Source organism: Ixodes scapularis, unplaced genomic scaffold, assembly GCF_016920785.2.
Source record: "Ixodes scapularis isolate PalLabHiFi unplaced genomic scaffold, ASM1692078v2 PGA_scaffold3__209_contigs__length_174095766, whole genome shotgun sequence".
Lineage (NCBI taxonomy): Eukaryota > Metazoa > Arthropoda > Arachnida > Ixodida > Ixodidae > Ixodes > Ixodes scapularis.
The window spans coordinates 165,601,540-165,669,851 of record NW_024609868.1 but is presented as its reverse complement, the minus strand read 5'-3'; the positions used below and the strand labels follow the sequence as shown (position 1 = coordinate 165,669,851).

Here is a 68,312-nt window from a genome sequence, read left to right as displayed (position 1 = left end):
CTCTCTTCCATTACAATTCGTTGACGAGTACGGCCTTCCACTTTCTGACGAACATAGTGCTCTTAAAACTAACAAATTTTTTAGCTCGATCTTTACCAATGAAGACTTGTCAAGTATGCCCAACTTGTGCCAACCCCTTTATTCTCCTATGAATCCTATCATGATCGACCACTCTGGTGTACTAAAGGCCTTTGATCAGCTGAAGGTGTCTTCTAGCTCTGGCGATGACCAAATAAACTCGAAAATATTAATAAATACTAAACACGTCTCTTCAACTTTCCTCTGCGACATTTTCTCGCAGTCTCTTCAACTTTCTGAAATTCCATGCGATTGGAAAATCGCTAACGTCATCCCCGTTTACAAAGCAGGTGATCGCCAACTAATCAACAACTATCGCCCCATCTCGCTCACCAGTGTGTCGTCTAAACTCTTAGAGCATATACTCTATTCTAACATAATAAACTTTCTAGACTCCCACAACCTTCTTTTCGAGCATCAGCACGGCTTTCGCAAGTCATACTCATGCGAAACGCAACTAACAGCTTTTCTTACTGACGTTTACTCAAACTTTGATTCTAATAAGCAAACTGACGCCATATTTATTGATTTCTCCAAGGCATTTGACAAGGTCCCTCATCAACGTCTCTTACTGAAACTTAGAAATATTAATATCCATCCCTCAGTCGTCAAATGGATCTCCGAATTCCTCACAAATCGCACCCAGTATTTATCTATTAACAACACCAAATCTACCACCTGCACTGTAACCTCCGGCGTCCCCCAGGGAACGGGGGGGGGGGGGGGGGGGGGGCGCTGCAGGCGCGCGTCGGCGACGAACGTAATCGCCTCTAATTGCGGTTATTCAACCCGTAGCCCGCAAATTTTGGGACCATCGTCTCCGCAAAGTTCAGCGGCACAAGTGGACACCACTTTCATCACGGTGGGCACATTTTTGACGAATTTCTGAGCGTGGGAAGATTTCGCTGCTCCGCCGCGACGCTCGGCTTAACGGCGGCTTATCAGCGGGCGGCTTATCGGCGGACGGCCGCTCGCCCCGGCCGGGGGATCTCCCGGCGATGGCGGCTCCGAACACTGTGACCGGCTACGATCCTGCTTCTATGCAAGTCGTACGCATGGATACTGCTCAACTCGAGGACCCCCTACCATCCGAAGAAGAATATTTGGACGACATGGTCCGAATATGGCGACGCAAGCAGAAGCCAAAGGCTCCTAAGCTCACCGGCGCCGCCGACTAGCACCAGGCGGGTGCTTGTTCCGCGCAGGCTTTGCGCGGGGGAGCAGCTAATGCGGCCTTGAAAGGCGGAGCCCACAAGCTCAAATGGCGACCGCAGCAGACGCCCCGCATTGGGCGCGATGAACTCATCGTAGTGCTCAAGCCACGCACAACGCTGGATCTAAAGGCGACCTTCGTTCCAGGCCAAGCCGGAGTTGCGGTGCGCAACCTCATACGTGACTGTGGAGAGGTGGAACTCTCTGTGTGGCCCGTGTGGGATCAAAATGTGTTAGTGTGTGGACTGAACTCAGTGCCCGCTGCCGAGAGGCTTCTCGGTGACATCATGCTGGTAGTCGGGGACCGCCAGCTCCCGTTCCGTGGACATGCCAAAGCCTCGGGTGACGTCTGCAAGGGGGTCATCAACATTGACCCCAACGATACATCAGTCTCCCTCAAACGAAAACTCAGATGGAAGCACGGCGAAATTCTCTCCGTGAGGAAACTGGGGAACACCGACGTCGCAGTGGTCACCTTCGAGGGAAAAACGGTGCCCCGTCAAATCTACTGAAGCGATCAAGGCATCCCCGTGAGACTGTACAAGAAGACGATCCCCGCTTGTCACCGCTGTGGGACGGTGGGGCACCGGGCTGACATCTGCCCGCGGCCGCAGGCGGGACGGTGCGGCCGCTGTGGCTCTCAAGTAGCTCCCACTTCCGAGGGCCCTGCTGAACACGACTGCACCCCTTCTTGCCTCCTCTGCGGGGGCAATCACCTCACCGGCGCTGCCGGCTGTACCGGCAAGTACCGGAAGCCGATCAAGCCGGGGACTCCACCGACCAACGCCAGGCGGAAGTCAGCTCCCAAGCAAGCTCCGACCACCAAGGGCAACACCAGGACATCTACCTCTACGCAGGAACAGCCCGGACAACGCACGAGAGGCGCCAAGTCCGGGACCAGGACAAAGGCGCCGACCTTCAACGCGGGGGATTTCCCTCCCTTGGAAAGCGCCCAAACAAAGGTGAGCGGTTGGGTTGGGGCTGTCCCCGGGCCTCTCTCCCCCTCCCAAACCGAAGTCGCCCTACAGAGGCAAAATGCTGAACTCCGGCGCCAAACCGAAATTCTAGCTAACAAAATTCAAGAGCTAGAGGCAAAATTGGCCAGGCTGACGGAGCCCCAGGCACAGGCCGGGTCTTCGGAGCCCATGCAGCAAGCTGAGCCGGCGGACCACGATGACAGGGCCTCGGCCGCGTCAGGACCGTCTAGCGTTTCGCAGTGCTCGGGCCGCACACCTGTGGGGCACATGCCCCTCATTGATCACCGTCTGGAAAATTTGGAACGCACAATTGCGGACATGCCAGGCAAAATTGTGGAAAGCGTCAGAGCTTCCTTCAAGGAACTCTGGAAACTGGAGCTCCCACATATGGTGCAGAGCATAATCCCAGCAGTGTCAGACTCTGTCCTATCCACAGTACAGAGACGATCCAGCGTCCAAGTTGAGAATAGCCGCTCTCGCTCGCGTTCCCCGCGACCGGATTCGCGTAGGCGAAAGGTGATCCCTCGTCAGACCACAGGCTCTTTAGAACACAACCCGGCTGCACCCTCCCCGGAGACGCTGTTGCCTCTGCCCGAGGCGCCATCGTCTTCGGGGATTGGGCGTGCCCCCCAAAATTAAAAAAGAACACCATTCACTATGGCTAGCCGACCCCATCGGAAAGCTCGTAACAATGCTACAGTGGAGAAATTCGGGATCATACAGTGGAACTGTAGGGGCTTTCGGAGCTGGAAGAAACGGTCGCACCTCCAGCTCTACCTGCAGACTCTTGGTACCGCGCCGGCGGTCCTGGCTTTACAGGAACCTGGCTCGGAAGCTAAATTTTCTGGGTATAGCACGTTCCAAGGGGGTCCTACGACGTGCCTTCTGGTGAACAACGCATATACCGCAGTCTCCGTCGATTTAGACTTGGCGACTGACCAGGAGTACAGTATGGTGAGGGTCCTGCCACTAAAGCGACGTGACCCGTCAATACATATTCTCAACATTTACCGCCCCCCGCATAAGCCAAGCGTAACTTTCCGCGAAATTTTTTACCGCGCAGTAAAATCGGCTGACAAGGAACCTCTAGTGATTGTTGGGGACTTTAATGCTCCCAGCCTGCATTGGGGATACCACTTTGAGAAGGCCAGAGGCCGCAAGCTGGCGGAGCTAATTTCCACACTTCGCCTTACGCTGCTCACGGATCCGGCATGTCCAACACGCATGGGCAATTCAGTAACTCGCGACACGTGCCCTGACCTGTCCCTCGTTAAGAACGCTAAAGATGCCGCCTGGGAGAACCTGGGGGACACTCTCGGTAGCGATCACTGCCTTCTCCGGATCACTCTTCTGGCGAAGGCGGCTCGCAAAAAGTGGGGCCAGGCCAAATTGACAAATTGGCCTAAGTTTAGGACGCAGGAGATACCTCCAGTGCTCTTTTCTGGCGGCTATGCGGAGTGGGCAAAGCAATTGGACACAATACAGCAACAACTCGTTACGACACTTCAGACTACAGAAGCGATCCCCGCCGTTGACAATCACCTCCTGCACCTGTGGGAGGCACGCCGGAGTCTTACCAAAAGGTGGAAGAAGCAAAAGCTAAATCGCAAGCTTAAGGCTCGCATTAACGAACTCACGGAGCAGGCTGCAGCGTATGCTGCCCAGCTCACTGACTCAAATTGGATAGAAAAGTGTAATTCGGCAGCGCGTCAGATGAGCTCGAGAGGGACGTGGCGCCTCTTTCGCAGCCTCATTGACCCCACTCAGACGAGAGGGGAGACGCAACGACAGCTCCGGCGGGCTTTGCACGGGTACCAAGGCACGACAGCTCAACTCGCAGACACCCTGTGTGACAGGTATCTTTGTCGCATAGAGGACCCGATGGGGCCCGAGTACGAATACGCGGGAGGGCCTAATCCAGACATTGATGCCCCTTTTACGTTGCACGAGCTTAGGGCGGCTTTAGCTCAGATGCGCAGAGGTACGGCTCCGGGCCGTGATCGCATAACAGTTACACTACTTACGAATCTTCCGGACTCGGCTTACCTCCACTTGCTAGAGTACATTAATCAGATCTGGGATGGGCGTCCACTCCCCCCCAACTGGAAGACCTCCCTGGTCACATTCATTCCTAAGCCAGGCAAGAAGGTAAATACAGACAACCTGAGGCCCATCTCACTGACCTCATGTGCGGGGAAACTTATGGAGACGATGGTCCGGGATCGCCTTTCTCCGTACATGGAGGCTAAGGGCCTCTTTGCAGACAGTATGTTTGGGTTCCGCCCGCATATGTCTGCACAGGACGTTCTCCTCCAAATACACCGCGACATAATATACCCACTGTCATGCGCCACAACGATAAGGTCATCCTTGCCCTCGATCTTAAGGGGGCCTTTGACAACGTTCGCCATGGCAGCATTCTGGCTAACCTGAGCACCACGGATTGTGGAAACAAGGCCTTCGCCTACGTAAGAGACTTTCTCTCGGAGCGTCAGGCCCTGCTCAAGATCGAGGACGATGAATACGGCCCATACACCATGGGCACACGGGGCACTCCCCAAGGAGCGGTCTTGTCGCCGCTCCTTTTCAATATTGCCATGATGCGGCTTCCACATTTATTGGCCCAGGTGGAAGGCATCCAACACTCACTTTACGCGGATGATATAACAATTTGGACCACCGAGGGGAGCCTTGGGGAAATGGAGGACCGCCTTCAGCGGGCTGCTTCCATCGTCGATAGCTATGCTATCGGCTGCGGTCTTTAATGCGCTCCTGCAAAATCGGAACTTCTACACGTTAGAGCCAATCAGAACGACAACACGAGTTTACGTATCTCCTTGACGGGAGGTCCTATCAGAGAAGTCGAGGAGATCCGGATCCTGGGCCTGTTTATTCATAACAGGCTCAGACCGGAAACCACTATTTCCAAACTCAAACGTGTTGGTGAACAGGTCGGACGTATGATCCACCGCGTTTCTAACAAACACGGGGGGTTACGGGGCGGGGATGCGCTTCGGCTCGTCCATGCCTTCGTAACCAGCAGAATCCTCTACTCCGTACCCTATCTTCGCACTACAAAGCAACACGACGAACGCATCAACGCCATTATTAGGAAGGCGACTAAACGAGCTTTAGACCTCCCGGTGACTACATCCAACGCTAAGTTGTTGGCGCTGGGGGTACTCAACACCTACCAGGAGCTGAAAGAGGCCCACCTCGTGAACCAATACACGCGACTCTCGCAAACGGTTTCCGGGCGCCGCCTGCTAGACCGCTTGCACATCCAACACGAATGCATTCCAGAGGAGACATGCAGGCTCCCGGAAGTGTGGCGTCACAAGCTTTGGGTTTCTCCACTCCCGCGCAACATGGGTACGCAGACACACGAAGGCAGACGAGAGGCGCGCGTTCGGGCTCTCGAACACCAATACGGATCTAAGCAGGGCGTGTACCACGTTGATGTGGCAGGGCCGTCGCCTACTGGTTTCTATACGGCCGCCGTAGTTCACCAGGGCCGACGCGTCGACGGACTCACCTATAGAGCTTTCAACTCCGCGCAGGCCGAGGAGGTAGCTATAGCGCTTGCCGCCTCGGCCCCGAATTCGAAGATAATCATCACAGATTCGCGTAGAGCCTGTGAGCACTACCTGGCGGGCGTGGTTTCACCTTTAGCCTACCGCATTTTAAAGCGAGCCGTGATGAATTCGGACCCCTCGCCTAAACGCATCGTTTGGACTCCGGGCCACCAGGGCCTTCGAGGTAACGAGGCTGCGGACGCGGCCGCCCGAGCGCTTTCCCACCGGGTACCTCATCCAGGCTCTTCCGGCTCGGGGATTAGACAACCGCTTCTGCGGTTCAGGGAAATCCTGGCAGACTATTGCGAACGCCATCGGCTTTACCCGGTCCCAGCCAAGGGCCTGAGTGGGGCCGATGAACGAACGTTGAGGCGCCTGCAGACCAACACCCTGTTGTGTCCTGCAATAGTAAAACATTTTGACTCCAAAGTTGATGGGCGATGCCCTCACTGTGGGGAAGTTTCCGATAACTTTCACATGGTGTGGGCATGTCAGATGAACCCTTCCCTTCCCCCTAATCCTTCCCCCACTAGAGAGGCATGGGAGGCAGCCCTACTCAACTGCTCGGGGCTGGAGTCTCAAAGGGCTCTAGTCCAAAGGGCGCGGGTAGCGGCTTTGTCCAGCGGGGTCCCGGACTAAGGACTCCACCTATGTAAAGGGCCATTTTGGCCTGCAAACTCTCCATTTATAAAATAAAAGTTTTTCACCACCACCACCACCACCAGGGAACCGTTCTTGGCCCCCTTCTATTTTTAATATACATTAATGATCTCTACCTCAACATCTCCTCTTCAATACGTCTGTTCGCCGACGACTGTGTAATTTATAGACCTATCAATTCAAACCACGATAATCAAATTTTGCAGAATGACCTCGCACTTATAACTCAGTGGTGCCACAAATGGCAAATGACTTTAAACTTTAATAAATGTAAATCTCTATCATTCACCCGCAGTTCACATGTTTCATCCTTTTCTTATCACCTTTCCACTATCCCAGTAGCTACCTGTTCCTCATATAAATACCTAGGCGTTCACCTGACCTCTGATCTGTCATGGACTACTCACATTAATGCTGTCACTGCCGATGCTAACCGTACTCTCGGATTTCTTCGCCGTAACCTCAGACTAGCTACACCTTCAGTAAAACTACTAGCTTATACGACCTTGGTCAGATCTAAACTTGAATTTGCTTCATCCATATGGTCACCATGGCAATCATATCTAACTAACAACCTTGAATCCCTTCAAAACAGAGGTCTTCGTTTCATTTACTCTGACTACTCCCCATACACTAGCATATCAGGATTACGCAAATCAGCTAACCTTGACTTACTTTCTTTACGCCGAAGGGTGTCACGTCTCACTCTTCTTCACAAAATCTTTTACCACAACAACCATCTAAAAGATTCTCTACTATCACCTCCCTACCGTATTTTCCCTCGTTTTGACCACTCATGTAAACTGCGCTCAATTACTTCGTCATCTGTCTCTTATAAAATGTCGACTTTACCATCTGCTATTGACGATTGGAACTCATTACCTGACCTCATTGTAAACATGACAGACACTAACAAGTTTGCTGCAGCCGTTAACCTCTTTCTTTCTGAAACACAAGTATAGGTAACAGCGTGTTTTTTATTAACTATTTTTGTTGATGTTTTTATTGTGTTCACTCCCTTGTATAATGCCCCTGGGGCCCTCAAGGAAAATAAATGATGATGATGATGATGATTATTAAAACGCATCTGCAATCAAAATATGTGGCAGCTGAAGATTGGCGATGAAATGAAATACATAATTTTGTATTTATTTAACATAACACAAGGCACCTACCACCTCACCCCCAGGGCAGGGCATTATATTAGGCGGGTAAAAACAAACTTGTGGGAGAAAAACGCATGGGATACGTAAGCTTTTATATACGTGTTCTATCGGTGCTCTTCGAAAACCCTCTTTGTGTCAGTGTTTTCATAAAAATGAGCTGACGGATGTGCCCGCTCATCATCGCGTGGATAAGCAACGTGCCGGATAAACGAACGGATAGCTGGACCGTTTGAATCCACCGACGTCTTGTGCTAGCAAGCGCTATAGAGTGCGTTTCTCATTAAGTCCCGCCGCAGCCGATGCTACGAGTTTTCCCGGCAAATCCAGCTCTGCGAATAGCACGTGACTACGCTTTCTGCTTTTCACGGCAAAAACTTCCAGAATCGAAAGCCTCCGCACTTCGTCTTTTGAAGCTTAACTCTAGCACCTGGTCGGTGATGGGAGAAACTACGAAGGGGCTTGAAGCTAGAGGATAGGGTGATCTTGGAATAACCGAATAACCAGGCATTAAGGACGAATTCTTGCACTTGTTTCGCAATTGTGGGACTAATAAATCTACACTCTGGTTATAAAATGTTAAGTTTTGCTTGCAATTAGGCTTCTTTGGCCTTTCAGTGCCCGAAATGTTTAAGCAAAATTAAAATTTTGCCGCAAAAACGTTTGTGCTACCTCGGTGTGATATTTGCCGTTTGTGCTTTTTTCAGCGTTAATAACTTCATTTGTTAGTCATATTTTTAGATTTTGAAAACAGAATTTGATTTGTAGCTCAGCGCCTTGTCCCTAGTTTTTTAGCTGTTTTGTTTTTTAATGATGGAGTTAAGTTGTAAGCTTTAGAACACATATAACTTACAGGGCAATACTTTATGATGCTTATTTTTAAGCTGTTGGTCCAGTTTAGTTTTCTTTTATCTCCTTTGAAATCCGCCCATTTCGGCTTCTAAAGTTTGATTGTTTTAAGATGAATAAAATACACAAATACCTATAAGATCTTTATTTTCTCTTTTATGAACAATTTACGATGTGCCATTTAGGAGATAAAAAAGCTGTATATTTTTTGTGCGTTGAACAAATACAGTCTTTAACGAATCTTTCAAAAATTCCTAGGTTCTACGAGATGCACAAGTAAAGGCAAACGCTGGAGATCCCGGAATTCTGGTTTTTGGTGTAGGCGTTATGCGGGATGCGCAAGGAATAGCGGATGACGCTGTTCCTCTATTCAAAGATATAATTGCGTAAGTGGATTTCAAAATAATAGTACTTTTCCTTTCACTCCTACAGAAGATGGAACTCAGGTTTATCACACTAGGCCACTGCACTGGTTCCGATGATGAGAATTTTATATTTAAACAATTCAGTTCCGAAAACTGGGTTGGTGCGTAACCTGTAATAAAGGTCTCTAGTTACTATAAGAAAGACATTGAATTTTCAAGCAACAAAAAATTATTATATATTTATTCTAAAAAAAACATTTATTCACACATTTCTAGTTTGAGTAAGGCATCGGCCCTTGCAATCTACAAAAAAAAAATATGGTCCAATGTAGAAACAAAAATCAGTTGATAGTATACAAAATAAAGAATATCCTCGCCTTTCTTAAATTAGTGAGGCATGTGTTTACTTTAGATTTTCGCGGCGCCGTACCCACAAAATATACTGGGGTGCCATATTTTTTTTATTTTCATCGATCGGGAAAAAATAATTATGAACACGTCAAGGCATCCAACCATAGCGACGGCATTTCATCTAAGCGATGGGTATTCTTTGACTTGGCGGGCAAGATGCAACGGACCCACATCAATAATGGTCCGATCAAACTTTCGACCATCGGCGTTGCCGTCAGTTACCGACAATACCGAGGAGTGGATCTCACCGCGTGACCCGATGAACAGCAGCGTAATTTTACGGTATATGTCAGCGAAAACCGGTCTTAACTGGTAGTGCTAATGGACGATAGTCATTGATACCCTTCAGCAAGCAGAATTAGTCAGCGAATCGGCGGAGACACCCAGCAATACCCGGTAATGAAAGTTAAACATAGCCGGTGATACTTTCTTGCAAGCTAGCAATAGCCAGTAAATTCGAGGGGACACCTAGTTTTAACCAATAATAAAAGCCGACTAGAGCTGGCGACACACTAGAGCAAGCCAGCATAAGCGAGAAAATACCAGACAGCATCCAGCCTTAGACTGCTGTGAAAATCGACCCTAGCTTGCGATATTTTTGATCAAGCTCGCTATCTGTAGGAATTTGGATGTGCAAATGACACACAAACAAAAGGCGCTGCTAGACGTTTTCAATCTAGAGGTTTAAATTACCGTTTTTTTCTCTGACAGTTTGGAGATGACTACAAAACCATATTGTGCACCCATGAAATTGCTGCTTTGTGTCGACCTTGCTGCCTATGCACAAAGAAGCTGTTCGACGGGATACATCACCTTGTTGTTCTTGTCTCATTTCTGTCCCCACTAGCATTCACTGATCCCGGAAACAACTATTGGGTGCTTGCTCGATAGATATGTTGAATAAAAAACTAGTGTCACGCTACGAATTGAATTGAAGTCGTGAGCAAGATATGCAAGACCATTTTGCACAAACCTGCGCTAAAAAAACCGGAGCAGGCGGCTATCCAAAAGTTGGAGATAATCGGAAAAGCGAGATGAGCATTTGTTGAGACTAAGATCCCAAACGGCACATGGTAGGGTAGGCCCTTGTTTGACGTGATAGAACGCCCTAGCTGTACAACTGTTTGGCAGAATCCTTAATTGTTAAAGCAGTCAAAATATTTTCGTCACGCTTGGTTTGCACCGGTCATCTCGCATCAGCTTCACCGTATCGCACAGATTCTTGCACAAAAGCTTCACCTTCTTGCATCAGCTTCTCAGAGAAGCATCTGAGGCGGAGGAACACCTCGGCCGTTGAAGTTTACTTGAGTTAAGCTTGGCTGTATAATTGTGAGCATGAATTAGAAATAGAGGAATAACCACAACAACACCTTACATGAGTCAGTCTTACATGAGCCACACCTTACATGAGTTATCTCAGTGACATGAGTCACTGAGATAAAGGGTACCTACCTATCAATCATATAGATCACCACTGGATAGAAGGCATCTGCCAGATTTCTTGCTCTAATCTGCTTGAGACTCGCTCCTTCCGAAAAAACAATGTCATAATTACATTCCTGCGTGATCTGCATGTGAGCCTAGAAATATTTAGATTATAAAACAATGTTTTCTTACGCCATCCTACAAGGATTACATACCACAAGAACGTGTCTCATGCATTTTAACTGCGCCCAATGAGAGAGTGACCTGAATAGTCCGGCCTTTGGCAACACTGGTACCATAACTACTTGAGATATAACCTCGCCATTTTTTAACAAATTGTGCTGTCGGCAGCGGAACAGCCGACAGCTAGTCATAGAAAATGGCAGAAGGAGCCTAGCAAATGTGAGAAATATAACAGTTTCATGTGCGAATACTTGTCATGCTGTGACATTGTGTGTGATGTTTCGCATGCCAAAGGTTTCGTAGTTTCAAGTTTAGAGATACTCGTTTCCTGAACCTGATCATTAACTATTTGGTTCTTTATATAGGACTCAAGGATTGGGTGTGTGCGAGCCCTGCGGACTAGGCTGATGAGCCATGCTCATAAACAGAGCAGCTATTGCTCAGGCAGAACATGTAGATTGTATTGCCTGAGAGTGCTTTATATAGCTTTGATTATTATGCTAGCTCAAGTAATGAGGTGGCGCAATGAAGATGCAGAAATACCTTTTAAATATGCTGCTAAATATATAAAAATAATGAGCTCACATTTGTTTACATATTTGATAATTTTGGTTAGAGTTATCTTCGGGAAAATAATTTACACTTTCTTACCACTTCGAGCAATATGTGAACGCTGCGGAAGCTACACTCGATTCGCGAAAATTAGAACCCGCAAATAATTTAAATTTTCCAGCCTTTCGCCCGATTCGCGAAAATTTGAGCCCGCAAAAATTAAGTCATTTACAGTATATTGGACACAATGCAGTGTGCTCATTCTATTTGGGCTTGTGACAATCAATGCATCGACATGCATTCGGGCTACCCGTGCCCAATCGCTGCCCTGACGGGAATTGACGAATTTTGAAATAGTGTGGATATTAGTGTGTTCCCTGTGGATCGCCAATGTCAGCGCGTGGCAATGACAAACATTGGAGCCATCTGACTGGCTCCACATCACATGTTCGCTTGTTCTGGCTGCAAGCTGAGGAGGCGAGCGCTGCTAGTTTGTTCACTCGTTTTTTTCTGCTACCTCCTTCGTGTGTAGAGGAAAAACCTTTGTCATGGTTTATGAATGTCAACCAATAAACTGTTAGTGGTATTTACTGAAACAAAAGAAATTGTTGTATTTCCCCTTTACGTTTTTTCGGTAGATTATGACGAGCGATTCTATCCAATGAAGGCTTAGAACATCTTAACCTAGAAGACGTTTTCAGTAATACCTTTGTATAGAGCTGCGCCACCCGTTGCTTACAATGCAATTGTTTTTTTAGAATTCATTTTTTTCCTTATATCACTGACATTGTTTTATATCATCACAGTGTATTTGTTTTATTATATTCACTTTGGCTTGATTGAACTGTGTATTCCAGTGAGAATAGTTTGTTATACTTTGCGTTGAAATTGCCGTCCTTCACCCCACAAATGTTTCGAAACATCCGTTTTCTATATATCTGAGATCATGTTTCGCATCCCATCAAATAAACATGAATTAAGCAATATTGCATATTTGATTAATTTGAGCATTTTCTACCCCACAAACAATTTTTCCGAAAGCCTATAAGTTGGAGATGGTCCGTGCTCCCCCGTTGATGGGTGCCTCGTGCAAAACCGACTGCGTGAGCAGGGGAGCGAGCGGGCCCCATTGGGGAAGGGGGGGGGGGGGGCTAGCTTTGGCATTTCGGGGGGGGGGGGGGGGGGTTCGATTCCCCAAACCCTCCCTCTGCCTACGCCACTGCTTGCCGCACTTGGTATATGTTTGTTTGGGAGCTGAGAAAACGACTTGTATTCGATGCCGTCCAGCGACCTTTTTCAGGCGATGTGTAACACCTTGGATATAGGGCAACACCACTAGAGGCTTAGGAGGCTTCTTTTTTGGTGTTTGTGCAGTCTCGTTTTGTTCGCGTCCTACTCGCGCGCAGATGTTTTCACAAACCATTACCAGGAGCGTGCTCCTGTATCCGGAGTCTTGAAGCCTAGAAATGTGTGCTTGAAAACTGCGCTCTAGTCTATAGGGGCAAGATTTCTGTAGCGCCGAGACGAGAGCTGTAGTAGCCCATCCTTGTTTAATAGTTTCTGGATGTTCGGAGTCACTCAGAGGAAATCCTTTACAGGATCTAGCTTAACACATATAGCATACGTGTGTACTTGTAAACTTTAAGGAGAGATCGACAAACCGAATACAGCGGTTTAAAGGAAGTTCCCGGGTGAAGGAAAGTCCAGGGCAGCTTTGGTCACAGCTGCGCATGACTACTTCTAAACAACAATCAATTCGGTCGTCTACTTCAGAGTTGCACAGTGCAAGAAAGTCATCTATGTATCGAAAGATGGCCTCGATGCGATGGTCTTTCAGATTATCTTGGATTGTCTTCTAGCACGGTGCAAGATACATATCGCACATATATGGGGCAACTCGGGAACCTATACAAACACCAGATTTTCGTACATATTGCTGGCCCTGGTGAGACACAACTGTTGCCGTAAGGCAACAGTTGTGTCTCAACTGTCGAGGTTCATTCCAGCTGCGTTTTGGAAGCGTTCGACGCCTTGCTCTTCGATTGTTGTACAAAGGATTCGTGGAAGAGGGGCATGGGAAATTGAATAGTACGTGTCTTTGATATCAATGGAAAAGCCTGAAACATTGTCGCATCCCATTTCCTGAAGAAAGCAGATTACCTGCTGAGATTGGGGTATTCTGAAAGGGTCGTTTATCTGAACTTGGGAGGGGAGTTTTGCCAGGACGGTTGAGAGATGGCCTTGCCAGGTGTGATTTTCTGGAACAATGGCGCGAAAGGGAAGCTCGTCCTTGTGTGTTTTGGCCAAAAAAAATATATACATAGGTCACCTTGTTTCGTTCCTTTAATATTTGTCACATGACTTCCACATTGATCCTCGGCGAGTATTTTGAGGATGGCACTTTTTGCTGAAATACTTTGCTTTGAATCAACTGGAATGAAACTCTTCGCCTTTGCTTGTCGGGCTTTTTCTCCAAATGTCCCCGAATCCATAACCACAAACCCTCTTTCCTTGTCGGAGAGACATAGTGTAAAGGTTCGCCGTTCACACTCTTGCAACCGAGTACGACCGAGAGAGACGAGACCGGTTTTTAATCCTCTTGCGACTTCTTAGAATCGGATTGCTGTAGCGGAGCTGGTCCTAAGACATCGCAAGAGGCTTAAAACCGGTCTGGACTCTCTCGGTCTTTCTCGGTCGCAAAAGTGTGAAAGGGCCTTAATGTGTTCACGTACCGTTGGGGCGAAACTCAATTTTTTATTTCCCTGGCTCCGTTCACCGGCTGGGCAGTCAGGTCCTTCACTGATGATCAGTGAGGACTCTTTCTCAGGTGCTTTAGATGCAATTTCCCGGACCACCGCGACCTTGTCGATGGCATCAAGACTTGGTGGTAGGGCAAATTTTGGCCCTTGTTCAAGTACGCTTCGCGCTGGTTCTGAAAAAGATACTTTGCCGATGACTTGGAGTGCGAAGCTTTTCGACTTTTTCGTGAGTCTCCCTGCCAGGTAGTGTTTCCATGTTGAAAGAAAACACATTTCCAAAGGTATTTTGCAGTGTATCTTGTCATGGTTAGGTGGTTCGAAAAAACGTTGTGGCTATGGCACGTGACTCAGAAATTCCGTGAGAATGCGAACCTGGCGCAATGTTTTGGATATCAGGATTTTCGAAACTCTTTGGGCATGGACTTGCGATGGTTCAGTGAGGCCAAAGAAATGTCGTACCTCGTCGAGGAGAATCTTATTTTTGATGCTGCGGGAGAGCCGCCGTGCTCGGCAGGTGTTGATAGCAATAAGATGACTAAGACTCTGCGGCTCAAGACCATTAAACCTTATAAAGTGTGGTTGTGTATGTTCCTTGCGTCTATATTTCTTCCTTCGTTCCTAAGGCATACCTCACAAGCATGAATAACTAACCTGCTCAGCTTCAGGCAATCACAACGTATCTTTCTAGTAAAAAAAAATTGGTTTGCTCTGTATCTTTATACAGCCTTGATGGCGATACGCCACGACGGGTAGTCGGTCTCTTCGCTGTAGATGAGGAATTTAGCCAGTGAAGTACAACCGCTAACCTGGGATTTTTAACGCGCATGACGCAGTAGTGATTACGCGAACGCGTGCCGGTACAAAACTCATGCAGGTCGAAACGGGCGGGGGCGGTGGGGAATCAAACCCAGGAGGTTCCCAGCGCAAGCTTTCGCTCCACGCTCCGAGCTGAGACGCGTTAGCCCACTCGGCCACTTCCTCCCCTTATCTTTCTAGTACTCTGAGCTCACCTTTTATATGCTTTATTGATCTTGAGCCGCAGGGTCTTAGCGATCTCATTGCTATCAACACCTGCCGAGCACGGCTGGTCTCTTGCAGCACCAAAAAGAAGATTTTCCTCGACGAGCTACGACATTTCTTTTGCCTCATTGAACCATCGCAAGGCCATGCCCAAAAGTTTCGAAAATCCTGAAATCCGAAACATGGCACCAGGTTCGAATACTCACGGATCTTCCAAGAAACAAGTGCCTTAGCAAGAATGTTTTTTTCGAACCGCCTGTTCATGACAAGATGCACTACGAAATACCTTGAGAAAATGTGTTTTCTTCCAACATGGAAACACCACCTTGCAAAGAAACCTACAAAAGAGCCCCAAAGCTCCGCATTCCAAGTCATCGGGGAAGTATCTCTTTCGGCACCAGCGCAAAGCGAACTTAAACAAAGGATAAAATTTGCCCTACCAAAAAGTCTTGATGCCATCCACAAGGTCGCGATGGTACGAGAAATTGCATCTAAAGCACTTGAGGAAGCGTTCTCATAAATTATCAGTGAAGGACTTGACTGCCTAGCTGGTGTACGGAGCCAGGGAAATAAACCATTTAGCTTTGCCACAATGGTACGTGAACTACGTCGCAAAGACCTTAGACTATCATTTCGTCGTTTACCCTGAGACTGGGGGGTTTTTTGAAGAGCAGAAGAAACAGAAAAAACAGACAGGTCTCAAACTCAGCTACCAGGTAGCTGAGTTTGAGACCTGTCTGTTTTTTCTGTTTCTTCTGCTCTTCAAAAAAAACCCCAGTCTCAGGGTAAACGACGAAATGGTTGACTTCCACCAGCTAGCCTGTACTTTGACTCTTTTCACCTTAGACTATGTTTCTCCGACCAGGAAGGAGGGTTTGTGGTTGTGTGGGCGAGGTTTCGTTTGTACGGGCGAGGCGGCTTCGAAAGAATGCGGTCGCAATCTACCCCGTGGTGTTTCTTCTGCAGATTTTTACGTCCTTCCTGCTGCCGGTGAACTTCTTCAGCCGGACCAGCTTGCCAGGATGCCTGCCTCGACAACCCACTTCGTTCGTGATTTGTGACCTGCTCAGTGAACATTATTCAGTTTACCTGGACTTTTCTGCTTAGATTCCTCTTGGACGGTACGCCATCTCATCGCCATCGATTTCAACGGGACCTTCACGACCCGTCCCCCTCCTTGGCACCGAAATCGCCAGTGGACGAGGCAGCTTCGAGAGAATGCAGTCACAACCTAACCCCGTGGTGTTTCTGCTGCAGATTTTTACGTCCTTCCTGCTGCCGGTGGATTTCTTCAGCCGGACCAGCTTGCCAGGATGCCTGCCTCGACAACCAGCTTCGTTCGTGATTTGTGACCTGTTCAGCGAACATTATTCAGTTTACCTGAACTTTTCTGCTTCGATTCCTCTTGGACGGTATGCCATCTCATCGCCATCGACATCGAAGAAACCTTCACGACCCGTCCCCCTTCTTGGCACCGAAATCGCCAGTGGGCGAGGCAGCTTCGAGAGAATGCGGTCGCAATCTAACCCCGTGGTGTTTCTGCTGCAGGTGGGTACCCTATTGAAAATATTTCCATACTCGGCATACTGGGCCAGTATCAAACTGGATTATTGGACGGGCAAACTGGGAATACTGGTAGTGGTTTTACTGGGCATACTGGGCCAGTATCAAACTGGATTATTGGACGGGTATACTGGATGCACTGGAAATACTGGATATACTGGGCATATGATAAAACCAGCCATACTGGTCACACAGGTACACCGGTTTCACTGGTGAAAACGGTACAACTCGTACCTGAGACCAGTACAGCCAGCTTCACCACACTGAAAACTCAGGCTACAAACTATCACAACGATTTTATTTGCATAGAAATTTTAACCACTCCTTTAGTGGTTTTAACAATAAAAAATGGTAAATCCAAGGCTGAATAACTAACTGAAAATAGTCAGCCAAGAACCAAGTGTCTCGTATATTGAAGGCACCATGGTGCCTTCAATATACGAGACACTAACTAGAAAGAAAAGACTGACTAGACAATAAAAACATTCAGCGTGTGGCGCAACATAAAGTCCTAAGGAAAACACAGTTTCACCTTCCATCCCAGCACAGGGGGGAGGGGGGGGGGGGGGCTATGAGTCACCCCAGGCAATCCAGCGCTGGGAGGGTACCACGTGATGTTCTGGTTGGGCAGAGATCAAGGAAACATGGCACTCTCTCAACGGTGGATTGGCTGGGGTGGCTGGTAGCATCCGCTGCGCTTGGAGAGGAGGTGAAACTAAGTATAAAAGAGAATTTAAAAAAAAAACAAAAAAACATTCATGGTGCGGTCAAATATGCTCGAGGCACCATACTGTCGGTCAAATATGCCCGAGTAAAGATTAAAAAAGTCCGACTATACAAGAAAAACAAAAAAACATTGCATGGTGCCTTTACTATGCCTGAGGCACTAAAGAAGATAAAAGAAAGTCTAAATACTAGACATGACTCAACATGGGCTGGAAACTGGACTCTCCCAACTGTGGGCTTGCTGGAATGGACGTAGCGTCCGCCACACTTTGACAGAAGGTGAAACCAAATATAAAAAAGAATTAAAAAAAAACGTTCAGGGTGTGGTGCAACGCCTGTCTGTCAAATATACCCGAGGCACCACACCGTAAAGATTAAAGTTTAACTACACAAGAACGAAAAAAACCATTGCATGGTGCTTTCAATATATTCGAGACACTAAACAAGATAAAAGAATGTGACTAGACAATAAACACATTCAACGTGTGGCGCGACATAAAGCCCTGTAGTTAACACATTGTTTCACCTTCCGTCCGAGCGCAGCGGAGGCTACAAGCCACCGCAGCCAATCCAGCGTCCGGATGGTATCACGTAATGTTCTGGTTGGGCGGAATTCAAGGAAACGTGACACTCTCTCAACGGTGGGTTGGCTGAGATGGCTGGTATCATCCGCTGCGCTTGGAGAGAAGGTGAAACCAAGTATAAAAGAGAATTTAAAAAAAAAAAAACATTCATGGTGCGGTCAAATATGCTCGAGGCACCATACTGTCGGTCAAATATGCCCGAGTAAGGATTAAAAACGTCCGACTAGACAAACACTAAAAATACTATTGAATGGTTATTTCAATATACCCAACACACTAAACAAGACAAAAGAAAGTGACTAGACAATAAAAACATTTGTGTGGAGCAACATAAACCCCTAAAGCCTTCCATTCGAGCGCAGCGGAGGCTATGAGCCACACCAGGCAATCCAGCGTCCGGAGGGTATCACGTGATGTTCTGGTCGGGGGGAGCTCAAGCAAACATGACTCTCTCTCAACAGTCGGTTGGCTGAGATGGCTGGCAGCCTCTGCTGCGCTTGGACAGAAGGTGAGATCAAGTATAAAATAATTAAAAAAAAAAAATTCGTGGTGCGGTGCGACGCCTGTCGGTCAAATATGCACAACATAAAAACATGAAGGTAAAAAATTGCACTAAAAAAGAATAAAAGAAAAAAAAATTCTTCGATTAGAAAAGCGCCAGAAAACAAGGACAACAGGAAGAATAGACGAAACGATGCGCTGTTGTCCTTGTTTTCTGGCGCTTTTCTAATCTAAGATAAACCAACTTGCCCAACTCAACATTCTTTTACAGAAAAAATTCACTCTGCACTGCGGCACCTGGCAGGGCGGCCCAGATCCGAAAGAAAGTTCGTCATTGTATTGTTAATCTGTCGCAGGCGGACAGCATGGTCTTCTTGGGGGTTGGCAGCCTCAGGGTTTGGGTGGTGGTTGATGTAGTAGCTCAAGGCGTCTGAAAGAAAATTGGATCAATAGTTACTAGATAGAAGTAATGTAAGACCCGCATAAAATCAGAGTTCTTTTTTTTCATATTTTGCCATGTAAAATTTGCGGCTCGTATTGTACGCGGGTCCCAACAATTTTCAGCTTCAATGAGGCGCGATCTAACGCAGTTTGACATAGTTTCGGTTTCAAAGCAATATGGTGTTCAAAATAGCTATCATCCCCATTAAAGGGTTAGGGAAACGAAATTCCAGTGCTTATTTTCTAGCTTGAATGTGTTGCATGTTGCACCCTAACCTCAAAAACACCAGTCTTCCGTTGAAAGGCACAAGAAAACTAATTCTAAAGCTAAATAAACAATCTTTCAATGTGCACCTGGTGGATGCATGCGGAGCCTATTTGGGAGCTAATCTGACAATGTTGGGGAACTTGCTACGTACTCGTAACATAGCAGATTCCCTCGGAGCAGCGCCGCCCTTTGGAATTTCAACATTTTCCCTTTTAGCTTACCACCTAGCTCAACTCACATATTGCGTATTGTACCAAATGGTCGAAGGAGACAGAAAGGAAGGACTCCCCTCTTTCTTGGACCCTCGTTCGTGCAACCGGAAACAGCCGTTCTCCCCACAGAAGATTAGCCAGTCCCTCAAAACACAAATGTTACTTTCCCCACCCCGTTCAGCCCTAAGCTGACAGTGTTGTGGAAGCTACGTCCTCCATGGGCCAGTCACATGCTCGGTTGTAACGCACCGACGCTATTGACACCACCACAACTCTGACAATGCCACCAAGGGCAAAGCTCATAACCACGCCTGCCTTGCTACTCCATGGACGCGAGAAATCTTTTCTTTCTGTTTTTGTTTGCACCGGATATCCCGACGCATCGCGCTCTCCATTCGCTTCTCTTCGAGCGCTTGCTCGAGTGCACCGTTTGGAACGAACAATATAGCCAGTCATTCAAAATACAAACGTGTAATTATCATTTACGGTTATTATCCGTCATGCTTGACTCATTTCCAAACGAAATCTGAATATTTAAATTTTTGTTTCCGTACCCCTTTAAAATAGCAATGTCCGAGGTGCCACCATCTTCCGCAGTCAGGCTAGTTTTCGGGCCCGACGGTCCGAAAGCAACACTCTGCTGCCTTCAAAAGAAAAGTCATTTTGGTTGTGGAAGACATCGGCAACAGTGCTGCCGGATGACAATTCGCCATAAATGAAGGCAGCATCACCCGATGAGACGACAAACGCAAGCTGATCGCGTGCAACGAAACGAGAAGCTTTAGAGGCCCAATGAATGGAGTGTTCGCCGACGTCGAGGCACATCTCAGCGACTTTGTGAAAGAGCAATGTAAATGGCACCTTGCTGTAAACATCGAGCTGCTGCATGAGAAGGCGAGAGAACTTTGGCAAGCCGACCCCCCACTGTGTTGCTTGCTCTATTCGCCGCGCCAAGTTTTCACTGCATCGGCGCACGCTCGTCTCTCGCCCTTTCAAGATGTGCGGGATTTCAGATGCACTTGACGGCACCGAAGCTGAAGACGACTGCCTTTGGGAAGAGGCGTCGAACAAGGAGTCTCATGGAAGTGATGACAGTGGTTGAGGTTTGATTACGACACAAATAAACATTTTTCTTAAAGGACACATGCAAAGGAAAAAAACATTTCTTGTAAACAGGCTAGATGGAAAAAGAATATTATAAAACGAATTTAAAACAAAGAAAAAAAATTTAGCTATATTTACGGCACAAAACGAATTTGTATCTGGCGCTCGCGGGTCAAAGTCACGCTGCCGCCGCCGCACGCTGAGCGTTGTGCGACGCCGCTTCAACGCGTTTCTCCGCACCACCGTCTCTGCACAGCACACAGGTCTATCACGTCGGCTTATGCTTTTCCAGGGATTTCCTTTGGGCTGTAGAAGTTTACTTATTAACCTTACTTTTTTGTTATACTTCAAACAAAGATGAGTAAGTTACTTTTAGAGGCCATAGGAAGCTTCCGAAAGAGCACAAGCACCACGTGATAAATATGGGCCAGTCACGTGATAAGTAAGGGCCATTGTTCCGCGGCGCCAACTATAAATTCGTATAGCGCCGTAAATATAGCTCTAAAAATTTTTTTTCTTCGTTGGACTCTCAATTTGTTGTGTGCCACATGCAAAATTGGGAAAAAAAATTACGAATGTACCTCACTGCTTGAATCCAAATGAAACCGGCCGCCGGTCTTTCGAAGTTCAAAGAACTTCGAACTTTCACCCTAAAAGTTCGAGTTCGAACTTTTGACTTTTCTGGAATCAAAAGTTCGACAATTTTCGAATTCTTTAGATTAATAAGTTCGAAAGTTCGAAAATTATCGACTTTCTCAGCGTAGAAAGTTCGAAAGGGTTTGAACCTTTTAGTGCAAGAACTTCGAAAGTTCGAAAATAATCGAATTTTTTAGTCTATCAAGTTCGAAAGTTCGACAAGCATCGAATTTTGCTGCGTCATAAGTTCGAAAAGCATCGAACTTCTCAGTTTAATAAGTTCGAAAATTTGACTTCGGTCGAATTTGTCCATATGGAAAGTTCGAAAATTCGAAATCGTTCGAACCGCTTGATTCGATCATCGAAACTTCGATTCGAAAAAAGTTCGCGACATCCCTATTAAAAACCCTGAATTTTGATACTGCCAGTTGCACAAACCAGACTGGTTTTTATATTTTCCTGGAATCCTTGGACAAGTTGTGTTTTCCTCTTCTATTTTGATTCAAACTTTTGTTCGTAAATGTCGCAGAAAGGTGTCTTCCTCCCCTCATCAGAAAAATGAGGTAGCCTCCCCATTATACAAGCTCTTGATGCTGGTGGCAGATTGAAGACAGAACAACAAAGTTTTGTTCAAGCATTTGAGAGTGCACATGATAAACACTATTCAAAAGCCACCTCTGCATCACATATCTAAATTCTGAAGATACACCAAAACACATAGCTTACTTTTTACTGCGGCCACCTTCCTTGGTGTGAGTGCTTGCTTTGCTGCGACTCCAAGTTTGGCCAGGCGACGGCTGGCTTGGCCTGTCACGCTTCTTTGCCGCAGCTCTTCGATGGACCAGATGCACCGCATGAGATCTTTAGTGAATCTCTGGTCACTTGGCAGTTTCAAAAGGTGCGTCATTTTTGTTTCGGAGAGGTAGACATCGTCTCCCAGATGAATCTGTGACAAAAGGCACGCAATAATAAGGAAGGATTCTATGAAGAAAGCAGGATTTTGCAGAAATCATTTCGTAATATTGGTCGGTTTCAGGACATGCAATGCTTTAGTCACTCTAATGTTAAGGCCCGTTCACACGCTTGCAACCTCTTAGAACCGAGTGCCTTGGAACCTCTTAATCTCTCTTACGACAAGAGGCAGTCCAGCATATTTTCTACTTCTCTTGTGCATTATCCTTTCTTTCTTGGCTCGAAAAACGTTTGTCAACGTTATAAACGAGCCTGGTATTACAAACATTTGACCTCGGAAATCCAAAACCTCCGCTCTTGTGAAATGCAGTTCCAGAGTCACCGCATAGGTGTCACCAGCATGCCAGTGTGCTCTCTTGTCTTAAGTAATTTTAAGAGGTTTCAACAGGTCTCATCTCTCTTGGTCGTACTCGATTGCAAGTGTATGAAACGGCCTCAAGTAACCAAAACACATGATGTCAGTTCAGTCCTCTCTGAACTTTAGTGCTTATATATTAGTCACCGATGTGCACAGAGGGATTGGAATACTGATTAGTGCGCCAAGCGCTGCGAAGAGGAGAAATCTCGAGTCATGACAGATGCATGCGGCACCTGCCGCGGAGAGAACGCCGAGAATGTCAACACATCGCACTTCTCGTAAGAGAGAGCAGTAGCTATGCTGATCATTGCAGGGCATTTCCTCAGCAGATGCACGGAGTGCTGGCTGATTCTCCCCTTACAAGGACAATGAAAAAAAAAAAATGTAAACCAGTCACTTACATTCCCTTGCCTGACTTCATAGAGTGGTCGCAGTGGACCCTGGACAGCTGCATTCAGCTGGTGTGCTGTCCATGAAATATAAAAGTGTGTGCACTGATGAGATGAAATGGTTAGCTTGATTTTAGGCAGAATTTACAGAAACTCCCTAAGGATTCACAAGTACTTGACAAAGCATAAGTACAGCCTGTTCAAGGCGAACTCCATTCAACCTAAAATTTTGGGATTACGACGAACCCACATAGGAAAGGACTACAGTAAAACCTCGTTATAACAAAATGGGATAGAACAAACTAATGGATATAACAAAGCAATCATAATTCCCCTTGCTTGCTAATAGCGGAAAGAAATGGACATTGGCTATAACAAACTAATGGTTATAACAAAATAATTATGACCGCTCCTTCAACTTTGTTATAACGAGGTTTCACTGTATACTGTAAGTGGGGACAACTTTCTGCGGCTATGAAGTTAGGGGGGCACTAAAGGAGGTTTCTGAGGTTGTTTTGGTGATAACTCACTTTAGAGCTCTAGGCAGCCAAAAAATTACAAAAGCATGATCATGCGCAACCTGACCGAACGACACACGGTGCTCAACAGCTAATCACAACTGCTCGCTTCCCACATGTATTTACCATGTATGTTAGTGTCCCAAATTAGCACTTCCTACGGCACCAGAAATTTGAATGACAGCATTCCGACTAACAAAAAAGCAGCAAAAACTCGTCATCGCTCGCCAGCGCTAACAATATCGCGCTTTGTACCCAACTGCTTTCTATGAGAAAACAAACGCTGATATCAATACAGTATAGACCACTTGCAACGTAACCGCTTATAGTGCAGGACCGGGTATAACGCGGCTTTTTTAAACCACCGGTTCGCCTCCCATAGAACTCCATGTATTTACATACCGCTTAAAATGCAGGCGCGCAAAGGGAAATACCGGTTATAGTGCGGTTTTTGGAACAGCGCGCCGACTGACCGGCGCTGCGAGCACGCTTCCCTGTGCGACACTAGATAACGGCACAAGCCGCAAGCGGCACTCGCAGGGCAAGGAGATTGCTCGAAGAAGCGAAGAGAGGCTTCAGTTGCCATAGCGACGGAGGGACGCACGCACGTGTCGTTCACGTGCGTGCGTCCCTCCGCTGCGTTGGAAACAAACAACCGCAACGAGAGACCAATCGCAGGTCAAGGAGAAGTGTTCGCGCGCGTTGCATGCTGGTCGCGGACCGGCTGCTTCTATCCGCAAACATGGCGTCGGTGGTGATCGTCGACATAGACGGCATGGTAGAAGCTCATCGTTCCGCGTAAAAGCGCTATCCTTGACTGTGAATTTCCGTTGTGTGTCGCTATGATAACCCAGCACGTACTAGAAGGGAAGATCCACCTACTCGTGCGGCGATGTTGTGGTGGCACTCTCAAGACGGCAGAAACGCCCATGTCGTCGTGTTTGTTTACTTCGACTACAGTGGTGCTTTCTAAGCATTTGTGTTTTCGAACATCGTCCGGATTTCTTATTTGGAGCATTTCATGCCTGTGCTCAAGTTGAAGGTATTACTGGCGCGTACCGTATAAAGGATGCGAATTTTCCTGCGTTTTCATCGCCGGAGAAAAGTGATTAGGGTTAGCAATCCTGAACGCTCGCAACGTCCGTCCGCAACCCGCGACGCGTTAAAAGGCTGCGCCAGGCAAAAGTCACTAATTTCTTTCAAAATGTGTGACACACTTGAGAGAGAAGTGTACTAGCCTGGTGAAATAAAGACTTTCCTCAAACTAAGCTTAATTTTTCATCTAACATAAAATAAATTCTTTTACAAAGGTAAGTTGTCTGATGGCATGTATTTTGGCCTGAAAAATTGATGTTTCGGTTACAGTGCGGTACCGCTTATAGTGCGGATTTTTGCGACTCCCGCGACATACGTTATATGCGGTCTACACTGTACAATCATCAGACTTTGATGGCTCGGTTTACCAAGATTTCCAGCTTCGCCATGAACAGGACGTTGAGGAAAAGCCGCTGGTGGGGCAGGGTGTTGGTCCAGAGGAGGTGCTGCCACAGGGATGGGAGCGGGGCGATCCAAAAGGGGGACAGCTGCAGGGGCAGGAACGGGCTCTTGATCCAAAGGGGGGGCTGGAACGTTGTGTTGATCCATAGGGGGGGCTGCTGCAGGGGCGGGGGCATTGTGTTGATCCATCGGGGGGACAGCTACAGTGGCGGGAGCAGGGTGCTGAGGCAGAGAGGGTGCCGCTGCAGGAATGGGAGAAGCAAGGAGTAGAGCTGCCATTGACACGAGACCAAGGGAGGCAGCTGATGCTAGAGCACGCGGAAAAGATGGAGACCTATTCATTAATTTCGATCATTTAAACAAGCTCCTGGCTTTGAAGAACCTCAGCATCTTTAGAATGCCTGAAAACTGTATAGCTGAAAGATGCTTTATGGCCTTTACTGATTTAGCCTCCAACATCCAAAAGCGTGGCCTTTAATCTTCCCTGCGACATCAAAATGTCAGTAACCCAGACTTACCAGAGTGCGACACAGAAGCAAGATCAGACCCATGGCGGCTGTTCGAAGCATGACGACCTAAAAAGTAAATACAATAATTGGTTCCTGGCTTTGCAAAACCTCAATATCTTTAGAATGCCTGAAAACTGTATAGCTGAAAGATGCTTTGTGGCCTTTACTGATTTAGCCTCCAACATCCAAAAGCGTGGCCCTTAATCTTCCCTGCGACATCAGAATGTCAGTAACCCAGACTTACCCGAGTGCGACGTAGAAGCAAGATCAGACCCATGGCGGCTGTTCGAAGCATGACGACCTAAAAAGTAAATACAATTATTGGCTCCTGGCTTTGCAGAACCTCAATATCTTTAGAATGCCTGAAAACTTTCTAGCTGAAAGATGCTTTATGGCCTTTGCCGAGTTAGCCTCCAACATCTAAAAGCGTGACCTTTAATCTTCCCCGCGGCATTAGAATGTCAGTAATCCAGACTTACCCAAGTGGGACGTAGAAGCAAGATCAGACCCATCGAGAATGTTCGAAGCTTGATGACCTAAGGAGTAAATACAATTATTGGCTCCTGGCTTTGCAGACCCTCAATATCTTTAAAATGCTTTCTAGCCGAAAGATGCTCTATGGCCTTTACCGATTTTGCCTCCAACATTCAAAAGCATGGCCTTTAATCTTGCCCATGACATTAGAATGTCAGTGATCTAGACTTACCCGAGTGTGATGTAGAAGCAAGATCAAAGCCATCGCGGCCGTTTGAAGCTCGACGACCTGAAAAGGAAATACAATTATTGATTAGCGCATGAAAAGACATGCTCTGAAGAGCAATTTACCAAGGGACACTGCAGCTCCGTTCTGTGAAGCCTTCTTACGGGCCACTTCTGCAAAAAATGGAAGTAGAAGCAATGGAAACACTGTTACACAAACAAAATCCATAAAACAGGGGTAGGACAGAAAAAAAAAAATTATTTTGGAGTCATTTTTGGACGAGGAAAATTTGCGTTTTGCAGCAGCTTAGGACCAAAATATCCCACATTTCAGAACAGAAAGCATTGAAAACGCAGCTTTGATTATGGCCACTGCGCCCCAAATAAGTGAGCTTGACCACTGCACTGGAAACGCTGACCATCACGGTAAGTTCAAAATGGCATCACCGTCCATATTTGCAAATAGGTTAAAAAAAGCATCAATATTATGCAGTAAAACCCAGCAGAAAACAATGATTTGGGAAAATGTAACCATTAAAGGGGCTATGACGGATAGATTATTCTTGATATGGAATGCTCATAGGCTACTTAGTAGATACACCAATTGTGTTTTTTATTAGAGCTCTGGTAATTGCAATAATCGGTTTATAAATTTTTATCATTTTCATCTGGCGACCAGGCAACACTGCACAAGTTACTCACACCCATGGCGTCCATAAACCACATGATCATGAACGCTCTCTCATTCAAGGCGCCCCCATGATCGCCCAAGCTCTCCCTCGCCGCGGCACAATCAAAACCGCTCACGCAGCACGGTAACCGACACGCTATTCTTGCTCTCGGCCCCGGCCCGTTCACCTTCCACCCTGCATGTGCCTGCGAGACATTCTAGGACGACGGTGACCACGCCGAGTTCGTCCATAACTCGCATCTCTGGAGCTGGTCGCCAGCGGGTTGCAGTCAAAATGAACAGCTTCCAACGTCTCTTGATAGCAATCACCCTCATTGCTGCTGCGGTCAATGTCGAACACTTTGACAAGGCGAGCAGCAATGCCGTAATCGTCACAGACCGTATGCTTGAAAAGCGGAAGGTAAACGAGGAAGCTGAAGCTCGAGACGCCATGAGAGCCAAGTCTGTGAGCTTGCGCAAGGGGACGCCGCGTGGGAGGCTGGTGAAGTCACCAGCCTCCCAGCCAGGGTGGCATTTTGAAATAGGGCGGGTCCGAGGGACCCGCATATAAATCGATTCATCCACGAAACTAACGCGCCACTCTCAAAACAAACTTAGGAGGATTATAGAAACATACAATGGGTCCTAACAGTACAGTTATCTCATTTTATTTTTGGCATGTCATAACCCCCTAAAGGTGTATCCACACGACGGACCAAATTGCTGTTTCGGTCCGCGGGCCGCGCATCACGTGATCTTACGTCACCGGTTTTCGAGGTCCGCCGGCGGTCCGCGGACCGCGCTTCTGAGAAATGCCAAGTGACTTTTTTCGCCCGAACCTTGGCGGCGGACCGCGGCGTTTTTAGTATAATTGAAGTGCCAAGTCTGGCAACAAGCTGACTTTTGTTGTTTGGACTGGAATCCAAATCCAAAGTCGTTTTCTTTTGGCGCCAACTGGTGAAGACGAAGAAGACCAACCTTTTGTTGTGCTTCGATGGCGGTATGGTGTGACGATGCAACTTTTTACTTAATCGCGCTCGTGGAGCAATTCCCCGCTCTGTGGGACAATAGATGCATGCCCTTTCCGGTTCACTTAAGTCCTCCACGTCCTCAATAGTCAACGCCAGGGCCACCGCGGCCAAACGTCTCTTTCGTTCAACCTCCATCTTGGCTCCTTACAAATAGCCTCAAAGCAGCTCGCTGCATGCGTTTGGCGGAGCTGTGAGGTCGAGGGTTAGTCTGGCCCGTTCGCTCTGTCAATCTCTTTTGGTCCGCCGTGTGGATGCTCATTTCAGCCGGGCGGTCCGCGGGCCGCGCATCACGTGATCAATCGGTCCGCGGCCCGGTCCGTCGTGTGGATACACTTTAAGGGATGTCGAACCGAAATCTGGATTCCACAAAACATACAGCAAAAGCGTGCAATGGGATGCTACAAACACCAAAACATCACTCATCAGCAATATCTCTAACAAATGACTGTATTTAAAAAAAAAAAAAAAAGGCGTACTTGACAGAAATGTTTACGTCTCTTTTCTCTGAGGAGAGGCAACGGCCCTCGCGTCTTCACCTCGCCACCTTGAGGGGGCGAAGCGAAGAGAGGAGGAAACAAGATATCTTCACGTCACGCGCCTCGTCGGCCTGGTTCAATCTCGGCCTCTTTTTCCAAAAATATGGCCGTCCATTCGAGATATCGCCCAACGAGTAATGTTGTAGTGATTGTAGCGTCCAGACCTACATCTGCATTTTTTTTTGTTTTTTTTTTAATCCAAATTTTGGTTTACGATCCCTTAAATGATATTGAGGAATTTCAGATGAATTTTATATCGGACTGAGTTTGATGGCCATACTAATGCAGAATTTTAAATTATAGTTCTGCATTTCTTTAAATAAGCATTTGACACAATTAAGACGAAAGAGTGTCTAAGAGAGCAAATAGTTCAAAGCCGATTGGGCTAACCCAAATACTGCCCGCACCTTGCTGCTCCTAACACGGCAATGCAAGGCAGCAAAGCCCACCAAGCATGAAGGCCGTGACAGTGTGCACAGTGGTTAAGAGATAGGCAAGAAACGATTTGTAATTTCCCCCAAGTGCCCTGGCGCACATCCGACCAATAGACGATTTGCTATTTTCCCAAGCGCCCTGGCCCGCGCGCGAGGAATGGTGGGGAGACTGTCCCTCGCCTGGCCGCCCTGCCTTGAGATCGCATTGCCTCCTCTTAATCCTCTGTTTTTCAATTCCATTACTTACTTTTATCTATTCAAGCATATTTTTTTACGGCTTCTAAGTGTTTTTATTCTCATAGTATTTGTGTCTTTATTTTTCCTTTTTCGACGAGAGTGCCAACGGACAACACGCCGCTTCGCGCGTCGTTCCCCAGATGAGTACTACCGTTGCCACTGATTCCTATCGCGCTGTTCATTATAATTCAATTTAACCCACATGCAGTCGAGAGGAGCCATTTATGAACACCCGCGTGCATGTCATAGAGATAGGCAGAGGTCTGAGTCAACAATCGCGACGCGAGAGCCCAGTACGCTGTGATTTGGCCGCCCGCACTCGCTCCGTTGACTCGGACTGTAGCGTGTGCCTTCGAGTGCCGCTTGCTTGACCAAGATACAGCACGCCGCTTTGTCGCCGCGGATCATTTGCCCGAATGCCTGCGAAACCGTAACACCATTCAGCATATCCAACGCTGCGGCGCCTGACAACTGCATGCAGTTGTCAGCACTTGAAAAAGGGTGTTTGCAACTGAAAACCGCTTAGCCTTAGCATATAGATCAGGGGTGGCCAAGCTGCGGCTCCCGAGCCGCATGCGGCTCTTCGCGTGTTAAAGTACGGCTCGCAACTCCCTCCCCTGTTCCCCCCCCCCCCCGTTAAAAAGAGAAATGGAACGCGTTTTAAATCGAAAGACAGGTTGCGGGATTGTAGTCTTGTGCTACTGCTACCTTACGTACAGAGGGACTGCTTTTGACTCGGATAGATTAAAAGTAGTTCGAGTTCCATTTATTTGTCTGAACAAAAGCCCCGCCCCCCCCCCCCCCCCCCTACCCCCCCTTGCGGCTCTTGGAAGTTTCGTGGTTTTGTTTACGGCTCTTAGGCCGGGTCAGCCTGGCCACCTCTGATATAGATTAAGAAGGCATACCATAAGCGCCTGACAACTGCTGCAGTTGTCAGGCGCCGCAACGTTGCGTATGCCTCAGCTTCGCAAACGTTCGGACAAATTATTCGCGGCGACAAAGCGGCATGCTTATGTTGGTCAAGTAAGCGGCACTAGAAGGCATACGTTACAGTGCGAGTCAACGGAGCAAGCGCGGGCAGTCAAATCACAGCGCACCCGGCTCTCGCGTCGCGATTGTTGATTAAGAGCTCTGCCTACCCCTATGACATGTGCGCGGGTATTAATAAACTGCTCCCCTCAGCTGCACGCGGGTCAAATTGAACCAAAATAAGCAGCTAACAGCACGAAAGGAATCGGTAGCAACGGTAGTACTCACCCGAGGAACGACGCGCGAAGCGACATGTTGTCCTGTCGGCACTCCCGTCGAAAAAGGCAAAATAAAGGCACCAATACTATATATTTACAAGAAATATTGCACGCAGAAGAGAATAGAACCACTTAGAAACAATAAAAAAAATACACTGGAATAGATAAAATTAGGTAATGGAATCGAAACAGAGGATTAAGAGGAGGCAAGCGACAAGGCAATGCGATCTCAAGGCAGAGCGGCCAGGCGAGGGACAATCTCTCCCATAATCCCTCGCGTGCGGGCCAGGGCACTTGGGGGATTTTGCAAAAGGTCTATTGTGGGAACAGCGTTTTCGTATGCCCAGTCCCCCGGTTGCTCTTCGATCAGATTGCCTTCCGTCGCCGTGCATGTCCTCTTTATCTTCGTTATTTAGCGTTAATTCTTTCTTTTCACATAATCTAGTTCATTATTTTCTTTTATATGTGTACTTATTTCGTTCTCCATGCCGTATTTTCCGTGCAAGATTCGCTCTTGTGTGTACATTTTGTCGCTTTCAAAACGAGTGTTGAGGGACGCCAGGCTGCTTCTGAAGCGAGTATTACTGTTTTCACCATGCACTATCCCACCATTAGCTCACTTATCTACCTGCATGCAATCACCAGACAATAGTTGCACAAACCAGTGAACATGTCACCACTGAAAAACAAAACCGTAATTGCAAAGCGAAGGCAACAGTGCTTGGATTTGGCCGTTTGCGCTCGCTGTGTGAAATGTGAACATATGACACCAGACTACTGTTTGCGTGCCCAATATGGAAGAGGCTGCTTTGTCATCACGAATAGTGCATTTGCACGATCCTTTCCTGGCTTGCCGCAGTTGCGATCTGATGGCCATGTCTGGACTGCGATTTTCGTAAACAGTCGTATCTTCACCAAAACACACCTCAGGAGCAGCGAAAGAGGCGGTTTGGCGTCCATCAATGCCCACGTCGAAAACGACAGAAAAAACATGCAAGAGCAAATCGTACACAAAAAATACAGTAGGCAGAACGAAATAAGTACACTTATAATCACGAAAAAAAGACTGAGTCAACAAACACCGTTCCCACAAATCCTAGGACGCACGCCGTGGCATCTGGGAAAATGACATCTATTCGGTTGTCGCAAAACTCTCAATGGTGCAATACACTGTGCCGAGCCTCCAGATGCGTGCGACGAGTTTAGGCACATGCGCAGGAGATGTATAATGTCTGCAGCAAAGAAAGAAACCCAATTCAAGTGAAATGTTTCACTAGCATTTGTTGCCGGCTCATTTTCGTTATTTACTTCAAATGTCTCCTACCAAAAGGCAGGCATGTTTCTAGTTAGGGACAACATTTCTTGGAATATCACAAACGATGAGGACATACGCACGACTATGACGCTCGTGCCCATAGCTTTTGACTGCATTGCCAAGAAAGGCGGTCCCCGAGTGCTCACTCGCCGCATCTTCCCTGGTGCTGGGGAATTTGGCACAGTCTAGTGGCAAAGCTGTCACACCCCTGATAAGACCGGTTCAAAGAAGCATACCAATCTTGTCCAGAAGGGCAAGGCCTAGCCGCCTGCTGTATTCCTTTTCCTCTCTCAAGCGCTTTCGAAGTTGGACAATGACTGCATTTTTTTGACGAAGTGAATTAGTCTCTTCATCACTCTCGCTGCTCTCTGACCTCGTTCTCTGAAATGAGAATAGCAATAAGTGGGTTCTATGAGCGCATAAAAATTTTTTATTTAATTTTCTACTTATAGAGAACGTTAATTATTCCCAGGCTTTTTCACCTTGGAGGTTTCTGTCCTGTTGGAGTTGTAGTCTTCGCACAATTTCTTTTGAGCAATAAGCTGTGCTTGTTTTCCGTTCTTTGGGTTTTTTGACGACGTCTGTGCACCCAATGGAAAATATTACGCCAATTACATTATTGTTTCCTAAAGGTTGATAAACAACTAGCACTTTGTGCCATGCAGAACACCCTTCTCCAATGTCCTTCTCTCTCATCTACTTGCACAATGTAGCCTAAAACAGTACGATGAGCCGATGCACAGGCTCCGAAATTTCTATTTCGTGAAATTCTATAAAAGGTGTCTTCAAACTTATGCCTCGATTTATTCACAACATCTGTAGTCAAGACAGTCTATGAAACATTTTAGCTCTATGCTCCGTTCCATACATAGCGTGCAACGCAGTCAAAGCTAGTGCACCGGTTTGCACTGCCGACCATTCGTACGTTTGCCCCATAAGATAGTGCTGCCCCTGTAAAAAAGAACAAAGTAAAAAAATGTGCATCTTCGGAGCTAGTAACTGATAGCGGCGTTACAATTTCGACGAAACACCAATATATTTTTTTCTTTTCTTTTTCAATAAAAAGGAAAAGATAATGTTAACTACTTTAAATTGTTTTCCGTTTTCATTGGTGCGGCAGCCACTTCGGGCTTTTGGGTTGTGCGGCTGGCCCCTGCCTCGCCGGTTTTGAGAACAGTCTTACACAGCAAGCCCAAGTACCTCTCCTGCTTGGTTATTTTCAAAGATTCGTTGTGCGGAGATCTCGAAAGAGTGCGAGCAGGTGAGCGCCAATGTGTACATGAGTACAAGAACAATTTTCCCAGAGACGTGTCAGTCCGTGAAGCCCTGGAGACTGTCAGTAACGACACCGGAGCGTGCGGCCATACTGTCGCAAAGTGCAAGGCACAGTGTCTATCTGGCAAGGTGGCATTTCCGAAGCGAAGACCTTGCAACGCGAGTTTTGAGCACGTGGACCGTGTTGTGAACTGCCTTCAGTTATGTCTGGTGTTAAAATCGGCCTTATGGCTTCAAAGTGAAACAAGCCTTAAAGGGTAACTGCAAAGAAAAAAAAGTTTTTTTTTAAATAGCCTAATTGGGACAAGCATGTCAAAAAACAATTTTTCCGCGAGAAAAAACATTTTTTACAGCAATATTTATTGCGTGAGACTCATTTTAGTTTGCGGCTATTTCGTCCGTTTTAAATCGCGCGCCACGAAGTTGTGATTATGTGACGTCAATCGCAAAAGGTTCTCATTGGCTAAGAGTTTGATTGACAGCTTAGATACGGTTGTTAAACCTTTGTTCTATGTTGCAATTTCCTTTTAAGCGGCATATTTTTACGTTTAAAGAATAACCCATGTGATGAGAGTTATTATTCTTTACAAAAGGCTTACAAGACGGGCACTTCCGTTTGGATTCATACAAACAAAAGCGCTTCGCCATTCTTTCATGGCCGCCGAAGTCTGCTCCTGCCTGTCTCGCCTACCTCGACTAATCGTTTCACCGAAGTGATCAGTGTTTCGTCGTTTCGTGCTGACCCAGGTGCTTGAGTGAGACTTCTTGAAGTGAAGTAGTGTGTGTTTAGCAGCTGTCGCAGGTGTTAGTGATAGGAAGCGACGCGGGGTTTTGGCTTTCATAGCACGGTTCTTTCGTTTTCCTCTTTGCTTGCGTAGCGTGTTTTTTTTTTTCTTTTTTTGTTGCTTGTTTGCGCGTGCAAATGCTGACTTTTCGGAGATGTCAGATGTGTGATCCCGACAGTGAGCCTTCCAGCAGCCATGTCGCCCCGAAAGGAATGCTATTTGGCTGGAGGCAATCGGGCGTTAGCGTAGCGACCAACGTGTCAAGTTACGTTCTCGTCATATCGCTCTGGAGGCCGTCGAGATTCGCCCCGTGTGCACCTAACGTCCGCGACTAGACAGAGAATAAAAAAGCACTATGTCCACTACGTAAAAATGGTCTCAGTTCATAAATCGTGCCCAAATTTATTCACACCGCACAATGCAACACGTCGCTGTACAAACGCAGTCCAACACGAAGCATAAAAACGGCAGATTTAGGACAACAATTCGGAGTCTATTGTTCAATTAAAACGACGTAATTTTGTTGAAAACGCCCGCAGCTTTTTACTCACGGTATGCGTCGGGAAACTTGCACATTTTGAAACAGAACGAGGCAGATTTACTTTTAAAAACGCTCCCAGCGTCCTCCCGGACCAGTTTGACTGGATCAGCTGACGACGACGGGACTTAACTGGTTGAACGTCAACCCCACAACAACCAATTTGCGCTCCGTGTTAGCACCGCATTACACACACCACGAACGTTTCAGCTCTGTCGCATCGCCGTGTTGCACCAAACAGAACGAGATCGCCGAAACCAACGCAGCGCTGTCGTGAACCTTGGCTTGTGGTTGCGCACTCGTGGATTCTGTGACTCCCTTCGCTTTCAAAGCGCGCACGACGATTACGAACGATACTTTCCGTCTTCCGGGAACATCACAGGGGCACTTCTCCGGTCACGTCTTCGCTACATGTGCTCGCAAACTGCGTCAAACCAAAACAATACCGCGGTACCGCTGGTACCGCGGCGACCGCGGCCTGGCGTAGTTGCCAGATCTTGCCGGAAGTTGAGACGCTGCGTCGTTCAACTCCGCAACGCAAGGTGAGTGAGGGGCGGGGCGTACTCCTCTTCCGCGGGGGTCGAAAGAGCGGGAGTTTCAAATATGGAGAGGTTCTCACTCTACTAAATTGCGTCCTGTGGCGTAAATATTGATTAAAAAAATCATTTTTTTCGCGGAACATTTGTTTTGTGACATGCTTGTCCCAATTAGGCTGTTTAAAAAAAAACTTTTTTTTCTTTGCAGTTACCCTTTAAGAAGGAACCGCGCCGGTGATGAATAGTGCCTAAGGCTCAGTTTGCTCGCAGGACCTTAAGGCCCGTTCACATTCTTTCAACCGAGTATGACCGAGAGAGATGAGATCTGTTAAAACTTCTTAAAATGTTAAGGACGAGGGAACACACTGGCATTTTGGCGCCATCTATGCGGTGACCCTGGAACTGCGTTTCACAAGAGCAAAGGCTTTGCGGGATTTCTAAGGTCAAATGTGCGTAATACCTATAAGAACGGCTCGTTTATAACGTTGACAAAAGCTTTTTGGGCCAAGAAAGAAAGGATAATGCGAGAGAGAAATAGAAAACATGCCCGACCGCCAAGTTTACACTTGTACCCAATGGATGGCACCAGTGTGTCCTCTTGTTGTAATAGATATTAAGAGGTTCTAACAAAACCCGATTCTAAGAGGCCACAAGAGTGTGAACGGGCCTTTAACCTTGGTTGGCTAGGCAGACAATGCCCGTGGCTGCATTTAGGTGCGTCTGGTTTCTTCTGCCTAAAGGCCCGTTCACACTCTTGCAACCGAGTACGACCGAGAAAGACCAGACCAATTTTTAAGCCTCTTGCGACCTCTTAGGACCGGATGCACTGTAGTGGAGCTGGTCCTAAGAGGTCGCAAGAGGCTTAAAAACCGGTCTGGTCTCTGTCGGTCGTACTCGGTTGCAAGAGTGTAAACGAAACTTTAGGGACCGTAACCTTGGTTGGCTAAGTGGACGACGCATGTGCCCGTGGCTGCATTCCGAGGCCCCTGCTTTCCTTGAAAAGAAAACAACACTTGACCCTGACCTCGAGTGCCATGTGGTGTGTACGCGTCTATTGTGAATCACTCTCAGTTCATGGGGCGCCGGCACCAGAGCAGCGAGAAACTGCCGTCTGGATGACTTCCATACACCAGCGCCAGCATTCCAACTCTTAAGAAAACTTGGATGAAGTCGCATCCCAGTATTCGTTATATAAAGGCCCGTCCACTGCACTCTCAAGGTACTCTCAGATTTTCACGGTATCATGTAAATAAACGGTTTAAGCAGACACCCTGGATCTCAACCATTCTTACGTTTTAATGGGGCCGGCACCGGAACACCAACCCCTAGTCTACCCCCTTATAAATAAAAAGAAACCAGAAAAGAGGAACTGACCTATGCACTTCCGCAATGCACACAATCATGCACAAAAATTATGTAAAAAAAAAAACAAATCTTACACGTTAAGTGGATTTGAGGTACCGCCACCGAGACGTCGGTATCGCCAGAGCAGCGCCTTTTACAGTTCGTCCCCGAAACGCGTAGAGTAACACATTTTTTTAATATTTTTTCATGTGCACTACTTCAGTACCTTTCCCAGCTTTGTACGCTATGTATGAAACGGAGTATAGTGAAAATCTAGGAGGCAGTAGGCAAGTTCTACCACGCAGTCCTGATGTTGGGCCGAGACCTAAACAAATATCAAAAAATTTGATTTGTAAGCTATGACTAATCAAGGCAGGAGTGACAGGCGGTACGCTACAAACTCCCTGACATCACTTGTACAGCAATATTTCAAAGGGATGGCCGTATTTTGGGAATGAAAGGGAGCAATTCAACAAGGCTGACGGGACATACTCTCGTCATGATTCTTCATTCCCTCTCCTCTTCGCTAAGTTGCCTTGAGAAAGTGAACCGAAGCGAGGAGAAAAGTGAGGCCGCTTCTCATTCTAAACTGTTCTGTGAGAATTGTGCCGCTCTTTGTCCTAATTACAGCCATCCGTCTGCAAGTGCTGCTGTGGGACGAATATTTCAGACACGAGCCTAATGTACTGCATTTGGGACAAGATGCTTGAAAAAAGTGCAATTAGTCAATACGTAATAATAATAAAAAAAAATTTCACTTAAAAAAATAAAAATCTGGAAACTTAGAATTTTACATATAAGCCAACTACTGAGTCTGCTCGGCTGGCTCAGAACAGATGCAGTGAGCAGCATTGGTGGCGTATGCAGCGCGTTGTCTGCTACTGAAGCTTAAGCGCGAAACACATGTACGACGGAACCGTCCGATCTGACGTCCGACCACGCAATACGACGGTCGGAGGCGAGGGTTTTCAAAGCTCTCCGATGCTACGAAAACCCTCGCTCCCAAAGTCATTCCGGCAGTCCGCACGTCGGATCGGACGGTTTCGTCGTACATGTGTTTCATGCTTTACTGCGTCTGCACTGAGCTTCCCGTTGCCCCAGCAGCTGTCAAAACGCGGAGCACCGTCCATCCATCAGCGAGTTCCCCCTAACAGTACGTAGCTCTATACATTCCTACTGGCAAAGGCTTGCTGTATCAGCAAGCTTTTGCCAGTAGGTGGCACATTTCCATGTGCCAGCAGGCACATAGAAATTAAGCTATTTGAAACATGAACTTGCCTTCTGCATGGAGTCTCCAACTCCACCTTCAGGGAGGTTGTTGAGAATCCTTGGCACTGCTACTCTTGCCTTCTGCATTTTTTGGATGAGAAGTTCAACTGTCCCTGCGAAGATTGTGGGTAACGTGCCAAACCATAGCATTACTTTTGAAAATTAGAACAAGCAATCACGCACATCACATCGCCTCGCACTAGTGGAGAACATGAAAGCTTCTTATGTTCTAATTTCAAAACGTCTTAAGATGGAGTGACTCCATTTTTAGCACACCAGCTTACGGAGCCTTTACTCGACTAGCATAGGTGTCTAATAGCGAGTTCGTTTCACACGCACTGGCGCTGTTCGAGTTCTCTCCCAGAATGCATCGCACTCGCAGAGTGTTGCACGGAGAACTGGAATCAAACGAACTCGCCAGATGCACCGAGTGCAGAAAACCAAGTCCAGAAAACTGATGCTGTCGCCATCTATGTCATGGAAAAGGTACCAACCTCAAACCGAAAATAGTGTTTTTCTGTTCGTAGTCATGGGTGGAAATGCGAGAGTGCAGTCGCTACCAACGTTTATCTACAAACGTTGGTCGCTGCAACCTGTAGTTTATCATTTCGTCGTTTACCCTGAGACTGGGGGGTCTCAGGGTAAACGACGAAATGGTTGACTTCCACCAGCTAGCCTGTACTTTGTCTCTTTTCTATAGTTTATATTTGCGATGACTTCAAGCAACTGGGCTGTCGTAAAGATGGTTACAGACGGCGTAAATTTCCGCAGCCAGCTGTCTACAAAGCGGCTGGTTGCGATCTCTTTATAGCCGCTTACACTGAAGAAAACTGATGATGCTGTCCGAGCAGAAGCTTGACCCATTTGAGCATGGTATCATACGTGAACCATTGAAAGGGTACGGCTTAAAAACTTGTCTCTTGGAATATCCAGCAAAACTTTTCATGGGACTTTCGATTTCGATCATCATTACAGGTGAATCAGATATCAGCCGTGGTGAGGCGTCGAGAAAGAGCTTTCTCGAACAAAATACGACGGGGTACCTTAGCTTACGTAGGTAAATGTTAAACATTTGTCGACAAAACACGAGTTTTGTCGACAAATGTTCAATTTTTCACCCGCGCACGGATGGTGATAAACATGTCGAGGGCCGCTGATGCGTCTGTTCTGAGCATTTCTTTACACACCGGTATATTTCAGCGTCTGTACGGCAATGGAGCGACTTAAAACCTGCAAATAAAGCATGGTTTGTCAGTTGCTTCCTTCATGAAGTAGCAGACGCTTACAATTCAAGCTCGCATTTGATTCCTTTGCCCGCGGGACCCGATTTCTATCAAAAAATCTACTTTTTTTTCCTTTCGGTTCCGCGACACATCGTAGCAGACGAGTCCTCGTCGTCTGCTCATCGCTCCTCGCCGGAGCGAGGCATGACGGGATTGCATTTTGGCGCACTCACGATTTCCTCGGTGCAGCGAGTCCATGCACGCGTGGGGTGTTGGCGCTGAAACGAACTCTTAAGCGCGAAACACACGTACGACGAAACCGTCCGATCCGACGTCCGACCGCGCAAAACGACGGTCGGAGGCGAGGGTTTTCAACGCTCTCCGATGCTACGGAAACCCTCGCCCCCAAGGTCATTCCGGCAGTCCGCACGTCGGATCGGACGGTTTCGTCGTACATGTGTTTCGCGCTATAGAGTGCAACCACTCGCGGAGTGCCGGCTGAAACGAACCCGCTCCACGTTGCGAGTGGGCACGCGTGGGCACGAGTGCCGTGAAACGAACTCGCTATAAAACATTTCATGCGTGACGCTCATGGGTGGCGCTTCACCTTTGTTTTTGTTCCTCGAATGCAGCCTTCACACTAAAAAAGTACAGTACATGCATTCGTAACACCCGTTTTCAAATAGCCCGAATTACAGCTTTTGTGAAACCATGTGCCTTCACTGCGCAAGTACTTGAACGATGGGGGCATTTGTTAGAAGTAAGGCGCACTTGTTCGTGCCCGGCCGCCCTGCTCCACGTGCGTATTAGCTCACACAAAAATCTCCAGAACCGACGATTCCTGAGCATGGTATCTTAAAAAAGGTATCACACGAATACACATACCTCCAAGCATCTCCACCGTCGCTTCGTAGTAGCCTTCTTCCCCTCCTTTCTCAGAGATCCAGAACGCTTCAAGCTTTTGTTTTGGGTTGCAGTCTTGATCATCCCTAGGCCTAAACTTCTTTATCATCGAGATCGGCATAACCAGTCGGCCACCGTCGGTAAACTTTACAAATGCGTACATCGCCCAACGGACGCCCACAACACCCGCGACGCAAAAAAACCGAGCGTACGGGCGGTCGAGGTCCAGCCGTCCACCTCTAACGGTCGAGCAATGATGGGGACGCGGGCAAGCAACGATAAAGCAATTACGGCGACGCAGACGGTCAAACGCAGGCACGCAAGAGACGACAGAAAGTACAGAAAGCGCGCGCAAGACAGGGACTGGGCTTGGCTAGGCTGCGCCCACTGGCTGCGCCTGTATGAATAGACAAATAAACAAAATTGACTTATTTTTATATTGGACGGTAGCTCGCGCCACCTAGGTTTTAAGAGACGAAAGCAGTTTTTTTTTGTCCTCTAACTTTTTATTTTGGTTTTGGTAAGTCTTGACATTTTGGCATCTTGCTGGAACTACGTTTTACTATACTCCGTTCCACCATCAGTCCAAGCGCAGTGGACGCCACCAGCTATTCCAGCCTATCCAGCGCCGGGAGAAAATCGCGTGACCTGCCGGTTGGGCAGAGCGGCGCAGGGAGCTCAAGGTCACATGACACTCTCTCTACGCGGGATTGGCTTCGATGGCTCCTAGCGTCCGCTGCGCTCGGACTGAAGGTTAAACGGAGTATAGTTCTATTTTATTTTTCCGGTGTAAGAAACCGGGTTCCGATTGCTCACAAACACCTAGAACGTAGTCAATCCAAGTCTCATTGACTATGGTCTCCATTATCCTTTCAACAGGTGGCGCCAAGTTCTTTGTCTGTTAAGTTTTAGCTGCAATGGAAAGCTCACCGGGTGCCAAGCGTCGGAAATGTTACTTGGCAGAGAGTGAGCCTTTTGTGATGCCTAGATCAACGCAATATTTTCACAGTACAAGGGATGCTCAGGACCCTGGAGACCCCCCTCATGACGTGCTCACCCCGTTAACTCGAGTTCCCCAAGCACTAAAATCCGCTGGGAATAATTCTGATGACGAGGACTGCCATTCCGAAGAATCCGAATTGAGCACAGATGCCGAACGCGAGCGTTCGGAATCGTTAAATGCTAGCGACGAGAACTACGATGTTCAAGACGACGTCGTGAACTCTGGTGAGGACTATGGAGATGATGATGACGAGATGAATGGAAATGACCCTGTACCACAGCCCTTGCTCGAACACCTTCTGTCGTCCTGTTTCAATCAGTTCGGGACGGAGACACTTCCCCATTCTACGACGACAAAAGCCGGCGCCATCGCCATGATAATGGCCCACGTCGTATCGCAGGGCATGACATGGTCGGGCCTCGATTCTTTGCTCGTGCTCATCAATGCCCTGTTTGGAAGGCAAGTCGTGCCGCAAAGCAAATATGCTTTCCGCAAGCTTTGGTCAGCAACGACGCAAAACTTGGTTCGCCACTACTACCTTTGTGAGGGCTGTGGAGCAGTTCTGGAAGACGCAGAGACTGCAGCCAGCTGCTCAGTGTGCCAGCAAGGGATAGATCTGAAGGTGCTAAAAGAGAATGGATCCTACTTCGTAATGCTTGACATGACGAAGCAACTGTCCTTCGTTATTGAGAAGACCAAGGAGCTTCTTCACAACAACCTCCTGAAGCTTGCCATGGAACGTAGTACCTCATCAAGCGGAAGTGGTGTCACTGACATAACAACAGGTGAAGCCTATGATGCTCTGCGCAGAAAGACTGGGATGGGGGACAGTGATCTTTCTTTGACTTTTAACACAGACGGCAGTCCTCTCTTCGTGTCATCCAAAACGTCTGTTTGGCCTATTCAATTCACTGTGAATGAGCTCCCTCCAAGCATCCGCTTCAAGCACACCACACTAGCCGGACTTTGGTTCGGAAAAGGCCATCCAAACATGACTGCCTTCCTCGCAAAGTTTGTTGATCAAGTCAAAAGCATGACGCCCGTGATGTGGGAGCATAGCTCTGAGATGCACAGGTCCAGAGCTTATGTGCTCTGCTGCTGTGTCGACGCACCTGCGAGGGCAGCAGTTCAGAACATGGTACTTTTCAACGGCTCGTTTGGATGTCCCTGGTGCCTCATAAGTGGGGAACACCTGGAAGGTATGTATCGGTCTTCTTGCACGTGCACATTGCAGTTCAAACTAAACATTATGTTTTTCTGAGCCTACTGGGTGCAACCTCATAATATATTTTCGTTTATTTTTATTCACAGGAAGCATGCGCTACGTGCCCAAGGAACCACCGGCTCCAAGAACATCTGAGCTTGTGGTCCGAGATATGCAGCTTTCCTTGAGATTGGGGATCACCATAAATGGAATCAAGGGTCCTTCTCCGCTAATGAATCTACCAGGTGTGGCTTTTTCCCTGAATGTCTAAAGAACAGGGTGAGATTATCCAAGGTTCAAGCGATCGAAGCAAACTGTTTCACACTGAGAACAGAAAGTATTAGTCACACAAAATCTTTGTGATTTTGATTCTGTTTTCGAATAGCACAATGCTCCGCACGTTGATCACTTAATTGTGCTAATCTCTTTGGGTTCCGACTGTACTCTGATATGTTACATTCTTACTTTCTGAGATTATGAACTACATACTTTTGTACTCTCAATGCACTGTTGATTTGCAAATGTTCAGTAGCAGATGCTCAGCGAAGATGACCACAGCCGTGCCCCCAATTTCTCCCCAAGGTCTGTTAGCTGATGTTACGACGGGCTACTTGGATGCGCTGTGAATTAATTTTCTATTTTAAGTTTGCAAGCCAATACTTATTTCAGGCTGCAACAGTGGAAAAATCGGTGATCAGTGGCGCCCAACTGAAAGATGCGAAGTACTTTGCACAAGCATACTGACACAAGCGTGACACAAGTATACTCACACGTAACACTGCTGAGCCACAAGTTTTGTGGTTGCTGTGTAATCTCAAGAGTAAGACAAGACTGTTCCCTTCCTTCCCTCCTTTGCAAAGCTTGGGGAAAAATTCATAGGGCCACGGCAGAGGCAGGGCTAGCATTCTGCCTTCCTATGCTTGTAAGAGTGCCACCTCCCCCCTAATTTTTTTTTTTTTTTTCTCATAAGCTTAGCCAACAGTGGTCTCTAAGAAAGATGCCGTTGAAACAGACAGTAGAGGCAGTACATACACGCAAATTTCTTCTGAAATTCACGTCCATGCTCATTTGTACGAAGCGCTAAGAAGAGCATTTTGTAATGGTTTTCGATGGTAAAACCTGTCAATATTCTCTGATCGGCAATCGACCGTTCAATAAAATTGTACTCTATTTCGGTTTCAGAGAAACCTTTTGGAACACCTAATTGATGTTTTGATTTTCCAATTCACAGAGTAGCTGACCAGCATACTTGCGGAGTTAATATACTAATATTTTTTCTTTCACCGAAAAAGCAGGAGGTACACTAAAAGATTCAATGTCATGAACTGTTACCAGCTATACTCTTGGAATTATTGAACTTGTGATTTGTCAGTTGCATGCTTTTTTGCAGTCCCTAGAGTTAGAAACTGAGAGACATGTAACATTTACTTTCAGGATTTGATCTTGTGGCCGGAGTGAGCGTCGCCCAGTTAAAAATACCCATTGGGTCCAATTGGATTTTCCAATTGGTACCAATTGCCAAAACCATTTGTGTTTTGGAACGCCCCGTTGGAACAAATGCCAATTGGTTCAATATTACCAAATGGCTTTTTTCCAATTGGAACCATGACCATCTGTGTTTTGGAACGCCCAATTGGAAATATACCAATTGGTTTTTTTCCAATTAGAATCGTGACCGACTGTGTTTTGGAACGCCCAATTGGAGAAATACCAATTGGTGTGGTTCCGAAACGGAAGCACACCAATTGGTATTTCTTCAATTGGTCTGAAATTCCCATTAGAAAACAGCCAGTTCGTACATTTCTAATTCAAACTATAAACAATTAGAAAGATAGCTAGCAAGAGAAATTGGTTTTCTGATGCATTAGCAATTTACACAGCCAAAGGTAGGACTCCCAAATGAAATTTCAAATTGAGCATGTCTCACATAAGTATGTCCAGATATGCCAGCTGGATATGTTCCTAACAAATAGGGTTTTACTATATACAAAACATTTGAAGCCTGTTCTGAAATAACACATTATTTCAGAAAACGCATCTTTTCTAGTCTTTTTTTTACGAGTTTTTTGCAGTCACACTAAATGGTGCCAGATACCTTTGCAAAATATAAGAAACAAGCAAAACTATAAGGAGCACATTTATTACAATAGAAAAGGAAACACTAATACCCAGTTCAGACCAAACATGATTTTTCTTCCTTCTACCGAAAGTAGGACGATTCCTGAGAGACACTATGACGTCATTGAGCGTTTGTTTAGCGTTCCTCCCACAGTGACGTCATAGCGTCTAGCAGGAATTGTCACCTAGTTCCGGCAAAAGCAAAAAGAAATTTTTAAAGTGTTCAAACTAATGGTCGTCCATGGTTGCATCCTCCTCTTGAGCAGTGTCAATAGCAGCAGCTTGCAGCCTAGAACGAAAACGGGACAAAAATTAGTAACCCAGGAACGACTGAGATCCAGTGTTCCTTTTCTTTTCCAAGCTGTGTCACATCACCAATGTCCTATGGTACTAGTATATGCATCTATGCATCGTGACATGGGACCTCAAGCTACTTAAGGGCACATTACTTACGAGTTTCAAGATGCCTAGCTTGCATTTGTGAATTTGTTTATATCAAGAAATTGTGCATTCAAAAACATACAATTTAAACTAATTGTTCAGTAACTGCACTTCGTCTGAGCAAAAGAGAAAAAAACAACACCAGAAGGAAAGCCCTCATTTAGTTTATCAATATGCAATAAGTTAGGCCGTTACCTTCTGGCACGAATGCCAGTCGGTATCATGACAGGGGTAAAACATGAAAGCAGAGAAATCAATGAAAGCTAGATAATAAGGCTTCAGTTAGTATGGGCTTCTGAATTATGATAGTGATCCAAGGCTTGTCGAAAATTTTAAAAAGGATAAACGGCTCAAGTCTAACACCTGGCAGCAGAAAGTTGTATGTTGTCCATTCAATTCGTTAGTTTTCTGCAATCTTAAGTTTCTACAACAAAATTAGTCCCTTTTTACATACCAAGTGAGAAATTTAATATGTTGTTATCAGCTGAGAGTGGATCCAAAGCTTTGCAGTCAGTCAAATTTGGGGGTTTTACATGCCAACCAACGACGCCTGGCACGCCCCAGCGGAGGTCTGAGGATTAATCTGGACCACCTTGGCATCTTTTGACAGCAACCGAAAGCTCGTTCTCCGCAATAGGCCTCCGTCAAATTGCGGGCACCTCGGCCGGGATTCGGACCCGCCACCTGGACATCCGTAGGCCGGCGCTTTGCCCTGGAGCCACAGAGGCAGGTTAAGGCTTTGCAGTGCGACCATTGTTTTTAACACTTTTGACTGCAAAGAACTATTCGTTCTGTGCACACTGGATCTCGGAAAGGATACAATTGCCATTATTTGCATGTGTGAGGCTAACATGCCCTTGATTGCAATGAGAACAGAGCTAGCTTTATTCTCACAGCTGTCCGAATTCAAAGGAATATTTATGATAGCACATGCTAGCTGCATTCTGCACAATGGGAGCATTTAATAATTTACAAATATTGCAAGCAACTTATGGCAATAAAAAGGGTGTTAAGAGCAACCTAAAGAAAAACAGCAAATATATTGAAGGCTCAAATACTGAATGAGGAAATAGTGAGACACTAGAAAACTGTTTGCTACAATGGAAAGCGTTTTACAATGCGATGTGTGTACTGCACGGCAAACTTTTTCCGTAACGCGGACGTGCGCCAACAGTTCCAAACATAAAAGCAGGTAGAACAAGCAAACTTGGCTATAAGAACACTTTAGCAAACACGGTTGACCGTGAAAATATTCAGAACTTGCTTCAAGAGTCTGAAGGACAAAGAGCAAAAACCCCGCTCACAGCAGCTGCCACGGGACGGAGTTGCTGGTTAACCCCAGCATGTTGCAGTTCCCCCAGGCTTTTCTTGGACACATTGATTGAAACAAGACTTGTCAAATGTTGGTAAACTTGATGAAAATGTCACATTTTCACATCCTCCTACTCGCATCCCACACACGTGTTCCCAGAAAAAACAAACACCTATTGGTGTCACTAGCGATGGGGCGTTCCAACTTTGAAACCAAAACTAGAAGTAAAAAAAAAAAAAAAAAAAAAAAAGAATTGCTAACTCAAAAAGCCATAAGATTAATAATAAAGCATTTATTTATTTATACATATATATATATATAGAGAGAGAGAGAGAGAGAGAAAACGCAGAGAAAAGACAACAAAAAATGAATAGGAGCAATATGAGTTGGCCAGTGAGCAGATTCCTTTGTTGACGTTCCCCGCACCCTTGAAAAAAATTCCATATTTTATCCTAGAGTTTATTTTTGATTTAGAAGAGTAAGCTCACAATCTTTCACTGCAAAATTATTCTAGAGCTCCAATCTCCAAGAATCCAATTGGGATAACTCTCCCAATTGGTTGCTTAATAGCAATTGGAAAATGAACTCCAAATGGAATTGCCATTTGGTTTATTAATACCAACTGGAATATATATTTCCAATTAGAGTGACCAATTGGAAAAACGTATTCCAATTGGAATGGCCAATTGGTTGATTAATACTAATTGGAATATATATTTCCAAATGAAGTGACCAATTGGAAAAATGCATTCCAATTGGAATGGCCAATTGGTTGTTTAATACCAATTGGAATATATATTTCCAATCGGAGTGACCAATTGGAAAAATGCATTCCAATTGGAATGGCCAATTGGTTGTCTTCATACCAATTGGATCCCACTGATACCAATTGGTACCAATTGAAATTCCAATTGGACTCAATGGGAATTTTTAACTGGGCGAGTATATGCACGCCGTTCTTCAAGGAGCAGCAAAGCAGTTTACAGAACTGCTGCTTTCTTCATCCAACTCTCAAAAACGGTTCTACATAGGTACGTCGTACAGTACCAAAATGTCTCATTTCCAGTTACAAGTTGGTGCATAAGTTGCTCTTTTCATAATTTGTGGCACCTCTTCGACCTATTTTTACCTTAATGGTGTTTACCAGGCCAATTCCTGACTTGAATCTTTACATACTAGTACTATTCGCGTTTCCTGCTCGTTACTTGCCCACTGAGCAGAAGCAGGGAGTTCTCCAGTGAGGGTCCCCCCTTGTTACTAGCTCCACAGTCCGGGCAAACCTAAAGATGTTGCAAACCTCCCAAGGTTCGAGTTCGAAAGTTTGAAGATATTGAATACTTTGAACCTTGCAACCTCGGACTTTCAGTCCGAGATCGCAAGGTACAAATTTTATGGGGTCTGGGTTTTGCACAGTCTCAAATTCATCTTCATGCTATTAATCATTTTTATCAGAATATCTTCTAGGTGTAACTCTATATATAGCAGCATTTTCGTCCACTTTGAAGCTGACACAATAGCCATTAGTGGTTGCCAAGGTTTTGCCAAATCTCCAGATCTGGAAAATCAGAATTTTAGCTTAACCTTCAAGAAGATTAGGCATAGATTGGGCAAAATAGAATTGCCAGGCTGGTTGACCGATTTTGATTAGCTCTACAGCTGCTTGTCACATTTTTTAATATGTATCTAAAACTAAGTATATTTACAGATACATATAACAATCGCTAAGCAAAATGTTATCGATACAGGTGTCTTTGTTAGCTGCTCCAAATTTTCAAAAAAATAAAACATGAAATAGGGTAATGTGAGCCCTGAGGCAGTGTTAGTAGCCATGGTGGCTACTAGAAAAAAAGGCGAAATTAGGCAACAATTGTTAGCGACTAACTCAAATGTTATATTAACTTTTCAGTTTTTCACTTGAGTGCACCTAATATGTCTAGAGGATGTAGGCTTGACCTCAATAAGGTCTAACGGTGCCATTAAATTTTGATTAAAGAATTTGTGGTAGGCACTATGGGGTCGAGAAATGTCACGGTACTGAGCATCGGACTGAAACAAAGCGGACAATCGCACCGGTAATGTCATCGCTTTGCATGACACTGCTGACGTCCCCTGTGGCGGGGCACGTGAATCGACGTTATTGCAGCCGGCTTCACTTAAACAAGCCAAGCCGGCTGCGATAGCTTCAACCCACGTGCCCGCACCGCAGCTGACATCAGCAGTGTGACACAAAGCAATGAAGTCACCGGCGCTTTTGCTCTCTTAGTTTCAACTTGGCACCGTGTACCAGGGTGACATTTCTCGGCCCTGTAGCGTTCACAAATTTTTAACGAGAATTTGACGGCACGGCTAAACCATTATAAGGTCAAGCTTAGTTCATTAGCTAACTAATTACCCAAATTTGCCTTTTTTCTAGTGGCCACCATGCCCCGGGCCCAATTTACCCTACCTCCCATTTTCTTTTTTTTTTAAATTTTGTTGCAGCTAATAAAAATATTACGTATAGTAATGGTAACAGTGTCATTTTAGCATGTTTATTTACAAAACAACGTTGATTTTCTTCAAAATGGTCACGGCATTCAATTTTAGTTTGTGTTTTGCAAAATCATAGCATGGCTGCCCATCTTTGATGGCCAGAGTGCATCCAATATATGCTTTATGTTATGTCCACTGTATTTTGCTGATTGTCACTCTTTGTACTTGCACGGCGCACTGCACATGCTTGATCTATGGCTTTTGAGACCACCCACAACCACATTTGCAGAAGCTGACAAACATACAGTGCTGTCACCGCTTGTTAACATGTAACGTAAGCTTCTACTTCGCTGTGAAATGGACTTTCTGTACCACGTCGCTTTGGCCATGCCGAAACCAGATCAAACATCGAGCTGACCTGTTGTCTGATATGTGCTTGTTCCTATGTTCGCATAGTCTGCATGCATGAACAGATAGGTACAATTTTTTTCCAAAGCTTAGCCCAATCAAAACAGGTAAAACTGATTTCATTACAGCCTGGCGTTGGAGAAATTCGACTGACCTTCGAGGTTCATTGAACTTTTCAAATTGAAGAGTTTGAAAATTGTCATATTTTTTAGCGTAATGAATTTAAATGTTAGGAAGATTGATTCTCAAATTTCTCAAACCTCTTTAAACCTCAGGGTTTGACTTTTCACTTTTGAACCTCGGGTTTGAGCCTCAAAATTCTGGGGAGGCGAACTTTCATGAATACATTTTCGAGTGGTTGTACTTTGTACACAGCCTCATATATGGTTATTAAAGCAAGATAAATTACTCATGTGCCCAGTCACTTATGTTGCTTACAGGAGCACCATCCTGCGTGGCACGGGTCAACAGCCGCCTCCTCCAGATCAAGCCACCACACTGTGTGACAAGGCTGCCTCGTTCACTCAACGAGCGCAGTTTCTGGAAAGCGTCAGAGTGGAGACTCTGGCTTCTGTTTTACGCTCTTCCTTGCCTCGTGGACATTCTGCCTCTGGAGTATTGGAAACATCTCTCCAAGCTCTCGCAAGCAATACACATCTTGCTACGTGAGACCATCACAGCCGACGAGATCAAGCGTGCAGGTAAGCTTCATACTTTTTTTTCTCCTATTTGCCTCATAAAGGTCTTTTTTTTATACCGTATGACAGTCTCATGGGAGTGTCAAGATCTACCCGCATTGATTAGACAGAATGTTGTGTGTAAAGTCTCAGAGCATGCAAATCAGGTAACTGTGGTAGGAAATCACATCCAAAAATCATCCAATGAGCTGCACGGCATTTGAAATTTCAGTTAATGTTATGCATTCATTTTATAGTCTGAGATTATATCCTGTGCATGCTTCTTTTTTTGTTTTCAGAAAATCTGCTGATCGACTTTGTTGGTCGCTGTGAGGCCTTGTATGGAGTGGCTTCGCTTACGTTCAACGTGCACCAGCTCCTCCACCTGCCAAACTCCGTGCGTCAGTTGGGACCACTTTGGGCGCAATCCGCATTTGTTTTCGAGGGAGGAAACGGAAAGTTGGTGAAGCTGGTCTCTGCAGCTAGAGGACTTCCGGATCAAATCGTAGAGCGAGTCGTAATGACGCAGCAGCTTGAATGCCTTCTGGCAGATAGCAACGTGGCAATCACTGCCAATGAGCGGAGTGTGTGTGAAAGATTTCTTGATTATTCACACATCCAGAATGCCTGCTATGTTGATGAAGCATGCTTGCTAGGACGTGAAAAAGCTGCCATTCTAACAGCTATCGAGGAACGTGCGCTAGAGGTCTACGGTGGGACAGGCACAGTTGGCAGCGCTTTGGAATACCAGCGTTTTGTGCACAAGGGGCAGGTGTTCCATAGCACCGCATACACAAGAGCTTCAAAGAGTGACACCACTGTAGTGTCAACTGCTGATGGGGAGTATTTCAGAATTAAGAGAATTCTCCATGTTGCTGGTCTCGGGTGCACGCTCCTTTGCAGACGGCTGGTGTTACGGGAGACACCACTCTTTCCTGAGCATATAAAGGAATGTTTTCCTTCGCAGGTAGACATCTGTAAGGTGCTGAAACCCGAGGACATTAAGGCCAACTGCCTTTTCATGGTGTTTCCGGCTGACAGCAAGTGCTTTGTGTGTGACATGCCGAACAAAATTGAGAGGGACTAAAGTTCTTTAACATGTATACAGGGCTTTTTTTTCCTCATTCTTTACAGAATTTAAAAAAGCGTGTGTTGGGTACATAGATTCCGTCTTCTCTGTGTACTTCTGGGGCTCGGCAGACATTAGATGAGTGGATAAACGTCACAATATTTTGACTAATTAATCAAAATGTGTTGATTGATGTTTTAATTAACAGTTTAATGGGCCACATACACTATCAGTTTTAAAGAGCGCAATGTCTATCTGCCATTTAAGTGATGCGACAGCTCTCTATGCTGTAGATGAGCAATTTAGCCAGTGCAGTGTAACCGCTAGACTCGGGTCTTTAATGTGCATCATGCAATAGTAATACACAAACATGTGCCAGCACGATGCTCATCCAGATCGAAATGGGTAGGGGTTGTGGATAGAACCGAAGAATATTACCGCTTGCATGTGATCGCACATACTTCATTACTTTTCTCTTTCAAACTTAAAATGCATTTGGTGGTGCATGTTTGTGCACTTTTTGGCTTGAGTTTGCTGTGCTGCGCTTGAGCAGACCTCTAAAGAGGGTAATACCTTCTTTTGGGTAATGATGCAGAGTCGTTGCATTTCATGCTTTGTCATTGTTGAACTTCACTGTCATCAACCATGTTCTATTTATGTCCTTTGCTGCTTGTTTTAGATGCTATATTCTGTCAAAATGGTTTTATTGTGTAAAGCATTGCATATTATCAAATGTACTAAAGTGGAAAGAAAAATAAAGCACTGCTGCCTGATTGCACTAAGGGATAAAGACCACTACCGGGTGGTCTGTGTGTCGGGCCCAGACTTAAATAGACCTAAAATTCGGATTTCTGAAGTACAACACTGTAATTTACCATACAAGTTCAGCTAGGTGGTGGAAATTTTATATGTGATAATATTGATGAAACTTGCTCGAGTCAAAAGTTACAAATAAAAACATAAAAAGTTGCATGAGCCGACATGTGGTTAAGCCTTTTCCTCTCAAAGCTAGAAAACGTTCTGGTCCACTGGAACGTTTTATGAACAAAAACGGGGAACACCAGTAAGATGAGAGCTTTTTCTTTCCCTTGCACTTTTTGTTAAATAAAACGTTTTAATGGCCTACGAGGATGCTTTTTTGGTTTCGGAATGAGTATTCTTGTGTATTCCTTCGTAACTTTTGACTGAGCCAAGTATTTTTTATCACATCACTAATGAAATCCACGACCTTGCGAAACTAAGGTAGTAAAGTACAGTGCCATAGTTTACAGATCTGATTTTTGCTATAGGTCTCGGACCGACATATGCTGTTATATGAAAGTATTGACGTCGGGTATCTCAAAGGATGGTAATTGACTGAGTGATTTATTTGCACTTAAATTGGTCCGTACACGGCGGTCTGCCAAGCAAAGCAGATAGGCAAAAACCCTTACGCGTGTGTCTCTGCCAGCCTGCTGCTGTGTCCGTTGGGAGTAATACTACCCAGCTTTAGAATTAAGCATTAAAATTATGATGGCGGTGATGATGGAGGTGGTGGTGATGACGATGATGTTGCTGGTGGCGGTGGCAATGGTGATGATTCAAGAGGAGAGGGTGACGGAGTGAAGATCATGATGTCTGCAGATGCGAAGGCATTCGTCTCGCAAATACCTTGCAAAGTTCCCGGGATTCATCGTGTGATGTGGGCAGAGGGCTACGAGAAGCTAATGGGATGGTCAAAAAGTCTCTAATGGCGGCGGGCAGTAGGGATTCACTGTGACGAACAGTCCTGCCTCGAAGAAGTTCGAGCTGACCTGATCTTCTACCGAGACGCACGGCGGCCGATAGGCGAGTCCCCGAAAGAGATTCATTGAGCAATCGGCACAGCACGCAGACTCGAGAAATCTTTCGTCTCTGATCGAGGGGCCGCCAGCCAAGTTTTCTGAGCCGTGCGTGGTACGGCACGTCAGTCGTGCCAGGGACCAGGCGCAAATTTTGCGGGTTGCACGGCGCTGCACGCTCTACAGTCTCTCAATTAGATGTTGTTGAGGGGGAGACCAAACTGCATGCAGAGCAGTATTCCAATGAAGGCAGGACTAAGGATGTATATTGTGCCTGCAGGACCGCTGGCCCACCTGGCCTTGCGACGCGGGTGATGAGGCCAAGCGTCCTGCAAGACTGCGCGATAATGCCGGCAATATGTGCGGAAAAATCCAAGTTTTGGGAAAACGTGACACCTAAGATAGGCAGGTGGTCTGATGTGCGCAGTGGAGTGCCTGCTACAGTATATACAAGGCAATTGTCTGTTTTTTGCAGTTTGAGAAACGTATCACGGAACTCTTGGATGCGCTCAGGCTTAGGTGTTGTCTCGAGATCCATCTCTCTACATCTTCTAGATGGTTTTGCAAGTGACGTGCGTCAGACTGGGACGAAATTGTCATCGCGATTGATGTATCGTCTGCGTATTGCACTAGGATACACTTGTCATTGCGTGGCATGTCGTTCACGAATATGAGAAAGAGCGTCGGAGCGAGGACAGAGCCCTGTGGCACTCCTGATGACATGACCCTCTCTGTAGAGCGTGCCCCACAGTACACAACTTGTTGGCTGCGATTCTGCAGAAAGCTTGATATCCAGGTGAATAGGAAATCGTGTATGCCTGCGTGTGTAAGCTTCTCAAGCAGGAGGTTAATGTCGAGCATATCAAATGCATTGCTTTGGTCAAGTTGGATTAGATCTCTCATGGTTCGATTATCCATGTGATCACTGATAAAATGGGTAATAGTTGCCAGTGCTGATTCGCAGCTGCGACCTCTTCGAAAGCCATTCTGACTGTCGGAGAGATAGCCGGATTCTTCAACGTGGTTGAGAAGCTGGCTGTTAACTATCCTTTCAAATGTTCGACAGACAATCGAGGTGATTGACACAGGACGGTAATGTTTTGGTTCATTCGTCGGCTTCCTTTTCCCTTGTGTAGCGGAGTGACCAAAGCTCATTGCCACGTTCCTGGCACAGTACTACTGTCGAACAGCCTTTGCAGAATCTGGCAGGTGGTCGGCAGCATTAGCGGACAGAGCCTTTTGAACCACGTCGGCGTGGTTCAAAGTTCAAAGAAAGTAATGCCATTGTGAAATTGCTTTCTAAAAGTAGCCGCCTCGGTGGCTCCGAGGCGAGAGCGTCGGCCTACGGATCCCCATGTGGCGGGTTCGAATCCCGGCCGAGGTGCCCGCAATCTGACGGAGGCTTATTGTGGAGAAGACGCCGTGTAACCGAGCTTTCGGTTGCACGTCAAAAGATCCCCAGGTGGTCGAAATTAATCCTCAGTCCTCCGCTGGGGCGTGCCAGATGCCCGTCGTTGGTTTGGCACGTAAAACCCCCAAATTTTTGACTTTCTAAAAGTAATGTAAATTGCAATGAATTACTTTTTGTCCAGTAGTTCTAATTGTAATTACCTTATTTCGGACAAAGGTATAGTTTTGCTTGTTTAGACCACAGCTCTGGGAAGCTGGAGCAAAAGGCGGCAAACGTTGTAACTATAATTAAATTACATTTATGAAGTAATTTACCAAAGTGTGCTGCTAGGCAGATTATAAAACAACCTTTCTTCGGTATATATACACGATTTTGAATAGTTCAACTGCCTGTTAGAGGAGCTCGATTTCCAATTTGAACAGTTCGACTACCAGTTTGAGCAGTTAGCTACCAGTTTGATCAGTTCCACCACAATGCTCTGCTACAAGTTTGAAAAACAGTTTGATTATCAGTGTAACCAGTTCAGTCACCATTTTGAACAGTTTGAATACCAGTAGGACCAGTTCTGCTACCACTTTCACCTGTCTAGCACTCAGTTTAGCCTGTTTGGCAAGTTCAGCTGCCTGTTTCCCCAGTTTGGCAAGTTTTGCTTCCCATTTGGCAAGTTCCGCTGCCCGTTTTGCAATTTTGCTTCCTTTTTGGCAAGTTTAGCAGCCTGTTTGGCCAGTTTTGTTTCCTGTTTAGCCAGTTCGGGAACCTGTTTGGCAGGTTTGGCTGCCTGTTTGGCAAGTTTGTCTGCATGGTTGGCAAGTCTGGCTGCCTGTTTGGCAGGTTAAGGTGCCAGTTTGGCTTGTTAATGTTCCAATTCGGCCAGTTTGTTTTCTTATATCGCCAGTTTAATCAGTTCGATTTCCATTTTGCCCAGTTCAAATTCGGGTATGCCGGGTTGAGAATCATACTGTTTTTTTCAATAGGGTAAACTACAAAATTTTTCAAAAGTGAAATCTGATTACCGTTGCATTGTAGTGCTGCCTCGCCCAGAAGTTCTGTATTGTTGTATAGCTGATTGCTTTGAAGCATTTTGCTCTTTCGTGCTACTTCTGAGCGGAGATCTTGAGCTTAACCCTGGTCCTCGCACGACTTCCGTAACTGAAAACCCGAGTAAGGACAACCAGAGCAAGCAGATGGACGAAATGCTACAACTACTTCAGGATGTTAATGCTCGAACTCTGAAGTTTGAGACAGGTCAAGCCAGCTTAATCAGCTCCATTGATAAAGTAAGGAAAAGCCAGCAGTAGATGGAAAATAAACTAGCTGACGTGATAAAAAGACTCGTCAATGTAGAAACGAAAGCGTTGAAGCTCGACGAATGGCAGAGTGAAGTTCAAGCCACGCAGCGCGTTGCCGATGAAGTCAGTAAAGAAAATACTCTTCTGCGCTCGCGCTTTGACGAATTACAAGATAGAAACAGGTGAGATAACTTAATTTTTCACGGAATTGAGGATTCCTATCGTGAAACATGGGCTCAATTGGAGGAGAAGATGAGAACGGTGTTGTCTCGAGCCATGAACTTGCAGATTTACGTGGAATGTATTGCTCGGGCGCACAGAATATGTGCCTTCTCTGGAAGCCGTTGTCATCCGCTAATTCTAAAATTTGCAAATCTAAAGGCTCGTGATAGTATTTTGAGTTCAAAATCAGTACTGAAAAATAGCAGTGTTTTTGTAAACCAGGACTTTTCGCCGGCAACCCGCCACGCACGACGTAAGCTAATCTAATTCGCGAAGGGTACGTATCCCAATGTTGCATTTACTTTGCGTTATAACAAGCTTTATGTCGGCAAAAAGGTATTTTTTATTTTTTAGAAACTGACTCCGCCGTTCAGTTTGGGGATCACCAGGACGCCGTAGCAAGCGCTTCGACTAATAGGTCATCTTCTAGCCTTGCACAAACATCATCATAGTAGATTAACAGCAATAACAACCATTCGTTTGTTCAACAGGCGGACGCCTGTTGAACAAACTTCGATTATTTTTACTAATATACGGAGTGTGATAAAAAATCGTGACGCACTTAATGCCGTTTTAGATTCATCATCTGCTGATTTAGTTATTCTCACAGAAACGTGGCTCTCTGCTAAAGTACGTGACAGCGAAATTTTTTCGTGTTGTAAGCGTTTCAATGTGTATCGCTATGATAGGGAATTCAGACCCGGTGGAGGTGTGTTAATTGCTGTATCTGAGAATATGACAGCTTTCTTTGTGAACATTTCAACTAATCTTGAGTTTCTTTGTCTATGCGTCAGTGCAAGACATAAGCGTATCGTTTTTTGTGTTTTGTTATAGACCGCCGAATTATTCTGCTACCTTCCCCAATGAGCTACACGACGTTCTTAATTTGATTTTAACCAGGTTTCCTAACTCTCCCGTCTTTCTCTTGGCAGATTTTAACTATCCTAGTATTATGTGGACTGAAGTGTGTCCCTCTGTTGCCTCCAATTCCTCAGATAGTCTCGATTTTCTAAATGTACGCGTTAATTTAAACTTAACTCAGCTTGTCACAAAGCCTACACTGTTACAGCCACAGCTGCCAGTTTGCTTGATCTTGTATTAACTTCCTCACCCGATCTTGTTTCTTAAATCTTTCATCTTCCTGAGCTCAGCGATCATTCTACGTTACACATCACCTTAAATTTACCTGTAGTTACTCCCTCGAAAGGAACCAAATTCATTCGAGATTACAAGAAAGCGGATTTTGACGCCATTAACAATGAACTCGCTCTCTTTGTGAATTGCTACATCGATTCTTTTTCACTCACGGACCAATATGGAACTTAACATTACTAAATATAAAGTCATGAGAATATCACGTACTAGTCTTAATGTGCCCTTCCACCATCTCAACAACGTCCCTTTGGCACCTGTTTCTTCTTATAAATATTTGAGCGTTCACATTACTTGTAACCTCTCATGAAAACTGCATGTTGAATATGTCATCAATAACGCTAACCGCATGCTAGGTTACCTGAAAAGAAACTTTGCTCTCGCATCGTCAGTCTTAAAATTAACACTGTATAAATCTCTCGTTCGCTCCAAATTAGAGTGTGCGTCTTCTGTCTGGGACCCCAGTCAGTCTAAACTAATTAATGTTCTGGAAGCGGTCCAAAACCGTTCAGCCCGTTTTATTCTAGGTAACTATCACCGCACTACCAGTGTCAGTTCCATGAAAATCACCTTGTCCCTACCTAACCTCTTTCTCCGACGAAAAGTTGCTGGTTTGTGTCTTTTTCACAAGATCTATCATACTAACCCGTACTTAAAGCAACGTCTTTCCATCCCACCGTTCTACATTTCATCTCGCATCGATCATCACCTCAAAGGTGGAATTTGTAAATGTACAACGCATTTCTACTATAATTCGTCCCTAAAACTTCTTTGGAATGGAATCACCTTCCGACTTCCGTAATTTATATTATTGATACCCAAATCTTTAAAAATGCTATAAAAACTCTTTACTGTCCTGAGCCGCCATGATATGTTATGTACTCTGCCCTTTCGTTTCATTTTGTGTGTTATTTTTGTTACTCCCACTCCCCTCTTTAATGCCGATTGACCTTGAGAATATCTAAATAAATAAATAAATAAACGAATTCGGGGACGTTTAGAGAAAAATCCCGACAAGCAATGGCGAATAATCTTATTCCATTCGATCCAAAAAAGTATTTCAGCAAAAACAGCCATCCTTAAATTACTCGCCGAATAGCAGTGTGGAAGTCTTCTGACAAGGATCAAAGGAACGAAACAAAGTGACCAATGTCCATATTTTTCGGCTTTTCGGCCAAAGTACACAAGAACGAGGTTCCTTTTCGCGCAATTATTTGAGAAAATCACACCTGGCAAGGCCATGTCTCAACCGTTCTGGCAAAAGTACTCTCCCAAGCTTAGATAAACGACCCTTTCAGAATACCCAACTCTCAGCGAGTAATCTGCGTTCTTCAGGAAATGGGATGCGACATCATTTCTGGCTTTTCCGTTGATATCAAAGACATGTACTATTCCATTTCCCATGCCACTCTTTTACAGATCCCTCGTACAACAATCGAAGAGGTAGGCGCTAAACGCTTCCAAAACGCCGCTGGGATGAACCTCGGCAGCATCCTGGAGCTCCTAGGTGTCTACCTTACGGCAACTGTTGTGTCTAACCAGGACCAGTAATATGTACAAAAATCTGATGTTTCCATAGGTTCCCGAGTTGCCCCATACGTGTGTGATATCTATCTCGCAGCATGCGGGAAGACCATCCAAGATAATCTGAAAGATCATCGCGTCGAGGCCATCTTCCGATACGTAGATGACTTTCTTGTACTGTGCTACTCTGAAGTACACGATCGGATTGATGGGTGTTTTGAAGTAGTCATGCGCAGCTTTGACGAAGGCTGCCCTGGACCTTCCTTCCCCCCCCCCCCCCCCCCGAACTTATTGTAAACCGCTGCATTCGGTTTCTCGATCTCTCCTTAAAGTTCACAAGCGCACACGTATGCTACATGTATCAAGCTAGATCCTGTAAAGGATTTCTTCGGAATGATTTCGACCGTTCAAAAACGGCTAAACGAGGATTGGCTACTACAGCTTTCGTCTCGGCATTACAAAAACCTTTCCCCCATAGACTCAAGCGCAGTTTTCAAACTCAGATTTCTAGGCTTCAAGACTCCGGATACACGAGCACACTCCTTGTAACTGTTTGTGAAAACATCTGCAAGCAAGTAGGACGCAAACCAAGCGAGATTGCACAACCACCAAAAAAGAATCCTTCTAAGCCTCTAGGGTTTACACATCGCCTGAAAAAGATCGTTGGCCGGCATAGAATACAACTCGTTTTCTCAGCTCCCAACAAGATATATGCCATGTGCAGCAAGGTTAACGGTCAGGCCGGTGACAATGAAAAGACTACGTACGGCATCGCGCACAGGACTGAATACGCCCCATGCGAAAGCGCTGTTGTTTACAACATTCCGCTGTCATGTGGGAAATGTTACATCGGACAAACTGGGCGCTGTATCAATGACCGTACCAGAAAACTCGCCGCCTCCGTGCGTACAGTTGCAGCAGCGGGCCATCTTCCGGCGCGTTGTCACCAATGCCAATGTGACCCCTTTTTCTCAAACATCACCATCATGGCTAGACACAACAAAAATCCACAGTGGCTTAGCTCGGCTATGCCAGGGTATACGTAGCGTAAGCTTAGGTTCAGCTGGTTATCCTTAGCTTTCCTGGCTGTCTAGGATTAGCTTGATTATCATGCTTACTGCTACTTCAATGACACACAGACGGTATACGTATTATGTGACTACTTCGGGATCCGAAGAGTTAAGCTTCTTTCCTCTTCTTATTGCGGAGGAGGCGCCGTGTAACCGAGCTTTCGGTTGTATGTCAAAAGATCCACAGGTGGTCCAAAATAATCCTCTGTCCTCCGGTGGGGCGTGCCAGATGCCCGTCGTTGGTTTGGCCAGCTGTGCGCCATGTTGTTACGTATCAAGCAATCAAGCTGCCACCCAGAACAACCGGACAGAGCGAGCCATGATCTCGAGCGGGTGAATGCGCGCTGCGCGTGCATCGGGGACTGACCTAGGCGCCATACCAGTCCTGCCCGTTCTGTCACTGCTCCTCGCGCATGCGCAGCACGGCTCTCCAGGAGCCACGCGCAACTGCTTTAGTTGGGCCGGTGTAGCTTACGCTAAAAAAAACAAATCGCAAAAGAAATTCTAGAATCCCTAGCCACCGAGAAGAAGAAGGACAAATGTGTAAGCACTGCCTCCATTGTACTACATACACGCGAAAAGAGGTATTTGCAGGAAACGCCCCCTGTGTCAAATAACGTGAATGAGCCCACAGAAGACGTTACGTTTATGGAAGCAAGGTTTTTTTTCTTTTTTTAAACTTAAGTGATTAAGACGATGGAAAATAATTTCATCTAGGCAATAATTAAAGTCGACGAAGGAAAAGAAGTTATTCATTAAATGAAAGTCGACATAGGAAAAGATGTTATTCAGTAAATATTTGTTAGTCCAGTGGAGTGCATGTGTATGTTCATTGTTTCTCTCTCTGTCCACTATATTTTTTCCTTCGTCCAGCTGGCATATCTCACAAGCATGAATAACCAACCTGCTGAGCTTCAGGCAATCACAATGCTCGAGGGGTGTGAAACAAATTCATGCGCACTTGTCAGCTTCCTGGAAAATTACCGATTGTTTTAAAAGGATGTTAAAAATAAGATCTCTGCTTCAAATTAGTAAAAACCTACTCGACCCCAGACGCGAATCGTACTAGGCGGCGCCATATATGAATCCGAAACTTGAACGACCATGGCCTTCTACTTTGCTCTAAGACTAAGTACGACTTAGGAAGAGCGGTACTGCTGAAGAAAAGTAACCGAACAATTTCTATATCTTAAGCTTGCGTTTTCAAATGCATTTCGTGTGTGTGTTCGTGTGTCGGTGCGGACGTTCGTCCGTGCGTGGGCTGTATATGCAAGTGTGTTGGTGCGCTTGTGCGCTCGTGCGCTTGCGTGTGCGTGTGCATATAAACGCATTCGCGCGTGTGCGTGTGTGTTTTGTGGGACGCTCGGCCCGCCACGCAGCGGCGAGTGCCGACATCAACGGTGGGGCGGTTCACACGCCTGCCTAGAAATTAGAGGGCCGAACCGGGCCAGTGGGAATTGACTGTTTGGTTTCGACCGGGCTCCTGTCTTAGTCATGGTAATAAACACTGCATAAGTCCACAGAACGAGTCGTCTGGTCGATCACCTGCGGCGGGCGGCGGAAGTCGAACGCCGCATCTGGCACCCAACGTGGGGCCAGATGTGGCGTTCGAACGCATCAACCGAGCATCTCCGACTCCGCGCCCGCCTGAAAGGGAGGGACCCTACGCCTAAGCACCCCGCGCCCTGAACACCCTTGAGTGCACTCGGGACGGCGTCGGCAGGTCCGTTGCTGCATCGCCGGCAGGGGTTAGCGAGAGCTTAAATTCCCGATCCAGGGAAGCCCCAGGTGCCTTTTATTGGTCCCCCCAGGGCCCGCACTTGGGTGAGAGCCCGCCGCGGGTGCCGCGCAGCCCAGAGAGGGGCCGGCTGCAATTTTCTGGCGGCGAAAGCCAGCTGCACGATCCTCGGCAAAGTCTTCAGACGGCTGGAAGGCCCCAGCGCAGCCACCGCTCTGCAAAAGCAGCAGCTCGAGAACATCCTGCACCCCTTCGCTACGATGTTCACGGAAACCCCGGGCAAGACCGACGTCTTCCTGTACCATATTGAGACTGGCAACGCCCGACCACTGTGGTGCCACCCGAGAGCCCTCAGCGTCCACAAGCGAGCCCTTTTAGACGCAGCACTACAGGAGATGCTGGATACCGGAACAGCGCAAGAGTCCCAGAGCCCCTGGGCCTCTGGGACTCTTGCACTGCTCGTCGTCTGGGCTCCGAAGAAGGACGGCTCCGTGCGACTGTGTGTGGATTACCGCCGCCTCAACGCTGTAAGGGTGAGAGATTCGTACCCGCTTTCTTCGATTGACTCGATTATGTATGCTATCGGCAACGCAAAAGTGTTTACTACTTTTGCGTTGCCGATAGCATGCAGCGCCTAATGGACATTGCCCTCGGCTACACAAAGTACCAATTCGCCATGGCTTACATTGATGACGTTGTCGTTTTTGTTTTTTTTTCACAGAGCTTCGAGGAGCACCTTGAGAACCTGCGAATTATCCTCGAGCGCCTTCGAACTGCCGGCCTAGCAATTCACTCTAGGAAAGTGCGACTCGCTTCACCACACATTAACCTTCTTGAATTCGTGGTGGACAACGGAGTACTTCGCCCTAACGAGGACAAGCTGCGGGCAATAGCAGAGTACCGGCAGCCACACGACGCCAAGAGTTTGCAGCGGTTTCCTGGCTTGATTGGATTTTATCGCCGATTCATCACTTCCTGAGCCGAAGAAAGGCGACGCCTTTCTTCGGCTTTCGAAAGCAATCACCAACGTCGCCTCTTTGGCCGGATCTCAATCGCCCATTTGTTGTTCAAACAGATGCCAGCCACTTCGGCCTCGGCGCAATCCTACTTCAGGAACACGACAATATCCTTCGCCCAGTCGCCTTCGCCAGCCTCACGCTGACAGCGGCCGACCGGAACTATTCCGTTACGGAAAACGAATGTCTCGCCATAATTTTGCCCTCATGTATCTCGATGGCGCTCCCTTTCATATCAGACTGATCACTAAGCGCTCTCCTGGCAGAAAAATCTACAAAACCCAGCCGGACATCTTGCACGATGGGCTTTGACACCACACGCGTATACTACTCCCTTGCGTACAAGAAAAGAGCGACTAACGTCGTGGCAGGCGCATTGTCACGAGCTACTTTGCAGGTCCCTCCCTGTGAGACAGACCTAAAGTTCGTGGGATTAATTTACATCGTGGCCAACACTTCGGACTAGCGGTGGGGGACGTTGGCGAGCCGAGCAGACCTCCGCAAAGCCCAGCAGGAAGACGGACTTTGCCGATGAGTGTGCGAAGGGCTTGCAGTACAGAGAGCAGGCAGCACCGGGAGCGACGGCGAATACGACTCGTACCTTCTGAGCAAGGACGGACTTCTTCTCCGCTACATCCCCTAGGCAGACGACGACACCGATGAATCGCCTTTCCGAATCGTGATACCTCGGAAGCTGCGCAAGTCATTCATCAGGTATTTCCATGATTCAGCATTGCGGATCACAGCAGTGGCAGTAAGACTTACGATGTTATGTCGTGTTGCGACTTGGCCAGGAATCAGGCAGGATGTACTGAAGTATGCTCGCAGTTGTCCACTGTGTCAGAAGGCGAAACCGCGCGGAGGCCAACCACCAGGATTATTGCGGCCAGTTGTAAGCCAGTCGCCTCGGCAGATTGTCGCATGCGATATCATGGGCCTGTTTCCACGTAGTCCTCGCGGAAATCAGTGTCTACTGGTTGTGACCGACCACTTCACCAATTGGGTCGAACTGTTTCCCTTACGGAAGCTTCTTTCGCAGTGGATCTGGGAAGATCTCCTGTCCACCTTCACCAGATTCGGCTTCCCGGCAGCGCTCATCACGGACGGTGCTTCGTACTGTCGGAGCAAGATCTTCGTCGACACCTGCGCAGCGCTTGGAATACGAACAGGCTAACGTCGCCGTATCACCCGCAGGCCAACATCACGGAGCGGGTCAATCGCAACCTCAAAATTATGTTGATCTCCCACACAGCCCATCACAAAGATTGGGATTCCTAACTCGACGAGATGGCATTCGCAACGCGCACGACGATCAACCGATCAACCGGTTTCACACCTGCGTGCCTCAACCTTGGTAAAGAGATAACCTTCCCATTGGAAAACTCATTTTCATGCACAGGTTTTGCGCAGAACGGACGGTGTTTCGTACTTTCCAATGCGCAGTTCGCTCAAGACGTCCATCGCCAACTCTCGTCGGCCATTCACGAAGCCTGAGAAAACCATGACGTCGCTCGTCTTCAACAAGCCGCCCAGTACGACAAGGACCGCCGCGACGTTCAATTTTAGGTTGGAGACCTGGTACTTCGCAGGACACACCCCCTCAGCGACTTGTCCAAAGGCTTCGCAGCATCCCTCGCCAACCGCTGGGATGTACCCTTTCGCACAACTGAAAACGTTTCTTCGCTAACCTACCGCTTAGCACGATTGCATGGCACACAGCAATACGGACCGACCCATATGTCTGAGCTGAAGCGTTACTTCGAGCCAGCAGCTGTTTCGCAGGTTCCGGACCAGCCAGCCCCCAGCCAGCCGTAGAACCGTGGAACACCACCCAGGCGCTACAACCTGCGCCCACGGTGACCCAAGACCCATTTGTTCATATCCATTTTGGCTGGCTGTGGTTCTCTTCGCGGAGAGGGGAGGAAGGGAGGGGGCGGGGGGGAAGAGAGGGGCCATCTCCTACCGGCGGGTGTGCCCTTTGTTTTCACAAAGGGGCAATTTTGTTCCCGAGTGCCTCCGAACTCGTTTGGCGTATTGCAACCAGGCCCGTTAATTCGCCTGTTTTTTTTCTATTTGTGTGTGCGTTCCGTATCGCCCTCGCAGGGTCGCCACTACCACCAGGACCGAGTCCGCTACGAACATTATTTTTGGCGTTTGGCGGCACATTTTCCGCCGCGCCACGAGCAAGCCAGCGTCGCGACCTGGACGGTGTTGGCCCAGGACCGTCCGGTGGGTTGGGCTTCGAGGCTGCGCAGCAGCCACCGCCCGAAGGCACGCGGACGGTGTCGGGGGCGGCGCGCCCCCGACACCGTCCGCGAGCCCTTCCGGGGCCACACCCTGGAGGACTGCCACCCACAGGAGCCCGTGGCCGTTTACACCGAGGCGGAGCGCCGCCTACTGTGCCCCGTCTGCGGGGTGCTGGAGATCGACTCACCTGGCGGGTGCCCGCCATGCTGCGCCACCTCCTGCGCCACCTCCTGCGGCTCCTCCAGTGCCCCCCCCCCCCCCCTCCCCGCCCGTTTGAGGTCGCCGAAGCCGTCCCGGTACTCCGCCTTGCGCGCCCGGATCTGCTCCGCGACCCGGACCACGAAGAGGCCATCCTGGACCTCGACCTCTAAGGGGGGGGGGGGGGGGGGGGGGCGCTTTGGCCGCCCCGCAGCGGCGGGTGCCGACATCAACGGCAGGGGCGGATCCCACGCTCGCTTAGAAATTAGACGGCCGAGCCGGGCCAGTGGGAATTGACTGTTTCGTTTGGACCGGGCTCCTGTCTCAGTCATGGTGATAAACCATGCCCAAGACCACAGAACGAGTCGTCTGGTCGATCACCTGCGGCGGTCGGCGGAAGTCGAACGCCACAGTTTATAAACCTGCGTGTTACTGCGCGTGAGAGCGCGCGCGTGCATGAGTGCGTGGGCGCGCGTGCGCTTGTCTGCGTGTTCCCTCGCGTGTTTGTGCATACATGCGTGGGCGCGCGTGCGTGTGTATGCGCGAGCGCGCGCCGTCCTCTGCATGGTCGTCTGTCTGCGCGCGCTGATGTGAGCATGTGTACGTGCACAAGGGTCTGCTTGTGTGTGAGTGTGTATGTGCATGTGTGCACAGGCGCCTGTGTTTGTGATGTTCATTTTGCTCGCGCTTGTGTTATAGGGGTCACAAGATAAAATGCATCTGCTGGATCTTAGTTTTATATTTATTAATCCACAAAGATTCTGATAACTATGTATTATGTCGAATTATAGCGACTGCATTTTAAAAATCTTCATTACAAATTGCGTATTTTTACACTAAGTTTTCCTGCGTTGGACAACAGAACACACTACTGCCTGATGTACACACCAGGACACGCTAAGCTAACCTGATGTGCCCACCAGGATACGCTCTTCTAAAGTAGACTGCGTACCAAACACAGTTAACTAGTGTGACGTGTGCATGGGGATACTCTATCTGGTTCTTTGTGCACACCACGATGCACTAAACTCGTCTGATGTGCACTTCAGGGCTCAACATGTCGCGTGATGTGCACACCGACACACACCAAGCGTGGCTAATGTGCACAACAGGATACATTAGTCTCGCACTCTGTGCACACTAAAACATACAAAGCTGTTCTGATCTGCACATGAGGAGAAAGAAGATTGGTGCATTGTGCATACCCCGAAATAACAGTCAGCTGTTTGGTGTACATTGAGGACGCAGTAAGAAGCTCGGGTGTTTACACCGGAAAACTTCAAGAAACACCAAAGCGGTCTGGTCGATTTTTTGACTCGGGGGGGGGGGGGGCTTGATTGTATACAAAAAGAGGTTTGATGAAAATAATAATTCGCAAGAATTTTATATTGATTTGTGTGGTGTACAAGTGTACAATTTATTAAATAATTATTAGATTGTGAATTCAGCTGCGGACGAGTTTCGTGTGCACGCCGTTCACATCTCCCACGTCGACTTTCTCGCTCTTCGCTGGGACCACATCGGGGGAGGTGGGTTGTCTATCCAGGCAATGCAGTCAAGACTCGGACAATGTCGGCTATCCCCGGTGCCTAACTCAGACTCCTCGGGTCAAGAGGCCGACTTGTGCTTGGCGGCGTACAAATGAGCATGCCACCACTATTTCGCGGCTGGAGGCCCGAAATCTCAATCGTGTTCGCTTCTCGAAGAGAGCAGTGGGTTAAACGTGATCGCGGATCTTGTACCTCGCCTCGGATTTCTAACGTAGGATTGCCCAGGGAGGTCAGTCGCAGGGACGCGCATAAAGTTGTGGATATTTTTTTCTTCTTGTAGCTATTAAAGAGTTCAGTTTTCGAAACTCCGAAGCTAGGGCCTCAAAAACACGAACTCGCTAGTTTCTTGGAGTAATAGACCAATCTCACTAAGCATTCGACGCATGCGTGACGTTGCTATAACTTTAGTTTACAGGAGGCAGACGGTGTTGCACGAGAGGTTTTCGCACGCGCAGAAAGACTAAAGTTTTCTCGATTCATTGCGGTAGCGGTGGCGTAGTCAAACTGACTGCTGAGATCGGTCTCTTTGGGATTTAATATATTTAAATAAAATATTGCATTAGTAATTGGATGTGATAGTATACTTAAAAGTCCATGTGCGCCCGAGGAGGAACTTAGTGCATGTAACCTTTATTGGATCCTGAGATTGAAGTTTGCCGTGCAATACTATGCACAGTTCGCGATAGGCAAATACATTTAAAACATACTGGATTGCGTATTGGCGAAAAATACCGATAAACCTGTGCTGTGTTAGGATTCTGCGTTCAAATAAGAAATTTTACAAAGTTGATTGGGATTATTGATTTAGAATTGACTTTCGTTGCACTAAAATAACTCCAATAAGCCAATGGTAGACTACTATTTGTTTAATAAACCACTATATTCTAACTTTCTAAATGAGGTTTGCCTTTAATAGAACCAACATTCTCAACATATTATTTGAGACTTCTATTTGGAACTCAAACAATCAATATATAAAAAATGATTACATCAGACGGCATTTTTGCCGTTCTTCATACGAAGGCTAATTTAATCTTTCTGAATGCGGATTAAACCTTAGCTAAATCAACGCTAAGCTAGAACTATTTAGAAGTATAATTAGGTACTGGGCTGCAGACATGACACGGATTTACAGCCACTATAGCGTCTTACATTCACTCCATTCCTGCTCATACTTTCTTTTTTTTACAGAAGGTTTCCTTTCCTCAAACTGGTGATGTTGGCCACGCATCCTCCTTATTACCGGTCAACCGATACGAAGGTTTTCGGCCCAAATGTATGGAGCGTGGACCCTCCTTTAAACCCTATCCTCACCACCATGGTAAGTACCGACTCACTTTATAAGTCGTCCTGTTCTCCGTAGCTTACTAGTCGAAGATATTGATGATAAAACATTACTGTACGCTTCTTTCTGACAGCAAGTGGCATTTATTTCTGCCGACCTCCATAGTACCACCCTCAACCACTTTGACAGCGGGTAAATGGTTTATAGGGCATATTTTACGTCTTAATGGGTTTGACCAATAGCCAAGGCTTGTCAGTAAGGTGGAGACTAAAAGTTTTCCCGAAGAGCCCTGCACGGGAGGTCAGCCGTTTCGCCGACAAACCCAAAACAGGTGTCATATGACCACTATCGTCGGACGGGTTGCGATTAATTGCAAAATTGAATGCTGCTGGCTCAGTTGTTACCGATGTCCCAGATAAAAAAAAAAAAAAAATCGCTTTTATCTGGGAGTTTAGGGATCTGAGAATTCCGAAGAAGCCAATGTAGAGCCAAGCCTGACCACCTTCAGCACGAGTCCTGGCAGTGGTGTATACAGGCCAACCGGTACCCGGGGCCCCTAGTCTTTTGCTGTACTCCCCCCCCCCCCCCCTTCTTCACTCCCCAAAATCGTGCCTAGTAAAGAGGGAAGGGGAGGGGGTGCCAGGTGCCGCACACCTGGCACCCCCTCCCCGCGGTAATGAGGGCGCCCCCCCCCCCCCCCCCCCCCCTCGGAGGTTCAAATGCATGGTATCTGGCGCTTGGCATCCTCCCACTTCTTTCCCTCCTTACCACGTCACTGACACCGGGTATGTTGACACTAATTTACCAGGCAAGTGCCAAAAGTAGGCTTTACTTCCTGGTAGTCCAGCGGTTATCTGGCATTTGAGGGCCCGAATCACAATAAGAGTGTGAAAGTTGGGCTTCACTTTCTGATAGTTCGGCTGCAATCTGCTAGCTCCCGTGCCAAGGTCGCTAAACAAGTGCCAGATTTCGGCTCACTGACTGGTTGTTCGGCTGTCATCTGGCAACTTTTGACCCAAATAGCCAGACACCGTAACAAATTTAGCCTTCACTTCCTGGTAATTTTTCTGACATCTTGCACCTTTGGTCCCAAAACGCAGCACAATCCCCTGACTCATGCTTAGTATTGCCTTGTAGTTGGACTGTCATCTTTCATTTTCGAATCCATATCGCCAAACAAGTGCCAAAGTTTGGTTTGTCTCCCTAATAGCTTGGCTCCCATCTGGCATATCTAGACGTATATTGCCTCAAGTGCCTGAGTAAGGTTTTTAGAGCGCAGCTCTTAGGCGCCCGTTTCCGGCTTGAGCGGCGTCGCCGTCGGCGTCGCCGTAACCGCGCGGTGCATGATGGGTAAATTTTTCCGCTAAAATTAGCGCAAATTTTCTCCGCTAAATCTAGCGGAAAAGTTTCCCGCTATAATTAGAGGAAAATTTTCCCCGCTAAATTTGGCCAAAAATTTTCCCCGCTAAATCTAGCGGCGGGTAAATGTTTACGCTAGACTTTCCGTTAAATTTTCCCCGCCGATAGATTCTCCGAT

At 46.8% G+C, this 68,312-nt stretch overlaps 1 protein-coding gene and 1 pseudogene across 3 annotated transcripts; one reads left to right on the top strand and one right to left on the bottom strand.

Moving 5' to 3' along the window:
* Nucleotides 1-18,797: 18,797 nt before the first annotated feature.
* Nucleotides 18,798-39,831, bottom strand: LOC115317725 (actin cytoskeleton-regulatory complex protein PAN1). 3 transcript variants are annotated; one of them, XM_040220172.3, is made up of 13 exons: nucleotides 39,532-39,831; nucleotides 37,433-37,536; nucleotides 32,159-32,257; nucleotides 31,913-32,057; nucleotides 26,333-26,380; nucleotides 26,214-26,270; nucleotides 25,987-26,043; nucleotides 25,752-25,808; nucleotides 25,517-25,573; nucleotides 24,965-25,240; nucleotides 22,996-23,060; nucleotides 21,991-22,210; nucleotides 18,798-19,033 (listed from the first exon to the last, which is right to left on the bottom strand). In XM_040220172.3, exons 1-13 carry the CDS (start codon nucleotides 39,710-39,712, stop codon nucleotides 18,882-18,884), a joined length of 1,518 nt encoding a protein of 505 aa, XP_040076106.1. In that variant the 5' UTR covers nucleotides 39,713-39,831; the 3' UTR covers nucleotides 18,798-18,881. The 3 variants fall into 3 exon arrangements, with proteins under 3 accessions (XP_040076106.1, XP_040076107.1, XP_040076108.1); XM_040220173.3 differs by lacking the exon at nucleotides 25,517-25,573; XM_040220174.3 differs by lacking the exon at nucleotides 32,159-32,257.
* A 438-nt stretch (nucleotides 39,832-40,269) lies between these two features.
* Nucleotides 40,270-55,447, top strand: LOC115329036 (annotated as a pseudogene).
* The last annotated feature ends 12,865 nt before the right edge of the window (nucleotides 55,448-68,312 follow it).

What these genes read in the sequence shown, in the direction of transcription:
- LOC115317725 (XM_040220172.3), bottom strand. Translation starts at nt 39,712, where the DNA reads ATGTACGCATTTGTAAAGTTTACCGACGGTGGCCGACTGGTTATGCCG. An exon ending in TGCCCTTCTGGACAAGATTG is followed by an intron (nt 26,381 to 31,912) that starts GTATGCTTCTTT and finishes CATTTTTTGCAG; the next exon opens with AAGTGGCCCGTAAGAAGGCT. An exon ending in ATGAAGTCAGGCAAGGGAAT is followed by an intron (nt 22,211 to 22,995) that starts GTAAGTGACTGG and finishes CTTTTGTCACAG; the next exon opens with ATTCATCTGGGAGACGATGT.